Below are 72089 nucleotides of genomic sequence, written 5' to 3' on the forward strand. Positions count from 1 at the left end.
TCCTATTAATGTAAATATATATATGTGTACATTTGTTTAAAGTTTTGAAGTTATTATGATTCACCAACCGCCCACCCCCGCCCTTTTTTTCAGGAAATAAGTTGACATGATGGAACAACACATTAAATATTATGGCGGGATAGAGATGTATATTAAATACATTTATATTCGAAACCCAACTTTATACTTAAAATAAATAAATAAATAAAGGGATATGACTTTAGCAAGTTCGGCGAAAAAGGCCAAAATTGTAGTTTATCTCATGGATCTTCTAACCAAATTTTCACCCTAAGAAAACCTACATTACGAGTACGTGTTCCTCCTTTTAATATAGGGATGGGGCACGTGGACCCATTCTATAGTACAATCATAAGTGTTGTTTTATTTATGAATTATTGTTACAAAAATATGACAAAAAACAATAGTAATAGAAGAACGAAAATGAAAATAAAATACATAGATTTACATAGAAAATATTTAATGGTAAACAATTACGAACAAAAAGAGGTAAAATTTTTATTGAAAAGATTGGTATAAGAGATAAGTGAATATAACAGCTAAAACAACACACTACAACCGACCTCTAAAAACATAAATATATATTGTACGGAATAAACCTAAAATCCAGATCGGTCTGTACCACTACAGAACCCCAAATTTTTTCACAAAATAAATTTTATCAAATGGATTACACCACGAGCTTTTCAAGTCAAATCAATAAAAATTCAGATCACTAACTCTAACAATTATATTATAAAAAAAAAACTAAATTAGAAAAAAAAATAAAACATAAAAATAATAATTTTTAGGTGGGATTAAAATTTCCCTTTTGGATTTTGTTTGTTTTCTTTTTCAATTTTTATGTACATCAGATGGATTTTTGTTGTTGTTGACGGAGAGGAAAGGGTTTTGCTTTCCTTCTGGGAGCAAACCTAGTTAGGTTTTGGTTGGTTTGTTATCTCCCAAGGTCACTTCTTCGAATTGTAGAGGAAAGGGGTCTTGTAAGTTTCACATGGACACCCTGTTAACAGCGCATTTGTTCAACTCATGAATTGAATCCGTTTGTGACAATTTGAAAAATCAAAAGTCATTAATTGTAAATTTATGAAGTTGAGGTCTAAATTACATAAATTAAAAAGTTGAGGGTACTAAAATACAAATAAAAGGAGTTATGTGAATGTCATGTGGATACCTCATTAAGGTCTATTTGTAATTGGACCAATTTAAAATAATTTGAAAAACCGAGAGCTCCAGTTGCACAATTATAAAGTTAAGGGTTCAAACTGCACAATCCTAAAAATTTAGGATATTAAAATGCAATTAACCAATTTTTCTATTTCTCAATAAATTGATAAAAATGTTCTTTTATCTTAAGTTGTAACGAAAATATACCATGGAACAAAAAGCTATTCATCGGTGACTCTCTTCTCATAATTTTATATATATATATATATATATATATAATATAAAATTTCGCTATGTAGATACTTCAAAATTGTTTTCGTTTTTTATTTTTTTGGTGAATCTTCAAAATTGTTTTATAGTTTTAAAAACAAGAAATTGTTTTCTTTTGGCTTTTTTAGGAAATGGCTTTTTTTTTTTTTTTTGGCGAAAGGAAATTGCTTTTTAAAGTGAACAATTTTGCATTTTTAGAAACTTTTTTTTAGAGAGAAAATTTTCATTAAGAACTCACAGAATTAAAACCAGCATCCTTAATAAAAAAAAGTGAAGCCACAACCCTCTTCTGTCCAAGACTTTGAGATTAAAGAAGCAGGCATGTTGAGCAATTCTATAAGCAACACGATTTGCCTCCCTACACAAAAAAAAAGAAACTACAAAATTCTTATGAATAGATAATAAAGACTTAATTTCCTCAACTGAAAAACAATGGGCCCCAAATTCAAACTCGATTCATTAAGAAACTCGCCACCAATTTTAGAATCCGTTACTATCTCTCCTTTAAAGCCCGCTTGTAAACAGAAAAGAATGGCAACCTTAATAGCAACCAGTTTTGCAGCTAAAGCTTCCCATCCAACCTCGACCCGTGAGCTCTTATTAGTAGACCAACCGAATTCCTCACCGTAACTCCAACGCCCACACGACCCTCATCCTCTCTACTAGCCGCCTCAATTTTTATCTTCAAATTATTTGCAACAAGTGGAATCCACCCATGGCGACTACTTAGAGGGTTAAGGATAATTTTTCGGAGTTTTATTTTTCAGGGTTAATTATAAAATGACTATTTTAAAAGAATTCATATGATTTTGGACAAATTTCCCAGTTCTGATAGTTGATTAGATTCTTATAATTTGAATTTTTTTTATTGTGTAATTGGATATTTTAATTTTCTTTTTTTATAGTTAAAAAGTGTTCTTTTTACAAATTTTATATTGCATCATTATTTATACACTACTATTTAAATATATAAAAATATAAAGTTACTTATAGTGTTTTTAATATGTAAAATACTCTTAATTCATACATACCCCAAAATTATGTATCTTTCATTTACTTATAGTATTTTTAATATGTAAAATATTCCTAATTCATACATATCTGTGATCCCCTTTCCAACCGATGTGGGACTTCACAATCCTCCCCCCTTGGGGCTCAACGTCTTCGCTGGCACATCGATCCGGGTACTGGCTCTAATACTATCTGTGACAGCCCAGACCATCCGCATGTAGATATTGTCCGCTTTGAGGCTGGGGAATCCTCTTACAACCCAGCCTAAAACGCATCTACAAGGGAAAAATATCCACACGCTTATAAGTCATGCTTTGATCCCTTTTCCAACCGATGTGGGACTTCACATACCCCAAAATTATGTATCTTTCACAAATAATTCAAAAATCAAATATTTAACCTCACTCCATGATTTTGGAAGCTAAACTTCCTTCAACAACCGATCGGAAGGCTTTGGGTAAGGACTGATAGTTGCCATTCCAATTAAAACCTAAACCCCATTCCAAGTTCCAGTTAGAGTTAAGGCTTTTGGGCAAAAGGAAATTGATGGTTTGGATTTCAATTAAAAGTTAAACCTTACTTCACTATTCCGATCAGAATCTGTTTGGGTAGAGGAAACTAAATTGGCATATTTCATAATGTACGATACTTAATATCTGTATATTTATATAGTATTCAGTAGATAATAGATAAACATTATAAGAATCTTCATATGGATCCTTCTGATCAATTGAAAAGTGTTCAATTTTAAACTTCCAAATTAAAGATAAATTTCAATACACCAGGTGTCAGGACCGGTCCAAGATCCCTCACCGGAACCCTAGACAAGCTCTGATCCTAGGAAAACCCTACCAGACCTTCCAGTAGAAAATCCGGCAGAACCTCCCCTAAGAGTTGGACTTACCAAAACTTTTCTGCACTGAAAACACACTTCTATATATATACCGCCTTATTCCTCCACTTCACTACAATTTAATTCCACAATAATCAGCACTTCCATAGATTAAATAGGGAACAAATGCGGTATTTAATAAAATATGTCCAATACAGTATACAGAGTATCATGGAATACAATTAAGTATGAAAGTTATACAACAAGGATGAAAGAAATATTACAATAGAAATAAATGAAAAGAAAGAAAACTTCTCAAAATACGACAGCAACGAAGATTAAGCTCGCTCCGGACGAACATCTACCAATCCTTATACTTAGGGGAACGGATTTAAAAATATGAGATGCTAATCATATCAGTGAGTGACTCTAACTACGACACAATCATAATAATAATAATAATAATAATAATATAACAATAAAATGAACTTGATTAATTAATAATAAATAATCAAATAAATAGTAAGTAGTTGAAATATTGCTTTCTCTCAAAACCCTCATAATTCACTCAGTTGGAAAAGTTTCCCTTTTAAAACATTTTCACAAAACCCAATAATTGTACCCCAAAAATCAAGGAATAATTAATTAAATAAATTATAAATAAAATACATTAAATTAAAGATTTAGAATGTATAATAAGAAACAAGAATAATTTTAATAACAATTATTAAATTGTACACAAAATGTCATAAATAAAATAAGCAAAATCACAATAAAATTTACATTAAAAATAATCAAGGAAATATCAAATTAAACGGAATGCAATAATTTAGAATTCACATAATTACAAATATTAATTTAGAACTCAATATATACATTGAAAATATTTTAAAAATCCAATAATTAAATTTAGAATAAAACATCACTAGATAAAATAAATAAAATCGTAAATAAACTTGTATTAACAAAATTTGGCATAAAACAAAAATAAACTTAGTATATAAATTATAAAATTTATTGTTTAAATCAATGAAATAATCAAGGAAACATTTTAATAGATTTTAAACCTCAATTTAAAATAAATAAAAGAATACAATAAAATTCATGTTAAAATCTCAAAATCTAAATAAATAATATCAACATGGTAAAATAAAATTCTAAAACACCAATTTAAAATAATTGACAAAAACATGAATAAATACATTTAAAAAAATATTAGTTTGAAATCAGCAATAAAACAAAATTAAATATGTTTAATTTTAAATACGATTTTAAAGTATCTTGGTTTGAAATTCGTATCGAGAAAATAACTTGACGCACCACACTATATACCAGTGATGTCCTATGATACCCAGCGTCTCGAGCACCATCTGGCGGGAGGTTAAAGAGAGAAACTTGTATACGGTCGCTTCGGCATCCCGATAGTGCCGCTGCTTAAACCGTCATCCCGGCCATGGAGGGGGGCGGCTTATGGCCAATATCAAACTTGCGTGCCCTCGGTCCAATGGCAACTCACGGGAGATATTATAACTTGCGCGCTCATCCACATACACAGTATAAAACACCAGTACTGTATGAGTGCGTCTAAAACAAATAACCATATTATTTTTAAAAATAACAATTTTTCCAAAACTCACCATGGGAATTATATCGTTTTTAAAATTTACATTCCCACATATTTCTTTAATATCACTAGCATAAATCCATCGATAATAATATACAAATAACTTTTCCCAAATCATACAATCAATCAAATAATATTTCAAGGGCATAATTATATAATCTGAAACCATCAAACTTTAACCAATATTTTTCTTGAAATATTTGAAATCAAATCATGCCCAAAAATAATATTAAAATCCAAATACAATTAATTAAATGAAAACACCTTGCTCATGCGTAATAAATTCAATTAAATCATAATAATAATAATCAAGAATTTCTTAATAAACCAAACTTTATGCGTAATAAATTCAATTAAATCATAATAATAATAATCAAGAATTTCTTAATAAACCAAATGAAATAAATTCAATTAAATCATAATAATAATAATCAAGAATTTCTTAATAAACCAAACTTTCATTTAGCATCAATAAGTATATATATATATATATATATAAAATCACCGAAATTGATAATACAATTTACCACAGTTATAAATAAATTCCACCACATGAGCATATTTTCTAAATATTAAATTAATACAAACTAAATATAATTAATCACCCCAAAATAGTTTTAAAGGTGGGTCACTCACCTCAAGCATGTGTATCAATCAAGATTCTCTGTAGGATCAACTCCACTACCCACATGTGTACTTAATATATCCACAATACACAAAACTAATTATTTTAATGTTTTAATCGGGTAACTCCCAAATGGGTACCCGAAGAGCAAACACAAACGACAACCAAAATTTACAAGTAATATACCGAATTAAAGCTTGTGAAACGAGGATTACGAATCTGGTCTTACTTTCCGGAGATCGAACTTGAGATGGCCAGAATCTCGCTGGAAAGCTCTCAGATTTTAGACCCTCGATTCTCACAATCTGTTAAGAATTGGGGAAAGTGGACACCGGATTTGGCTTCAAGGGGTCGGAATTGGTGGGAAAGGATGAGCGGTGCAACTGGAAACTCGCCGGAAAGTCGATTTCCCAACAAGCAGTCGTGGTCACCGAAACCCATCACCACTGGCGACGCGTCCGGTGGCCACTGGTTGTGATTTTTGGTGGGAAGGTAGATCAAGGAATGGGTGACTTAACGGGACCAACGGTGAGGCAAAGGAGGTCTGGTTTGGGAAAAATCGGCCGGAGAAGGAAACAGGCCGCTCGACGAAAAACACCTTCATCCGAGCTCATCGCCCGCGATTTGGCCGTGATTTTTGGCTGGCCGACCGATTTTGATGGGTGGGTCATGGTGGTTAGGTGCGTGTACTGTTCTGGTGGCCAGAAATGGGTGAATGGCGGTTGGCCTATCCTTCCCCTTTTTCTCTCTCTTTCTCTCTCCTCCTTCCCCTTCTCTCTCCTCCCTCCCCGTCTCAACCAGTCAAAACGCCCGTGGGTGCCATTGTGCATTCATGGGTGGGTCCACCTTTTGTGACACGTGGCATCACTGTTCCCACACATACAGATCCATGAATAGTAAAAGCTGTCTCGAAAAAACTTCACAAGTCCATCACTTTCAAACCACATGTCCAAATCAGACGTGCCACTAGTCTATGAACTCATATCGACGAGTACTTTACAACCATACAAGAATCAAATCAAAATTCTACATAAATAAAAAGTCAAACTTGGCACCCTTGGACAGATTGGACTGCAACTTGCCTTGCACATAACTTTCAAACGGTAGCTCCGATTTCGACGTGCTACTAGTCTATGAACTCGGGACGATACGTGCTTTGAAATGGTGTCTTGATCAACATAAAATTCCATCCAGAACAAAAAATCAAAATTTTGACCGTCTCGGTCAACGATCAACCTCGGTCAACGTGCAAAAATTCCGACGTACTTTGGGACGGGGTGTTACACCAGGACCAAATATAATAATGTTGTTTCGACTTGACTAACCATGAAGACTATTGATCTATGCCAGCTGTTGGTAAGCGATTAAAAAAAAAAAACCAAATTAAAAATTACAAAACAACATGAATCCTCACAAAAAAAAATAAAACTAAAAAAACTAAATACATTTTATTGTGTCATATTTTTTAGCTTCTATAATTTATGTATAATTGTTGTATCTACAATCCTAATTTATAGTGGAGTATGATTTAGATGGAGAACAGTATATGTTACATATTATTTGAGAGAAAGAATGAGATTATAAAGAGATTTTTCAAATAGGCTTAATTATTAATACCTTTAATAGTAATTTTAAATAGGGATGAAATGTAAATTAATAATGAAACTGTATAGAGTACATTGTTGGCAGTACAACTAGAAATTTTGATAGTTAAATTAGCTAGCTATATAGATCACCTGATTTGCTCACTCAATAATAAAATCATGTGTCATTCCTTTCTTATTTTTTTTGTTGTAAATTTTGATGGTAATATAACAAAACCAATAAATCGTAAACCATCTTGTTTACTGCTTTTGATAATTAAATCATTGATTCTTGCCTTTACAAATGGAGCCATCTAAATTAATTATAATGGAAATATATTGCAAAAATAAAAAATATAATGGAAATGTATAAAAGAAAATATTTCAACCCAACTCCTAGAAGCTTATGGTCAAGTTTTTGGTTTTTTTTTTTTTTTTTTTCCCTTATTGGTAAAGAGCTCATGGTTAAGTCGATAAGACATAAGAAAATATTTTGATAATACTCCAGAATATTGTAGTTTCCACTTGCAAAAAATAGATAAAGTCCACATGATATGAGGACTAAAACTTAATAAATATGGTCTAGGTTTTTCAATCCCACAGTGTCATGCCAAAATGAATGTTCACCTACCAGAACAATTTAGCTTTCACTAAGCTGTGACTCTTCCTTCTTTATTAATTTATTTTTTTCCTTTCTTGTTGGGAAAAAATTATATGCATTAACTATATAATGACAAATGTAAGACTCTTTGGTCCATTCATAAAACAATAAAAATAAGCACCGCTATTAGAGTTGTTCCGTGGGGATATATTGGACATTTTCACTGCTTATAAATAGGTGTCAAGAACTTATAGTAACACGTACTAATAGTCATATATATATGTAAGTTCTTGGGCAATTTGGACCGTTTATACTGCTCGATTGGCCGCTATTTACATATATGAACAAACAAGGGAGAAACATTCCATGGATTATATGAAATGCGGCTCCAACCAGCATAAAATATCTGACATTACTCAATAAAAATTGAACTATTGTATATATATAATGGTGATCAGATGAGATATCCTTAACTTTTTAACATGAGGATATGTGATTTTAATTATTTAGAGTCATTGAATTGCAAATATTTGATGTAACAAGTTTGAGACACATCATCTAAAGGTTCTAGATCATCAATTAACTTATCTTCAACTCAATAACTTAATGATATCTTATATGAGTCAGATTATAATATTATTTTACTGTAGTATTAAACTTGGACTTTTGATTACATGTTGTTCGATATAATATATGATATGAATTGCACATAATTAGGTTATTGTCCATTATAATGTGAGTGTGTAAGTGGAACACTCTATATTAAAATGTACCGAAATTTGTAACATTTTGATCAAATTTAACTAGAGTTGATCTGCATTGATTGGGCAAATCTCACTGTTGACTTTTTTATACAGATAGAATTTTTTTTTTATCAAGGTACCATTGCAAAATATGCATCATCACGTGTTCGTGGACTAATACTATGCTAAAATTGAAGTTGAGATCAGAAAGTTAAATCAGATCAAGGTGAAGTTTGGATTGATCGAACGAAACCGAGGTTGACTTTTTATTTATATAAGTTATGACTTTGACCTATGTACTGTTGTATAGAACTCATCAATACGAGTCTATAAACTAAAACCACGTTTGATTTGGATCTACAATTGAAAAATTATGGATCTATAAAGTTGCAATTATTTTTTTAGAATTGACTTTATCGAGTATTTTGGAAAATACATGTAAAATGTGGGATTAAAGACACCAGCTAAAACGTGCCACATGTTAGCATGGTAATCATTCTTGTGGGTGCACAATGGCACCATGGGGAGCCTTTATTAGGCCACTTGGACCCATGAGACAGGAAAGTGAGCAACACGCCTTCTTTTGGTCAAACCACCCACCTTCAGCCACCTCACTACCTCACATGCCACCCCACTAGAAAGCCCACTTGACAATGCACTAGCTTGCAAAATTTCAAGTGAGCATGCTAGTGACAAGAGGGATCGGAGCTATTTCTCCAGGCTCAGTAGAAGCACCTTTTCCAATAAAATCGACCTATTTCCGACTACCATTCTCATTGACCTTACCATCGTCTTATCTATTCAAAAACTAATCAGCCCCTAAATTTTCACGATCAATGGACCACCAACATGCTGGAATAGGAGATTTTTTCTACTCAATTCGATGAGATCCGAGAGCATATAGTGATCGAGTCTTTCCAATGAGATTTTGGCCATCACGGCCCAATCTTTGACAGGTAAGATCAAATTCGTGATCGTATTTTAAGCTTCATTTTGGTATATATGTTGCTAATTTTAGTTGAGATTTGTCTTTAAACTTTGGGTAAATTATGTCTAAAATACCTAATAAAAATAATATTTTAATGTGTGTTGTATTTTCTGTTGATACTTTAGGCAACCTTGTGAATTGGCAAATGAATCCCATGGAGGATTTGGACTTATTTTTTTATGTAAGTGATATATTCTAAAATTTGTTTTTGGTTTTAATTCTATAAACTATAAATGCCGTATGAATTTTTTTATTTAGATAAAAAAGGAAAGAGTTATTTATATGTATTTTACAATTGTATGTATAGGTTTTTGTAAAATTGTTGGTTGAAAATTATAAAAATGGAATTTTTTTTTTTTGAATATTTTTGCTTTGTAAAATTGATATTTTATGAATATGCTTTAATAAATTAAATGGTTTATATAGGTTAGATTTATTATGATATCCTAGTAAAATTTGTAAAAATGAAATTTAGTAAATTCGTATATCAGTATTGTTTTTAGACACACCATACAGTACTAGTGTTTTGTACTATCATTATTATCGATTAGCATGCAAGTATTATTTAGTCATCCTATGGGAGCTAAGTGAGAGAAGGTCGGCGGGTATTTGCACTATGAGCATTAGTCGCTTTCTCTATAGGATAACAAATTGTTAGCATAAGCACTTTGGGACTTCAAGGTATCCGATTGTAGGTATCTCTTCTCATATCTTTTTGCCAGAGGGTATTTGGGATGCCAAATGCTACTTGTCATTGTTCAGTATAATGTGTGGTGCTTCAAGTACACACCTGATATATACTTTAAAATATGTTCACTATGCTTATTTAATTTATGGTTTTAAATTATTTAATTAATCATGTATTAATTTATTTAATTATTTTAAATATAATATTTACTATATTATGTTACTTTCATCTTAATTTTACTTATTTATTTTAAAAGAATATTTTTGGGATGTTTATTTAAATAATATTTTGTTTCATTTTTATTTATTTTATTTTCCACAATAATATTTGAATATTTGAGGATACAAAATCATGGATTTTTTGAAAAACGATTTTTAAATAGGGGAACTTTTCAAATTGAATGAATTAGTAAGGAATTAAAGAAAAAATAATTCTTCTAAACATTTATTTTAAATTCTTAAATTTTCCCTTTTCATTATTGTTAGCATTAATAGTCTTGCTATTATTAAATCTTTTAATATTTATCAAATAATTAGTTATTATTTGCATATTAGTATTATATTTATTATTAATATTATTGTTAATACTAGATGAGTAGTACTCACTTGAATGATTAGTATCTCAATAAATTTTTTTTTTTTAACCTATTCTTTAGGTCCAAGTAGTTAGCGGATCGATCTCCAGGTTACACACCATTCCAACTGCATCCTTCTATTGATGTATTCAAGTAGAGACTCTTCTTTCCATCTCTTTGTATTATTATTGTTGTTGTTGTAATTTCTCTTGTTTCTGTAATAATTATGTTTCTTTGTGTAAAACTACTTTGGTTTATTAGTTGGTTATTTTTTTCCTTGTGTTCTTTTATTTTTGGAGTGCTGCAATCTTGTTAAAATTTTGTAGTAAAAGGGAAGGAATAATCTGGTTGCATGTTTTGGAGTGCATTTTCTATACAAAAAATTTTTGCAAAAAATCTAATCCTAGAGGAGATGCTGCTGGATTTTTTATAAAATTTCTGGTTAGGTTTTTCCTAGTTAGGGTTAGCCTAGAATTCCAATAGGGAATTATGAAGGTCTTGACAATTTTAGTATTAGAGCTTTAGTTTCTTGTATCCCTAGGGGACTGTAAATTGTTTTACATCCCATCTTTCAATTGTTCCTTTTATCAAACATTGTTGAAAATTTCTTTTCTAAATTTCTATTTTGCTCTTTTAGAATTTACTGCAATGCCCGAGTGAAGCAGATGTGATACTCGAGAGGACTCGGCTAAGAGTTCTAGAAGTGGGTCAATCTTTAAAAATTTGTTGCGCAATTGACTCAGGCATTGGGTAATACTAATGCTACAGGGCACACAGTGGATCAAGTAAGGCACTTGGAGTGTGTTTTCTATGTTTAAGAATTTTGGGACAAGTCAAATCTTACGAAGATGCTGCTAGATTTTCTACAGAATTTTCGATAGAATTTTCCTTAATCAGGATTAACTTAGGGTTTCTATAAAGAATCCTAAGAGGAGTCTAACAAAAAGACTACTATAACAGAACTATATATATATATATATATATATAATTTTGATATGTTAGGAATATAGTTCCACCTACTTATGCGAACTGCTAAGATTGTAACTTGTGATTACTATACATATACAACAATTCTTTTATCTAAATATTTTTATCTAGGATTATCCAGAACAACGTCACACCAGTCCCAATGTGATATTGTCTTGGTCAATCCTGATTAAAAAATTTCTTTATAATTAGGGGAAAAAACAAAAAAAAAAAAAAAAAAAAAAAGGGAGTGAATTCAATATCTAAAAACGTTTTTAATCTACAGCATTAATGTTGTTGACGAAAAGAATGATAAAATAACAAAAGTAGTTGAGGGCAATAGAGAGCTCGTTTCTTTTGCCTGAATACATAAACCAAGTTTGTCAAAGTCCATACGTCAGCTTTTTCTTCACATCAATTTCTGTACTTTACCCATTTTTGCCTTCCATTCTTGCTTCTTCTCTCTCTGTTTCTTTCTCGATATATATATATATATATAGAGAGAGAGAGAGAGAGAGGAAAATCACGATGAACTTGGAAGGCATGGAGTGGAGATCTGAAACCCAAATTTGTAATGATCATGATGAGCTCGGAAGGCATGAAGGAAAAGAAGAAGAAGAAGCATCTAAACATTCAAATGTCATGAAAACATTAAGCGGCTCTGGAAAGGAGGAACTCAAGAAAATTCGTCTAATGAGAGAGATAGTTGAAACGCAAGATCCCTCCTCCAAGGTACGTGCTATACACATTCTTCCTCATCGTCCAGTTTATGCTAGGCGTCTGATACGAGATTAAATTTAATTCATGAGATATATGTAGTTGGGCATTAAATGTTGCGGAAAGACACTCAATGGATAAAATTTATTCACCCTTTTTTTTTTTTTTTCTACTTTCATTTCTTTGCTGGTGCAAAAATTTTGAGATGGAATCTTTTTATTTCTTCTTTTTTTTTTTCTTTTTTTTTTTTCTAAGAGATATCCATTCTTACGTTTATATACTTTACTTTTTGGTTGAAACTGACTAAGAACTCTTCTTGTTCAGTACCCTCCTTTTTTATCTTCATGAAGAACATTAGTTTGCTTCAATTTTCGTTTTTCCTTAGGAAATTACCTATTTTTAAACAGATTTGCTGCAAATTACTTTCAGTTTAATTTGTATAAAATTTGTTTGTTCATATTAGCTTATAATGTGTGACTATGTGAAAATATTAAAAATATGAGATTAATTAATGATTATAAAATATATATATATAAATAGGTTCTTTGTTTTAGTGAACTAAAAAACTATATATTTTATGATTTTGAAATAAAATTTATTGAGAAAAATATTATTTTTTAAAATAAAAAAACAGCTTTTTCAATGGCAAAACAAGGACTAAGATATGGTAGCTATAGAATTCTTCATTAACGATTAATTACTTACAATGAAGAAGCAGAATTTTAGGCAGCAGGTGCTTATCCTTAATCAAAATACTATTGACAAAACATATAGTGAATTTGTTTCTCGATCGTTGGTATATTTAATATCCAAAATAATTTCATTTATAATCTACAGAAATATTCAATATCGAAATTTAATTTAGTAAAATTCGAACTATCATATATATATATATATATATTCGGTATATAATTAATTATAATCTACAGAAATTTAAAACAACCATTTAAAGTACACATATTATTCTCTAATTACAAAACAAAGATATATATAATATTACAAGGTCCTAAGTTCTTGCATGACAAAGGAACAAATCAACTTTAATTCGTATTTATTTGCTCAACTACCAACTGCCTACTTTTTTTTTCTTTTTTTTTTCTTTTTTTTGGATGAATAACTCAACTACCAGGTAGTTGATATGAAAACTATCTTGTTTTACATTTCAAACACTCGACACGTAACGATTTTCATTTTGGAATACTAGTTGTACCTTCTTTATTGAACTTTTACACCCTTTTTTTTTTTTTTTTTTTTTTTTTTTTTGGTTTGTTTTTAATGGCAATAGAGTTTTATCCTCTTATGAAATGTGATTATGCAAGTGCTTAATGCATTCTCACTTTCAACCAAAATCTATTAATGAATTAGACGTAATGTATATATCAATTAAGTTTATCTGCGCTATAGTTATTTACACTGTACATTATCGAAAATAAAAAAAAGAATTTATATATTTAAAAATAGAGTTAACTATATTTGGGCCCTCTATTTGCTCCCACTTTCAACTAAGTGCTTTAAAATTTCAATTGAGTGCCTTCATTTTTATTTAGCTTTAAATTTAAGCCTCTATTTTCATTTTTTAATTGAGATCCTTAATTTCAGTTTTATTTCAATTTGGATATCACATATATATTAAACAGACATTGCATATTTTACCTTTATTTATTTATTTTCTTTAGTTTTAAGTATTTTAAGTTGTTAATAATATTTTTGGATTTACAACAAGATATTTATTTGATTAAAAATTTTAATTAAATTTTAATCAATATTGAAAGAAGAATTTAAATTAAAAAAATTAAGAAAGGAGTCTAAATTGAAACCAAAATGAAAATAGAAACACTCAATCGAAAATTTTGAAATTTGAGGCACGTAATTGAAATTAAAGCAAACTAAAGAACCTAAAAAAGTATATTTAACTATTAAAAATATATATCTTTTTGTGTTTATATAAAATCCCTTGATACTATACTATGTCAAATTTATTCAAATGCACCATAAAATTCCATTAAATATATATATATATATACATAGTTGTATTCTATTATCAAAACATCCTGATAAAATTTTTATACAAAAAACATATCCAATTAAGGATATGCAATTGTTTCAAAATATACATATATTTTCAATTGGATATATTTATATTCAGACGAAATTTCATTAGGATGTCGTAATAACAAAATTGTTATATACCTATTATACTATGTCACGTGAGTTCAATGTATCCTGAAATTCAAAGTTCTAAATATATTTTATATTGTGTATAAAACATCATATAATAGTTTACTTAAATCACAAAGCCTTTTATACAAGTTACCTGATTTGTGTATATGGAGAAATAAACAGTAAAAGACACAAGAAAAAACAACCTCTACATCAGCTCGCGTTCTCATAAATAGGTTTTTCTCTTTGAAACTTCAAGAACCAATTAACTTATCAGGATATTTATGAAACCGCTAATAATGATTAGATTAGAAAAGCCCATAATTGATGTTCGATCTACTTCCTTAACGACACCAGCTGATTTTCAAATAAGAAAGTTACATGATCGAGATTCCCATCATAGTAAAGAAAATTTTTCACTTGCACACAGCAGCACACCGTTTTTCTTTTTTCTTTTTTACTTTTTTTTTTTTTTCTTTTGTACTTTAACTAATATTGCTTATGGAAATGTGAAGTTTTTTCTTGTTTTAAAACTGATCTCTAAAAACTCATACATGTCTTTTGGTCATTGTTTTTAAACTGTATTCAGAAATAAATTAAGAAAAAAGAAAACAAAGTTTCGATAATTAACAAAACTAAAATATGTTTTCAGCTGTTTATATCTCTTATGAAAAGCTAGCCCTTTTTGCTGGTTTTTTTTTTTTTTTTTTTTTTTTTTTTTTTTTTTTTGGGGAGAACATATGTAAGAGAAATTACCTCTAAAAACAACATAGGTTGTTGCTTACATTGTAGGAAGTGGACGACCTGACGATAAGAAGATTTCTACGTGCTCGAGAGTTAGATATTGGAAAAGGTTCGGCATTATTCCTCAAGTACTTAAAATGGAGAAGAACATTTGTACCAAATGGTTCAATTTCTACAATGGAAGTGCCAAATGAAATTGCTCAGAACAAGATGTTTCATCAAGGATTAGACAAGAAAGGACGTCCTATAATGGTTGTCTTTGGTGCTAGGCATTTTCAAAATAAACTTGGTGGCCTTGAGGAATTCAAGCGTATGTAATTTCCTACATTTATCTATTCTTTGCAAAGTCTTTGAATTAATTCAATCTAATTAGATGTTTTTTTCTAATTTAATGAACTCTTATTAATAAGACTAAAGCTCTCTTTCATTTTTTTATTTTTTATTATTATTATTTTTTTTTTGGTAAGGTTATGTGGTCTTTGGTCTTGACAAACTATGTTCAAGGTACGCAATTAATTACACTTTCTTGAATTTAATCCAACTGTTACTTATTCTTAATATACTGTTTCTTTATCGATCATATGTTTGGTGTAAATGTTCACTTTGCACTAATATATTTTGAATTTACATATATTTATATATATATATATATATATACACATGCAATTTTGATACGTTGGAAACCTCATGATGTGCATGTTAAATATTGTTACTAGTCCAACTATTTCATATTATTACATGCTAGAAATATAAAATGACATATATGTTATAACCTAATCAAGGTAAGGTGTTAATTCATATATATTAGGATCGCAGTAGGACAAGAGAAATTTGTTGCGATTGGAGATCTCCAAGGTTGGGGATATGCAAACAGTGATATCCGTGGATACCTTGCAGCTCTCTCCATTTTGCAGGTTTAAATATTCTGTTATTTTTGTGTACAATATTAATATCAATTTTCTATACTAAATTATTAATCGTCCATTTAGATTAATTTTGGTCCATATATACTATTTCCGAATGGTTAATTATATTAATTGATTGATTGATTGAATGATTGATCGCAGGACTATTATCCAGAAAGACTTGGAAAGTTGTTCCTTGTTCATGTTCCTTACATATTCATGGCAGCATGGAAGATCATTTACCCTTTTATCGATAACAAAACTAAGAAGAAGGTAAAACAAATAAATATATTAGTTTATGCAGAGCATTTTTGTTCTTACATATGTAAAATATTACCAATTAAAAGTTCATTAGATTTAATTATCTGATATTATTAAGTATATTGTATATGTTTTGTTTTATTGCAGATAGTATTTGTGGAGAACAAAAATATAAAATCAACTCTACTTGAAGATATAGATGAGAGCCAACTCCCACAGATATATGGAGGTCGATTGCCATTGGTTCCTATCCATGAATGTTAAATCATCAATTTTCCATTCTAATGAAAAGATAAGTCCTATACATATATATAACCTTAATTTCTTGACAATTTTTTTTTTTTTTTTTTTTTTGGGGTTGGAATTATGGATCAAACATTTAAATCTATGGATGATGCATGGTTAGGAAAAACTTTTATTTTCCCTTTAAAGTTTCTATCTTAATTTGTTTCAATGTAATCGATACTATATATATATATATATATATGTTTTTGGTAATGATATAATCGATTCTGTACATTTCTTAATCCGAATTCTTTTTATCTACTAAATTAAATTAATTTCAATAATTCATTTTTTAACACATTTCTCAAAAAATCATAATCCAGCCATTTGAATGTATGAAAAAGGACAATAAAACCCAAATGATCTTGTCAAATGAACATAATAATCATTCTACAAATTCAGACACTATTATAAAATTATTATAAATATATACAAAGACATTATAATCTTTTACTTTCTGATGAATTGACTGTAAAGTAATCATTTTATTGGTCAATGACTTCTAAAGTGCTTAGTGCCAACAACATCCCAGTGAAAATTGGAATGCCTATTTTAATTTTTTTTTTTTTTTCCAGAGAATATATAATATTTTTAGGATACCGCGATTCGTATCGACATAATAATTGATAATTGGAAGATTTCATTTAAAATTATTTTAACTTTTATTTGTTAAGATATATTTATCCACTATTGGATTTCCCTCGAAAGGAAAATACAATGTAAATAATTCATGCTCTCAATTAATTTACTAAAACGAGAAGATAACATAAGGAAAAATAGCTTCAAAACTATTAAAAACATACCATCTTGATTTTCTTGAGATGGAATTACCAAATATTCTGATTCAGATACAAAATAAAGCTTGTAAACAGGGAACTAAACTGTGTTTACAAATTACAAACGAGCTCTACAAAAACTATATAGTCAAAAGCAATAAACTGTGTCGATACTGAGCTCCATTTTCAAAATGAAAAAACCTGTGTACAAAAACCATCTCCAAAATGCCCAACAAAATCTACAAAATCAAGAATTTAAGGAAATCAGTTTCACCTGATTGTCCAACCGCTAGTGATCAATCATTCAAAGTCATTGTCATCGGAATGCACAAGCAGAGGACTCAACGGCGAATCATCTCCATCGGAGGTTACCTGTGCTTTCCTGCCCCTTCTGGTCTTCACTCCAACACCTCCTTGACCACCACCAGTGGCTTTCTTCATGCGTTTTGCAGCAGGAGCTGCCTTCTTATTGGCCCCTCGAGTAGATTCAGGAGGAACTGCGCTAACTTCAGAATCTGCATTCGAACCATCACTATTCTTCCCCACAGTTTTCATTCCATCCCCTCCATTCTCTACAGGGCAATCACCAGCATCAACTTTCTTCCGTTTGTTAGTCTTCATAGGCTTGGATTTGGTTTCAGGAATCTTCACGACATCATCAATGCCTGTCTCTTTAGACATTTCTTCAGTAGTTTCATTGCTCTTTGAAATATCAATACTTTCCTCATCTTTAATCTCTTCTTCAAGATCATCATTGTCGTCTTCTTCATCCTCTTCTTGACTTGACTCTTTTGATAGATCCTCATTCCCTTCAGAAGCCTTCTCTTCATCGGCCTTCTCTTCAGCAGCCTTACTTTTCAGTGACTCAATCACATCCGTCAACTCCCGATTAACCTGCCAGACTCAATGCCACAAGCAAAAATACGATATATTACCATACAAAGACTAATGCAAAACTAATAAAATATTCATTCAAAAAAATAACAAGAGCAATAGTAAAGAGAACAAATTACATTTAAATGTAACACCTATATTCCAAGCAATATTATGCCACCCAAAAAAAAAAAAAAAAAAAAACAGAAACAATGTTCTTGCACCAAACCAACATTTGACAAACCTGAGGATTATGAAGAAAATCAGAGATGTCAGTTGGACAAGAAGGACAGTTCATCACAATTTTTTGTGACCGAAGAGCACGTCCACCTCTGCTTCTTTCTCTCACAAAACTTTTCCCAGCAAATGCTCCTTCTAAACACAACTTACAGAAGTTATGAGCACAAGGTGTTGTTACAGGGAGATTCATCACCTCACGGCAGATTAGGCAACTGAATTCTACATGTGGAAACATACCATGAGAATGTAAATATACCATAATATAGGATAATGTGCTAATTATCTATTAACCCATCTGTACAAATAAGCATGTTAAATTATTTATCACTCAAGTCTTTAACAACTCTAACATCCATTAAAAACAATTAAACTCCCATTTTCCTTTTCGTGTAGATTTGATCATCATTACCAATCTTTTTACCAGATCTTTTATAACTTTAACTTTATATTAATGTAACCAGGCAAATCTAAGTGAGTAAGCAGAATCAACAAACAGATGTATGAGTAGAAATTAAAGTGCAATAAATTATGCAAACAAAACAGACCTTTTAAGAGCCTCTCTCTCACACTCATATTTTGAGCTTTTCTTGCTGCCTTCCTTGAATTCTTTTGACTTGCATCATCCATTCGTGCAACTGATTTCTTGCTGGGGGGTGGAGGTTTTTTCCACTTCCAACAACCATCTTCTTCCTGGGGGAGAAAAAAAAAAAAAAAAAACACATTTCTAGTTTATTAATACACCAAAGACAATGCCAGATCTCAGGTCCCATAGTTTAATATTCACCTTGCAAGTGCACATTATCAAGAACTTCAAAACATTGTTACAGATTTGTTTTAACAGTTTTACTCTTAATTATTGATAACATATTTTGTAGGCAAGTTAAATCTTGAGCTGACCAAAGACAACAAACAAAGAACATACGCTACTAACGAGGAACATTAAAATTATGGGTAAATCACTCACATCAAAGTCCCAAGATGGGACTTCTTTTCTCTCTGATAGATCGGTTGCCTTCTTCAGCTCTGGAATAGCAGGTAAAGGTCTAGGCCGATCCCCATGTTCATCACTGTAGATCAAATTGGTAAAATTTTGTTGGGAGTTATGAAGAGAAGCAAATTGGACAGCTTTTACTTAAACAAACCTTGTCCATGGAGCAGGTTCATTGTCACATCTAACAAAAAGATATCGGCAAACCCTGAAACCCTATTTCAGTAAAACACTGTCAATATACATGTTCACCAGAAACACAAATAAAATTGGCACTTCCGACTGATGAGACAGCAATAGCAGAAAAACTTACTTGTACTCCAACCTTCCTCCAACATTTTTCAATTCTATAAACTCCATCATACCGAAGTCCTTTCTCAGGAGCATATGAAGAGCGTTTCTCTTTATGCGACCTGTTTATCAAAATAAAAAGGGCATGCTTAATAACAAAATAAATAAGGTTAAACTTTTATAACATAAACAAAGCCCATATTGAGATTGTTTAAAATCTCTCAACTGTGTCTCAAAAAAAAAAAAAAAAAAAAAAAAAAAAAAAAAAAAAAAAACATTGGGGTAACTAAGTAACCATAAAAAAGAATCAACAGATCAAAATATTATAAATTGTATTAACCCTCAGCCAAAACTGATAAAAAATTAACAGAAAACAAATCTTAAAACTATGAATACTATCAACAAGAGAGAATTTGACAACAAAAGTTACCTTACTACTCGCACAGGATAGCCTTTCATGCAACTAACTAGCAGAGATCTGTTATAACTCTCAAACTTCTGGTCAAATGACTGATCCTTGTTAGTCCGCTTATTTCCACTGAGATCTCTACCACCACTGCCATCCACATTCACATAAATGAGCCAACAACACAGTGACAATAGAAACAGAACCAACTAAACCATCACATAAGATAAATAATTCATTAAACTGAAGGTGCTTGATAAAATGAAAAATGATAAAGATGTGAGGATGAAAGTAAAACACCTACAGAAGTTTCAAAATAGGTATACAAACCTAAGAGGATAAATGACATTCACAAACTACCCAAGTACAATACTCAAACTATTATCATCCGGTGCAAACAAATTGCGATAAGCAGAGTTACAAAGGGAACCTCAAAACAATTAGACCTGAGGGTAGAAGAACTGGAACAGATAGCAATTAGTCACATCACAATATAGTTTTCCACCTCAGTTCCAGAATCCAGAACTTCAACTAATCTTAGATCAGCTAAAGCCTAACAGGCAGTAATGGTCAACGAAATTCATATTTACAAAATGAAATATTATGTCTCAGCTTTGAAAGTAAATAAATAATGTTAATAGTCATGGCCACAGATTAGAGGTCATAGATTCGGCAACAAACCTTCCTGTGTATAAGAACCACTCTCCATGATCTTCATCATCTATGTATCCTCCTGAAAGGGTAACTGACTGTGCACCATGTTTGGACTGTCCTGCAATACCAGAAACATGTGGAAGGTGCACACCCCACTGCCGACATTCTAGCCTATCCTCCCAGCATTCACCAACCAGCACACCTTGATTTCTTATAGGATCATTTGCTGCTGGAATTGGTCCAAAATGATCAGGTGGGGTGGTGACAAAAATCTTCCCACTTGCAGCGTTAGCCTTTCCACTCTTTTGTGCCCTCTCCGTAGTAAAGGCTTTGTCGGGCCTATTTTCGTTGTGCACAAAATGGTAAACCTTCACAGGCCCTTCAGTAATATTTAACTTTGACATCTTTGCCATACGGATGGCAACTACAAGTGCAGAGTTGATGCGGGGCTGACTCGCCATTTTGGGAGGAATGTTACTGCGACATTTGACACAAGTACGCTTCCCTTGCTTAATCCATCTTTCGAAACATTTTAGGCAGAAATTGTGGCCACAAGGAGTCTGTAGAACGGCAAAAGAAGTAACGAAATAAACAAAACAGGAAAAAACCATCGTACTGTGATTTTAGTAAAAGAGGACAAAAACGTTGAACAAAATTGCAAATTGCAAATTGGAAATCATTTAGCATTAAACATCAATGCGTACATACGTTAAAATTTATCATAATTATTTGAAAAACACATTAAACCATAAACTTTGTGATAATGCCATTAGACCATAAACTGAAAAGGAAACTAGAGGCAAAATAATCGAACTGTATACGTCAATAAAAAAACCACCCCCGAAAAAAATTATTCATAATAGGCGTGAACGGAGGATTTCACACTGCGACTACACTTTCCACTCGGTCGCAAGCAAAAACAAACCCATAAACAAAAAAAAAAAAAAACTTCTTCAAGAAACCGAATGTAGGAGGAATCTAACGCAAGAAAAGGGCATTTCGAAGAGAATTTATAGAAAAAATCAAAATCAGATTTGAAACCCAAAAAAAGGAGATTAAATGTATTCAAAAATCCGTAATCAGCGAAGAAAACCACATGACCTTTCTGAACAACGAAGCCATAAACAAATCAGATAATTCAAAGACAAATATAAAAAATAAAAAAATAAAAAAACAAAAAAGAGAAGGGAACAAGACCATAACATTACCAAGAAACGAAAGGAAAACGAAAAGCCACAAAGCGAAAAACACGAACCGTGACAGGTCTTTCAGGTAGCTGCAGACAGAAGGAGCAATTGAAGCTATCACCAAGCACATCCAAAACATCCGTCCCCTTCGAATCCGCTTCTTTCTTCTTCTTCTCCTCCTCCTCCGACTTAGCCTTCCCGCTCAAGAGCTCCTGCCTCTTCCGCGCCTTTTCCAGCTCAGTCAGCGTTCCATCGGACTCAATCGCCCGAATCGCCGCCACCAGCGCATGGGAGACAACGGCGCCGGCGGATTTCACCGGAAGGTCGTCGTCGCCGGCGAGGGATGAACAGTCGGGGCACTCCCATTCCAGATTCGACAATGAGGTTTCCAGCGGGGAAGAAAGGCAGGTCGTGTGCCACGGAGTGTCACAGGTCTTGCACATGAGCGTCTCCTCCACCGGTGGCTTCGTCTTGCAGAGCATGCAGACTCCATCTCCGTCACAGGGAAGCTGGCTAACGTACGCCATTGGCCTTGTTTTTTGTGTGATCGCACACGATTGGAGAATAACAGAGAACGAAGAGAGAGAAAGAGAGAAAGAGAGAGAGAGAGTGAGTGAGAGACGCTCTGAAAGGGGGCGTTTTATAGGGGGAGAGAGGACACAGCGACGGCGGGCATTTGAAAAGCTTTTGGCGTTTGGTTTTTGAATTTCAGAAATTATCCAGTGGATTCGTGTCTACATGAGAACGGTTTAAGTGGGGGAATGTATTGGTGTACGAGAATAAAAGTCAATTAATTGACTGCTTGTTGACTGAACTCGAAATTTCATCGTATTGCGCTAAGAGTGCGCTCGCGGTTTGTCTGTAAAATTTTCCATTTTGGAAAATGCCTCTCCGGAAGAGAAAGAGAAAATCCACTGAAATGACGAAATTACCCTCCAACTTCCTTCTGTTGCATTTTTGTCATTATGTTTCTTTTCCTTTTGCAATAACTGGCTGATAGTGCCAGGATTTAGTGGGTTGGATTTTGTCTTTATGTCATTACCAAATACATGTAAGCCAACTCTACTCTTTAATTGGGTAACCGTCATTGACTGTAGTTGAACTTATCTAGTGCTTTTTTTTTTCTTTTTTTTTTGTTCTTTTTTTTTAATTTAAGAGAGTTGTTAGATTACTTAAAAAAAAAAAAAGAGTTCTTAGATTCTTTGTTTAAGAGAAATTGAGGTAATAAATCAAAGATGATTAAAGTTTAAAGATAATGAAAGTAAGTTATCAATGGTTGATAATCCCGAATATTTATGATATTTTTATTCTTGATTAATAATATGAGAATTTTCCGACTAATATCGTTAGTTATAAGTTCATTTTATAGATTGCTGTTTAATGTTCATTATTAAAGGTTGATCGCTAATAATCATTTTAAAAGTTGACAATTAATGTTTGTCATAGAAGTTTTACGTGTTAATGCCCGATTTTTAAGTGCAATGTATCAAAATTTGAAACTTAATCTTTATTATATGTTGAGTGTTAAGCTCATCATATAAGATTGGAAAGCTTATTTTATAAGATTAGAAGTTAATGTTCGTTATAAGAAGTTGACCATTATTGTTAATTTTAAGTTTATTTTATAAGATTGACCGTTCGTTACAATAGGTTGATCTTTAATGTTCGATTGATAATGTTAGTTGTTAATGTTTATTATAAGACAACTATTAATCTCATTTCATAAGATTGGAAGTTAATCATTAATGCTAGTTTTAAGTTGGTTTTGTAAGATTTGATAGTTAACATTCATTATGATAGGTTAAATAAGGTTAGTCGTTAATGTTCGTTATAACAAGTTTGACCGTTAATGTTAGTTTTACTTTTAAGTTAATGTTATAAAATTGAAACTTAATATCTTTTTTTATAGGGCTCAATTTTTTTTTTTTTAATAGGGTTTTTGGCCAACAATAACCCATTTAATTTTTATTTTTGCAACTTGACATTTGTAGTATTGAATTAACCCCTTAAATTTTGTAAATGGTACAACATCAATCCAAAAAATAAAAAAAATACATGTATAATGTGCATAAAAATATTCTTTTTTCCTGAACAGGGTAATAATTGGAACGAAAATTTTATTCTTGTTAATATAATATAGCAATTAAATGGTCACCATATAAAGATTTTAGATTGACACTCACTTTTACAAACTTCAAAAAATGTTAATGTTAATGTGAAAATATATTTGGTAAAGTGTAAAACGGATGGAACTACATGGGGCATTAGTACCAAAAACCATTTGTATTGGAAGTTGATCATTGTTATTGTTTCATTTTGTAAGGTTAACAATTAATGTTTATCATAAGAGGTTGATAGTAAATGTTCGTTTTATAAAGTTGACAATTAATTTCCTTGGAAGGGGTTTTAAGCTTGATTTGTAAGGTAAAATGTTCATTATAAGAAGTTGACCATTAATGTTCATTTTATAATGATAGTAGATAAATGTTTATTATAAGAGGTTGACTGACAAGTTCCGTCCCAAGAAACCCTCCCAAAATTCCCATATGGTCCTGTCTAAAGAAGTTCCATTGGATAATCATAGTAAAAACCCAATAAAACCTCACTTAAATTGCGGACAATCATTGCATGCACTATGAAATAATATATCGATATATAAAAATAGAGCCATAACAGCATACAAGTCCATAACTACAACCAACATCTATAGCCTATCACTCTACAACTCATTACTACACATATATTCTATTGTTACTAGCATGTCCATTATTTAGTTTAGAGTTTTCTAAGAGTATTTGAAAAATTAAGTAACACAAATGATGCAAATAAATCCAGAAAAATAAAAACAAACAGGGAAAAATATATAAATATTGTTGCAACTATGGGGAAATATGAAACGGCAAGTAATGTGCAATATACATTGTTTGCTAACTATCTGGATTTAGGGGAACAAACTTATAAACAAATAAAATGTGAAATAAAGATATCTCAATAAGTTTTATGGTACAATAGAAAAATAATATTTTATTTATGTAAATATTTCTCTCGAGACCTCTTGTTCCACTCTTTTAAAAGTTTTTTTTTTTAAATCATTTCACAAAATATAACTTGTACCCCAAATCAAATTATAAAATCGATATTTAAATAGTGTAAATTAATTACTATTAAATTATTATAAATTAGATTAATCGCGATTTAAATATTAAGTATAAAATAATATAAATTTAATTTTATAAAATAATTATGAAAAGTGCAATAAAACTATAGATATTAGAAAATCGACAATGTACTCATAAACATAAACAATGTACCATATGATATATCCAGCGGTAACAAATAATGCATGGTGTTCTGGAACACTACTGAATAGTAAAAAAAAAGAAATCTGTGGGATGAACCTAGGGATGTCAATTTGCCCCGCCCATCCCCGAAACCGCGGTGCACCGCCCCTAACGGGGCGGTTTTTCCCCGCAAAAACGGGGTGACGGGGCGGGCTTGGGCTTACTCTCTTAGACCCGAAGCGGGGATGGGCCGGGGCCGGGTATTAAAGACCCCAGCCCGTATATATTATCTTTTTTTTTTTAATATTTTGAAAATTAAAATTAAACTTATTCGATTATTCCTTCCTTTCTCCTAGCCCGAGCCGACCCTAAACACAACTTCTTCTACTATGAGTGACATAGAAATTGATGAGGAGGTAAATTGAATTTATTTATTACAAAAAATGTTTATATTAAATTGTTTAAAATTTTTTGATATTATTTAATATTTTTGTCTATTTTTGTAGCAATCAACTCTTACGGAACATTCTTTCATGGAGACTTAAGGAAATGAGAAGTAAAACTTTATTATGTGTGCATGTGTATTTTTATAAATTTTATGTTTATGTATTTGGATTATATTATATTGTATTTTTTGAGAATGTATGTTATTAAAATTATAAATTTGAACTTTGATATCTTTTATTGTATTTTTATTATATTTTTTTGTCATTTTATTTATATTTTGCTTATAGAAGAAATTTTTTTAATATAAATTTATCAAAAGAAATTATATCAATTATATGAAAAAAAACAAATAGGGAAACCGTCCCCGCACCGCCACCGATTGGGGAATCCCCGTCCCCGCCCCGCTTCTAAAAAAATGGGGAAAATTGCGGGGATGGGATGAAAAATCCTATACGGGGATGGGGACGGGATTTTAAAAACCGGCCCCGCCCCGCCCCGTTGACATCCCTAGATGAACCCACCTCACAACCTTAGGAATGTCAATGGGGTAGGACGAGATCAGTTTTTAAAATCCCATCCCTATTCCGGCGAGGAATTTTCCATCTCATCCCCACGGTGTTTTACGTTTCTTTAGGAACGGGGTGGGGATGAAGATTTTCCAATCAAGGACAGGGCGGGGCGATTTTCTCTTTTTTTTTTTAATTGGTATAATTTTTTTTGAAAAATTTATATAAAAAATTTTTATTAATAAAATATACATAAAGTGACTAAAATTCAATAAAAATACAATAAAATACATCAAGGTGATATCGGCGGTCAATATCAATACTAAAAATATGTTTAAAAGTGACTAAATATTTATTATAAAGTATTTATAATTTCATTGAATATAAATATTTTTATAATTTCATTGAATATTTTTATCGGCGGCCATGAAATTATTTAGTCACAACTAGAAAAAGAATAATAAATATTTTTATTTATATACAAAGAATAATATAATGAAATTATATAAAATAATAAATAAATAAATAAATATCCTGGACCGAGTTCGGGCCAGGGTTTTTATTCCTCGTCCCCGGCCCATCCCTGATTCGATTTTTAAACCTTTGCCTCGAACTTGCCCTGCAATCTTGATTTTTTAGGGCAAAATCGCCCTGTTAGAAGCGGTGCACCGTGGGGATTGGGTTGGTCGATGCAACTTGCTATTCCTACACAACCCTTAGTATACGAAAGATATCATAACGATAATGAATCTATGGGATAAACCTACTTCAAGGCCTTTAACATACGATAGTCATCGTGGTAACTTATACACTATAATATAATACTGAATAGAGATACTAGTACTATATAGTACACCAATTAAAAAAATAATACAATATTCTTAAAACAATCTTTTCAAAATCATGTTTTTTTTCCACTTTTTCAAACAATATTGTACTATAAAGCATAACTTAATATTCAAATCCATCTATTTATTTAAATATTTTAAAAATTCCAAATCACAATTTCATGCCAAAACATAAATATCAAAAATGAAATATATATCATCATAAACCATTTTTAAGCACTTTAAAATATAAAATACTTAAACATGCTTAAAATATATTTATATATATATACATAATTTTCAATCTACTTTCTCAAATTCAATTATTTTCTAAAATGATTGAAACATCACTTCAAATACCAAGACATTTAAATGTTAAAATTTACCAGGTCATTATATATTCATAAGTATTTGAAACCATTTAAAATTTCATCAAAATCCACATAAAATGATAATACATATATATAAAAACAAATATTCACATTTGCATAAAAGAACAATTTAGATCAAATCATGTATATATCATATTGAAACTATATACATACATACATATATATATATATATATATTGTGCATACTAGTATGCCCAAATTCATTCAAAAATATAATCACTCACAAAAATCACTGACACTCATTTCTACTCCTCCAAAAGTTGCTTCCAAGTGCCTAAAATATAATAAAATATTCCTCAAACTCCAATAAATCAAAACTAAGCTTTATACAACTATAAAATTACATACTAATATCTTAAAATAATTTGAACAACTATAAAATTACATAAATTGGACGCTTAGTGGTTTAATTATACTGTGAGCCCTAAGGATTTAATATCCAAAATTAAAATTTTTCACCCAAAGGTTAATTTTATAAAATTGAACATTCCAGTGGTTCCCATTAATATCTTATTACACTAGTCCAATTTCAATTTTATCCAATTTATCCAAACACAGTTTAGTTTTATTCAATATTTAACTAATTGAGCCAAAAAGGAAAAGTTATCAAACGATGTCCAAAATTCACAAACTTTATATCAATAAAAAGCTCAACAAATGACCAATATATAGGTATCTCATCTCGATCCAAAAGTGTCACCAGCAGCTGCAAAACTCGCTAAAAGTTTATCTAAACTTCTCATTGATGGATCTCTCAAACAATGAGGAATCATGGTAAATTGGTAGTCAGATATAGATTTAGGGATTCAAATTGGAAGAAGGGGGGGGGGGGGGGGGGGGGTGATGTGGGCCCGTCTAAAATGTCCTAAAATACGATCAACTTATTGGAAATGGATCAACGCTACTGTCACCTTTGAACGACCGATCCCGACACTTTCAACGGCAAATCACTATGAAAATTTATCATCGAGATCACCTAGAAGTGGATAACATGCGTGGCTAATGCATATAGCTTGCTAGTGCCAGAAATTAAGAAAACAACAGTGACCTTGTTGGTGTGTAAACAAGTTTAAGTTGACTCGGTTTGGATCTATAGGTCTGGGGAAAGCTTTATTGGTTTTTGGATACATAATGAAAATTTAAGATTTATTCATTGTTGGCCACACTTTCCAACACTTATATAGGTCATGTGTCACTAGCAAACAAAAATCCGGAACTGATTTGGACACTGATATAATATTAATGTTTAAAACTTTCCAGAGCTATAACTTATTATTCATAACTCAGAATTTAAAGTGCTGCCAGTCCATGAACTCATATCCACAAGCGCTACACAATGGAATATCAATCAAGCCAAAACCTTGATCATAGAAAAAGCCAATTTAAGAGCCATATATAGTCCACTTGGTCAAAGCCAGTCAAACTTGTAAAATAAAGGTATTTTGGTACGCGTTGTTACAACCTATCCCCTTAAATAAATTTCATCCACAAAATTCATACCTTAGTTTTGGAAGAGGTAAGGTTACTGACTCCACATTTGGTCCTCTCACTCACAAATTGTCCCTCGACTAGGTGATTCAACCAAAGAACCTTCATTAAGGAAATAGTTTTATTGTGACGCTCTTTCTCTTCCCTATCTAGAATCTATATTGGCTCCTTCTCATAGGACAAGTAGTCACTTAACTCAATATCAAGTGCCTTCAACATATGTAGTGGGTCTGAAATATACTTACGAAGCATAGAGATATGGAATATATCATGGACTAAAGAAAGCTCTTCTTGCAAGTCTAGCTTGTAAGCCACTAGACTTATTCTCTCGACTATCTCATATGGTTCAATGTAGTGAGGACTCCACTTTCCTTGCTTTTCAAAGTGTACCATGGCCTTCCAAGGAGAGAGCTTTAGGAATACCGAATCACCGACCTCAAATTCAAGATCCTTTCTATGCACATCCGTGTAGCTTTTCTACATGTCCTGTGCTGCTTTCGACTTGGCCTATATGACATTGACCTTGTCCACAATTCCTTGTATGATTTCAGGACCTAGAAGTTTCCTTTCATCTGTCTTGTTTCAATTTAATGGAGTTCAACATTATTTCTCATACATTGTTCCATAAGATGATATCTTAATACTCGAGTGATAACTGTTGTTGTAGGTAAATGCTATCGAAGGTAGCTGTTTATAATAACCTCCCTTGACCTATCGTACACATGACCTCAACAAATTCGCCAATCTTTGAATAGTCCTCTAAGATTGCCCATCAAGCTAGGGGTGAAAAACAGTACACAAATTTAACTTGACACCTAACTCCTTTATTAATCTATACCAAAACCAAGAAGTGAACTGTGGATTTCTGTCAGATATGGTTGATGTTAGCACCCCATCTAAATTTACTGTATGATTCATAAAGAGTTCCATTAACTTTTGAGGAGAAAACCTCACATGAATAGGTAAAAAGTGTGCAGATTTGATGAGTCGATCCACTATCACTTAGATACCTTCATGTCTCTGGACTATGGGAGAAAGCTTGAACATAAAATCATAGTAATGTGCTCCCACTTCCATTATAGGATGGATAAAGATTGTAAAAGTCTGGAAGGCTTTTGTGTCTCTACCTTTACTTGCTGGCAAATGAAATACTTGGATACATATTCAGTAACTTCTCTTTTCATCCTTACCTACCAACAATACTCTTTCAGAGTATGGTGCATCTTGGTACTATCAAGATGCACAGCATAGGTCGAACTATGGGTTTCTTCCAACATTTGCCTTTTCAATTCTTCATTAGCTGGAATATAAAGTCTATTACAATCACCAAGGTTCCATCACTTTTGATAGCAAAGTCTGGCTTCCCCTCTTGTTCAACTTTCTTTTCCATTCTCATCAAGTAAAGGTCTTCAAACTAGGCCTTGAGGACACGATCCACAAGTATTGTTCATAGCCGAGGCTAGTAAAAAGTGCTCTTAAAGTATACATCCACAAATCAACACCCAACTCTCTCAACTCAACTAAGCTCACCCTTGGAAAACACTAATGCCACAATACAAACCACTGAAGATTCACTTTGCAACTCTAAAAGGATAACACTTTTAACTTTATAAAACAAAAGTCAACCCCTCGAATACCACAATTACAATATAGAACAAACTCTAATATCTTTACAAATGATTCAAAAATAAGAACGAATCTTTGATAAAGTGATCAACAACAAATCCACCAAAACTTTAATAGTAGCAAAAGGAAACTATCAAACTCCTAAAGAGAATTACACAACAACACATCTTTTAATATCAATTTCAAAATCATCTCATAATCATTTATATCACTCTTGCATAACTCGTAACTCTTCCAATTTATAACTAACTCCAAAAATCAATTCATTAAATCAAAAGTAAAGTTTAGAAAATAAGTATAATTTCCTCAATGCAAATACCAGTGGAACAAAGTTAAATTTGAGATTGTTTTTTTGGCCGCCTACTGTACTCCTAGTACTTGTAATTATAAAATCCATGTTCCTCATTAATTATCTAATTTTCTCAATCTCAACAATGTTGTTCTTTTCGCCAAATTCATCAAAGTAATAAAACAAAAATTCTAATACTTATTCTAATGGAAGCCTTAGATAGTTTATAAAGCCTAACATAATCCTCGAAATTGTCAATACCAAAGAGTAAAAATTCAAAAGATCAAGTCTGAATCCTCGCATTATTCCAAGTATTATTCTTGAGAAAACCTCAATTTCTTCCAATTTTAAATTTAGACCGACTCCAAGAATTGATACCTCAAGCAATAAAGAAATTTAAATCTTAATTTTAATATCACAACCAAATATTAAGAACAAATTACTAGGTCCTCATACCATAATAAAATATTCATCACTTTTTTATATTCTAGTTATACTCCAAAAATTATATTCCTTAAAAAGTTATCATAAAAAATATCAACAATCTTAGATCCATAAAACATCGTCAATATAAAATGCTTAATCTCCAAGAAAACAAAATATCAAAACCAAAATTTAAAACCATCACTAAAAGCAAATGACATAAAACTAACTTATGAAATTTCCAACTTAATGTTAGTTTAAGAAATTGTTTGATATAACTTTTAAAATGTCATATATCTTTTGAGACTCAAAATCTACTCCTAAAAGTGTTTAAATAATTTTCACTGACTGCATCAAATCTTTTAAAACACTTATGACCAAAACCAATAAAAAAAATAATTTTTTCAAAAAGCACTTTTACAAAAACAAAAGAAGAATCTATACCAAACAAAATCGTAGTTTTGTTTTAAAAATTGGTTGGCAGTGTTCGTCATGAGATGTTAATAGTTAATAAGAAGAATGACCATTAATTTTAGCTTTAAGTTTGTTTTAAAATTTATAAGATAATACTTCTTATAAGGAATTGATAGTTAATGTTAGTTTTAAGTATATTAAATTCATTTTACAAAAATTATTAATTAATGTTCGTTATAAAAAGTTGACCTTCAATGTTAGTTGAAAACACTTCAAAAATAAAAATAAAAATTTTAGTTTTTTGGGGAAAAAAAAAAAAGTGTTACTTTTAGATAAAAAAACAAAAAATAATGCGGCCTATAGGGCCAAGTGAGATAGAAAATCAAGGATTACAGGATCACGTTCCTCTCTATGCCTTATATTACATTTTTTTTTTTTTTGATTTTTAATCATCCCTTTCAATCTTTCTTTTTATTTATTAATTCTTTTACGAAAAATCTATGGACATGTTTGCCAACGGACGATAGTAAACTAATGTATGGTTAAGCTTGGCATGGAATCCCATGTAGACTGATAGGGCAGCACCCTCCAGGAGAGGCATTGTTGTGCTGGAAATGGTGCACTGTCACTGTGAGGTTTGAGTTTAAGGCGGACAGTGTATTTTTGGTTTTGGTTTTATCTTTTATTTATTTTTGTTTCTTACTTTTTGTATTTTGTAAGTAGATTATATATAATAATTTTTATATTAAAATATCTCTAATCAGCTCTTGAATCTAACATTTAAGGGTTTATATTAGTTCCAACAAGATTCATTTTAACTTCTTAAGGTTTTTAGTGTCAAGGTTTTAGTGTGAGCTCACTTTTCTCTCTCAGGGCCTATTTAATATCATTTTTTTAAAAAACTTTTATAAATCAATTTTATAAAATGAAAATAGTAAATTTGATTTTGTATTAAAATTTTAAAATATACTTGGTTATATATATAAGAATATTTCTTTTAGAATGAAAATGGTAAAATCATGGTAAATGTTGAGTATAATGTATTTCTATACGGAAAAATAATGTTTATTATTAAAAATAATAACCATTATCCATATATGATATATGTTGAATTGATATATATCTATATGAAATAAATACTTTTAATTTAAAATGATAAATATTATTTATTTCATTCAATATCCTTTTTTCTAAAGTTTTTGGAATACATGCGAAATATATAAAAGACATTTTCGAAATTTATCTATATTTCAAAAAATGTTTCCAACTTTTTCAAATCTCAAATTTCAAAAATAGCTATCAAATGCATTTTTTTTTTTTTATCAATTTTCAATTTGTAAAATGAAAAATCGTTTTGCAAAATGACAAAGAAAAGGGCCTTAGATTTAATATTTTATCATACTCATATAAACTCTAAATAATATTTTTATATTTTATTATAAAAAATCAATTAAAATATTCTGATAGGAGACTGATTTATATATATATATATATATATATATGATTAAATCCATTTGATAACTATACAAAATTATATTAAAATATTACTATTATTGTCATCATCATCATTATTATTACTTAGTATTTTTAATTTTTAACATTTTAAAATAATATATAGTTTTAGATTATGTTGTTATTATACATGGATAATAATAAAAAAATTATTTTATTATGAATAATATAATTATTTAAATAAAAGATGAATAATTTTATCATTATCATGAATGACAATAATTAAGTAGAACTAATATTTAATGAATTATAATTACGGGCAAATTCCATTTCTCCTGCAGTTTTGTTACTATTTTACTTAGTATTATAATTATGGGCAAATTTCATTTACTCCTTCAGATTTGTAATTCTTTTATCTAGGCTTCATACTTTTGAAGAATCATTATTAATATCCTTAGTTTTATACACACACACACACACACACACACACACACACGTATATATACATATATTAAAACAAGCTCATTTATTAGTTTTTGTCTATTTTTATCCGTTAATTTTTAATAGTTAAAGACCGAAAGAAAATTAAAAGTATGAATTTCATAATTAAATAACTTTAATTTGTACAATTAAATGATAAAAACTGACAACAAACTAATAAATTAGTCTCTTTTGATAATTTTATAAAATAGAAAGGAGGTAAATAATGATTTTACAAAATTGTAGGATCTAAGTGAAATAATTACAAAATTTAAGAGATATAAATAAAATTTTTCCCTATGATTATTTAAGAAAATTTAGCAATAATAATAATAAAAAATCAATTTTATTGAATTTGAACAATGGAATAATTTAAAAAAAATTAGTTGAATAATAATAAAAAATCAATTTGTATATCATTAATAATATAATTTTTTTAAAAGAATTAGCTGAATAATAATAAAAATAAATTTAATCTTTTTCAAAAAAAATTTACTACAGTACAATGCAATATATATTAATCAAATACAATACAATAAAAAAATTAATACAATACAATTTTAATTTTGTATACCAAATATGTTTATATGTATATTGTACTAGTGTTAAGCCCATGCGATGCATGAAAAGTATAACCGTAATTGATGACTTAGATAATTATTAATAAAAATTAATTAATTATAATCAAATTAAATATTAAAATATAGTATAAATAGCTTTCCACAAATAAAATTTTTACTTGAAATATATGTAAATTTTAAAAATTATAAATTAATATAACTTTTGAATCTTTTACCATGCCAAGTATGATAATTACTTCTAGATAACCATTAATCTTATATACAAATTCGCCCACAAAATGTACTTTAGTTTATTTTATCTGAAAAAATGAAAAATATATATATATTAAAAATATATATCAAAACTTGTATAATGATATATACAAATAAAATTATTATTTAACATTCAAAATAATTGTAGATGAAATAACTCGTAGTTCTGAAATACAATATTAATAAACTTACTTGCCCACAAGATTCTTAGAGCTTAGCATTATCTTTGACAACAGCCTCTTCAATTATATTTTCAAACAAATTGATAAAAAAATCAATTATAAAAACATATATAATTGCATACCCAACTTTATATTTACCAAATAATTCATATTTATCATATTAAACCGCACTTAAAATATCGTCAAACAGTTTGAAGATAAAATTTTATATTAGAAAATCTTCATCTATAGCATATAGAACATTAGACTTTTGCATAATACCTATATCTATGTCAATATTTTTTTCTATACTTTTCCTTTCTTCCTTTTTTTTCACTTTTTTTTTATAATCTTGTTTGTATTTTTTTTAACCTTTCTCTACTATTTTTCCAACATCTTTTTCTTTTTTGGTTTCTCCTTCTATTTATAGAGTTGTGAGATTTTTTATAAAACATGATTTTTAATTTCAATTTTTTTAATTCAATTTTTGATTTTTAAATTTTGATTCTTAAAATTTATATTATGAAATATAAATTTAAAATATATCTTAATCTCTCCATCAAAATATAAATTTGAAATATACCTTATTTTTTCATATAAAAGATTTAATTTGATTAGATAAATAATTCTATTTAAATGGAATAATTGTATTCCCATAAATCTCTTCTGTTATTTAATATTTTTTTTTTAATTTTAGGTATCTTTCCTTTTATATATATTTTCAAATGTTCTTAATAAAATATTTATTTTCATTAAATTTTATAGCTCATTATTTCTATTTATAATATTTTACCTTGTAGATATTAGTTAAATCTTGTATAAATATGTATATTTATGATTAATAAAAAATCATGCCTTTACATATTTTTTCTGAAAAATCCTTAATTATCTTTTATATTGACATTAAAATTATAGATAATTATCAAATTTTCAATTTAAATTTAAATTTAATAAATATCATTATAGTTCTCTATCCATTTTTTATATCCAAGAATATAATAATATAATTATAAAAATAATTAGATAGTGGAATAATTATTTAATAATATTATCATTAAAAGTAGGATAATTATTTAATAATATTATCATTTTTTTAATAGAATAAAATTAGCACGGGATAGCAATTAAGATTCGAGATTGAATACGATTACAAAAATCAATTCAGTCATAATTACAAATTAAATTGATGGTTATTAGTCTCATACAATTTTCATTACATTGTATAATTATCAAAAAAATTCACTTTACCTTAAACTCTAAACCCAAAATTCAAAAATATTCAATTATACTTTTAAATACGAAATCCATATTTTATATAAAATTGATTTTATATTGCTCCACATTATTGAAATCTTGTCATATATACATATATCTATATATATATATATATATAAGTACAATTTGAGCACTCTTTGAAAAATATTGAAAAAAAATGCATTATCCATTTTAAATTTCTGATAAAAAGATCAATCCTATTATTAATTACTATATATGAATTTTACTATTTTACGATGAAATTATATTTATTGTATATCCATATATAAATATGTATTAATATATGGAGTTTTTGTATAAAATATCTTTAATAAGAAAAATATTTTTATTATATATGCTTTTTATCTTATTTTTAAAAAATTCAAAAAGAAACCAAATAAGGAAAAAAAAAAATCTTCTTGCCACGTTTTGTTCCATAACCAAAAATAAAATCTTTGTACTAACATATTTTGGAAATTTTCAAAAATCAAGATTAAATTTTTCCTTTTAAGATTTATGAAGATTGTTGAATTTTTATTTGTGAAAATATTATTTATATAACTTATTTGTAAAGATATTATTGATATAAATTATGTTAAAATTATTATATATATTATTGTAAAGATTTATTGTCAAATTTTGATAATACCTATACATTATGAAAATTTTTAAAAATTAAAATCACATTATTCTTTTCAAATTTTATTAAGATTGTGAAACTTTTCAAATAATTTTATTTTTAAACTTTAATTTTTTTTATGCTTTTGAAAAAAAATAAAATAAATATAAATATAATATTTGACAATAATTTTAAAATAATCAAATTTTTAAATAATTTTACTTTTTTATAATATTTTAAAAAAAATAGCAAAAACTTTTGCTCCCCACCTTACTTTACATATTATATAGATTTGCCTTCCAAGGCAACCTCGAATCACGCGTGGTATGCGCCAAGGGTAAAATTTTCCAATTAGGAAAACAGCTATGAGAAAGAGAAAAATCAATTGCAATGACGATATTATCCCTAATTTCTTGTTGTTACTTTTTATCATTATCTTTCTTTTCTTTTTGTCCTAAATGTATAGCATGACAGGACTGGTGAGCTGGATTTTGTTTTCGTGCCACTAAGTATATTTCGGTGGGTTGGATTACGTGTTTATGTCACTACTAAATATATTTAACACTTTAATATTGTAACCTTAATTGACCATGGATGAACCTTTCTCTTCTTCTTCTTCTTCTTCTTCTTCTTCTTCTTTTTTTTTTTTTTTTTTGGTCTAAAAAAATTTATTAGAATGGTTAAATTTATGGTAAGGTTGAGTAAGCAAAATTATCCAGATGATTAGGCAAATTTTTTTATGAATTTTAAATGAATAGGCAAAGTTTTTATGATTTGCTTTGTCTCCATAAGATTCTTATGGATAAAAGTGTATATATTTGCAATGTGAAAGATAAATTAGTAATTAAAGCTAGTGCATTAAAAGACGGTCTTAGGATAAAATGGAATTTTTAATCTCTAGATAATTCATGTATTAGAGGACATTGACGGCATTTATTTATAGTATAGTAATTGTCTAACCTAAAAGCTTATTTTACAAACTCAAGCTACAAAGTATTGAATTCCAAGTACAATCATCTAATTTTAAAATCATTTGGTCCGTAGGGCTAAAGCAATATGGTAGCTTGTTCAAGGTTTTTAAAACTTACCTGCCTCTCTGTTTTTATCATTGTCTTATGGGTAGCATGGTATTGTCCAAATCAACCGTTAATTACATGGTTCAAATTGGATAACATCCTTCATTTCAAAAAGGTGGACAAAATAGTATTAAATTTATTTTAAATTGGATAACATCCTTCGTTTCAAAAAGGTTGACAAAGTAGTGTTAAATTATTTTAAGAGTCTTTTTTTTTTTAAATAAATTAAAAAGTAGTAATTGTATTACTAGTTTTAAATTCAGAATGTGAAGGTCATTATCAATAATTATTGATTGTTAATATTCATTTTTAGATGAAGATTATTAATATTTGTTGCAAGATGTCAAACTCAACTTGACATTTATGTATTAGCCCAAAAAAAAAAAAAAAAAACATTTGACCTTGATGTTGATACTGATTTTCATTTTACTTTTGGTTTAGAAAGTTGGAGGTTGATCATTAATTTTCATATTGCGAGAAATAAAGTCTAAGAAATAATAACAAAGTTTTAGGGACAAAATCAAAATTTAGCAATCATGTACTTTATTTTTCATTTTTTTGTTATGTTGTATTATTATTATTATTATTATTATCTCTTCCTTATTAAGTAAAATTAGCTTGGTTGTTATGTCATTAACAAGTTTGAGATATTAAGATAAGCGAAATTGTTACAAACTATTATCTCTTCTCTATTTGCCTTTACAAGACAAGCCCTTATCAAGTAAAATTAATTCAGCTTATATTATTATATGCCATTCATGAATTCGAGATATCACAATGACAAAAATTGTTATAAACTTTATCTCTTTCTTATTTGCTTTTATAAGGCAAACCCAACTTAAGCATATTCATTCATAAGGCCCCCCTTTTTTTTATTTTTTTATTTTTAATAAAAGAAAAGTTGATAAGAAAGAACTGTTACTCCCTTAAACATATGGTAGGAATATAATGCCTTCGGTTGCAGAAAAATTTTCAATTATAATAGACTTGCATAGATTAAATCATAAACCATAGAAAATACATTAAAAAAAGAAAAGAAAAAAGGAAAATTAAAAAGGAGACTAGATTTGTTGGCAAAATAATTCAAACCGTCACTGAAGCAACAGTTATTGGAATGATCATTGAATAAAATGACTCAATTTTGACGCGCGTTATACCAATGAAGCCCACAACAATTAAAATTCAACAAAGCTCTAACTCTCATTGAAGCTTTTTCGTAAGAATAAAACTTTTCAATTTCTCTCCGTATGAAAGTAAACATCTGCTTTCATTTTCATTTTTCATTTTTATGTCTACTCAAATTTTTATTTTATGCACACTTTTTAAAAATACCAATTTGTTCAAGCTACCAAATAAAATTAAAGGATAATTGCACTTCGGTAACATTTAAAATCACCCAATTTCATTTTAGTTTCTAAAATAAATTTTATCTCGTTGATTTCCCTGTTTTTAAAATTTTTATAAATTGACTCAATTCAGTTAAAATTTATGGAAACGTCAAATAGAGGTCATCTGTGGCCCATATGATCTCAAATATGACTTTTTAATTTATTTTTCATATTTTCCCATTTAAAAAATTAAACAATGTTTTGAGAGCCCCAAAAGAAATATTAGAAAAAATACAAGAACCCAAAAAGATACCAAATGGTTAAAAAATAAAATAAAATTAAGTGCACAATAAAAAATACTAGATATTAAAAAAAAAATTTAAGAAGTCAAGAAAAAATTATCAAATAATTAAAAAAGTTCGAGAGCTAAAAAAATAATAAATGTTTAAAAAAATTCTGAAAGCTAAAAAAAAAAAAAATGCTCAATAAAAAAAATCAAAGAGCCCGAAAAAAATATTAGATGTTTAAAATTTTTTTTGAAAGTTAAAAAAAAAAAATAACAGTTGGCTAAAAAATTTTGATTGCCTTAAAAAAAGTACAGGTAAAAAAAATTTTTAAAACTCGAAAAAAATACAAGATGTTTAGAAAAATTTTAAAAGCTAAAAAAATTAGATAGTTAAAAAAAATTTCGAGTATTCAAAAAAATATCTTGTGGTTAAAAATAATTTTGAAAGCTTGAAAAAAAAAAAACAGATATTCAAAAAAAATTCTAAAAACTTAAAAAAAAAAAATTAATACTAGATGATTAAAAAGAAAATTAATTGCCCCAAAAAAAAAACCAAATGGTAAAAAAAATTCTGAAAGCTAAAAAATCATATGCTAAAAAAAAAAAAATTCTTGAGCTCGATAAAAATACCAAATATATATATATATATATAAATTTTTTTAACCATCTAATATTTTTTTTAGGCCCTCTATATATTTTTTTAACATATAGTATTTATCATGTTCTTAATTTTTTTTTTTGCCATCTAATATTTTTCAAATATATGGTATTTGTTTAGGACTCTCGATTTTTTTTTTTAAGTGTCTGATAATTTTTTTGAACATTTGGAATTTTTTTAATCATCTGGTATATTTTCATGCCTCATAATTGTTTGAACATCTTGTACTTTTATTGAACTCTTGAATTTTTTTTTGAATATTTGGTTCTTTTTGGGGCACTCAAACATTTTTTTTTTGCCATCTGGTATTTTTATCATGCTCTTAGAATTTTTTTTAAGATCTCATTTTTTTCTTTTTTTTTTCTCTCAGATTTTTTTTTAATATCTGATTTTTTTTTAAACTCTCAAAATATTTTTTGAACATCTGGTTTTTTTTAGGCACTCACAATTTTTTTTTTTAACCGTCTAGTACTTTTTACGTGATCTCAGAATTTTTTTAAACATTTGGTATTTTTTTTTTATTGCCTTGAAAATTTTTTTTACCACTTGGTATTTTTATGAAACTCTCAGGTATTTTTTTTGAGCTCTTAGAACTTTTTGAATTTTTAAATGGTAAAATCTGAAAATAAATTAAAAAATCGGATATGGAGGTTGCATGCATTGTGCATGACCCATATCTGACAATTTCTGTCAATTATAACAAAATTAGAGCAATTGGTAATAATATTCTGATAAAATTGATTTTAAAACTCACAAAACGAAATTAGGTGATTTTAAAGATGACACAGTGTAATTGTGCTTTGTACTTTTGTGTTTCATGATTTGTGTTTTCTTTCAAAAAACAATTAACCAAGAACCGAACCTGATATGGTTTTGAAATCCGGGCTTATAACACAAACCCAATTTTTTAAAACCCACATGATGCCATGGCCCTTTGATTTCGAACATGGATCCATCAATAGTGAAAAGGTCCACCCCAAACAAGCCCAAATCTTTGAAATAGCGCAAAAATACTAATAATTGTACAACTTTTGAGGCCGATAGTATTTTCACAAGCCCATTGTACTCCATATAGTGAACTAACACAAAAAGCTAATTTTCCATCCAAGAAGCATCAACGAAGTCCATACATTGGACAAAATAACACATATTCCCACTGACCTAAATTCCACAAGTTCCAACACAAATTTAGTACCAATCCTAACTCTTTTCCTTTTTCAAAAGGGCAAGTGATCAGCCCCGGTAGAGACAGAGCTAGAAGCAGCAAGCGTTGCATTGTTGCGCTCGGCGTGACAAAGCTGTCGAAGCTTTGTGGGAACATACCAAATAGAGAGACGAGGATGTGCATTGAAGATGGAATCAATGTCCCAACCTTGTCTTGCCGCAATGGCCACTAATGGCTTATAGCATGCCTGCCTCCACGCCCCGACATTCTCGCCTCTTTCCTTCAATGCTCGCCGGAGGGCATTCGATGCTTCCTCGTCTAGGCAATGCAGCGCATAGCAGTGCACATAGTGTCGCATTTTCGGCTTGTTTATGTAGCTTGCTCCTGCTTTCTTTGCATATCTAAACACCTGGTTTGTAACCTGCAAATATACATTCAGAAAAACAAAATAAAAAAAAAATACTAACATTTCAAAAAAGTCTTTGTTTGTTTGTCTTTTTTTAATTCACCAAAGTACAGCGTGTGTATTTTTATTTTTATTTTTTTTAAATATTTTTGTTACCCCAATTCTATTTAATATTCTCTAGTACTTTTTTTCAGTATAAATTGGTGAATAACTTTCTTCCATTTTGTCTTGTTCAAATGGGCTATTCTTACTCAAAGTCTCTCACATCCATCATAATCAATGATAAAATGGAAGACCAAGGAAGTGACCTTAGTAGTACCGGATGCAATTGAAAATCCTAAATGTAAAAGCTCTTTGATTGATTCTAATGCCCGCAGAAACAAAACAAATTTCCACGTGTCGACTTGGGCTGGTGCCAAGTCAAATCACAGAGTCTTAAAAAAAAAAAGTACACAAAAATTAATAAAGTTAGGGTGGGGGGGTCTGCCAAAAAAAAACAACTGCAAATTTGGCCCACCGGCCTATTGTACTTTTAATTTTGAGGGTCAGACAAGCATGAGACCCTGAGTTGTCAAATTATATTTGGTACAACTTGTTCACACGACGATCCGGCTGAGTTACATTACACGTTTTCCGAGTCGTGACTCATCCGGATCCAGGTGAAAAAAGGATGGGACCAAGTATTATAAAGAATTGAGTTTTGAGACTCACCCCCCCCCCCCCCCCCAAAAAAAAAAAAAAAAAGAATTGAGTTTACAAAAAAGAAAAAAAGAAATGAGTGTTAAACTTGTTTTAAATAGAAGATACAAAGATTCAAAAGCCAAAAATCTGTATGGATTTTATCAATAAAATGTCCCATCATACATTTGAGGTAATTGTTTTTTTAACGCCATAAAATTCAGCCTTTTTTATTTTTTATTTTTAAAGACATACTGTATTTAAGTTATTTTTGCTTAAACATACTCTAAGACACTTTTGAACACATAACACTTCAAGGAATTTATTTTTTCATCAATATGTTCTTAATTCAGGCGTAGATATTAATTGATGATCATATAAAAACACATAGTAATATTTAAACCCCATTATTGGTTCATTTAATTACCACAAAGATATTATACTTTTCCTTAATAAATATAACAATAATATGAGATATATACATATTTTGAAAAAAGGAAGGGTAAGGAAGTACCTTAGTGGGGCATTTTTCACCTCGCTCCTTGGCAATATTCTGGACCTGAATCAAGAAATCACGACACTGCTCGTAGAGGTGGAAGAGATAATCCAGACCGTTCTTTTTGCCACGTGCCACTTCCCCAGGCTCCGTCACGATGAACGGATGCTCTCTTTGTCTCTCACTGATTCCACCATGTCCGTTTCCGTTTCCATTATCGTCATCTTCGTCGTCCTCATCGTCGGCATCATTTTCATGATTTTCCACCACCGTTTTCCGGTGAACCTTCAAGCTTCGGCGCTGCTTCTTCTTCCTTTCTCCTGCTGCCACCACCTCCCACATCCCTCCGCCAACACTCCCCACCACCTCCTTCTCTTCTTGCACCGGCTCCTCCGACAGTCCTGCATATACATCCACATAATAAAACATATTTACATCCACGTATAAAAAACAAAGATTGTTCTTATTTACATCCACGTATAAAAAACAAAAATTGTTCTTCATAACAATCTGTAAATTAATACAACAGTAAATATGGTTTTTACTGTCACGTTGTACCAAACAATCCTTAAAATATATATATATATATTATAAAATACCTTCTTGTGAGAGTGCATCGAGGGCGTTGGTGGGAGTATCAGAGACGATGAGGTGTCGCCGACGGGAGTCATCGTCGTCGAGGCGTCTCCTGTGAGCTCGAACAGCAGCTTTAATACCGTATCGTTCACCGACGAGCAGCTCCCACCGAAATATCTGAGAGAGGCTGTTCATCATCTCGTCGAGCTCGTCGTCTTTCATATCTAACAGCGTGCTCACGGTGAATCCAAGCTCAGCTATCTTCGGTATCTGATACCGTAAGCCTGAAACAGCTCTTCCAGACCACCCAACTGCCTGACTGAGTATGCAGTGGCCGCCGACGCAGGCAACGAACCAGTGTGCTGTGTTGCTGCTTGCAGTGGCTCCATGATCGACCGGCTAGGCTGTACGACCATGCCGCCGCGTGGGTCCCACTTGAACAGGCTAGCCGTGAAAGGGTCGGAATCCATTTCAGAAAAAAATAATATAAAATAAAAAAGAAGCCTCTCAAACTTTGTAATTACTTCCAAAAGCTTTCGTTTTTCCTTTTTCTGTCTCTCGCTGAGCTCTGCTTGTTTTGTGACCTGTGAGGGTGGCGAGTTTTGGCTATTAAAAACCAAACTATTTATTTTTGTTACCGAAATTGCCCTCTAATATATAAAATATAATATATAAAACTTTTATTTTCTTTTTTCTTCTTTGGCTTTTTTGTTTGTTTGTTTGTTTTTTTATTTTCCCGAGAAATGATGTTCCATTGCAACTTGACAGTGGAAGAAACCAAAAACCAAACTAAAAGCTATGAGAAAGAATGTGTAATTGGATTGGGTCATTCCAACCGGTTCTATTACCAATGAAGTTTCATCATTTTTATGTATAGTTGGAGACCCTGGTGGGTTTGACTGTTTTATTTATTTATTTATTTATTTTTTATTATCATTTTTCAGTGCGAAGGCATAAAAGAGAAAATTTCATAAGCATATATGAAAGACAAACAAAATGGTATCATCAGTATACAGAAGGAAGCTAAGGACACACTGAAAAAGCGAAAAAGAAAAAAGACACTTAAGAGAGAGGATTCTAATGACAATGCAACATTCACATGAAATATTTCGTAGATTTTTTCATCAAAATATCTCTGAAAAAGTAAGTCTTATTTTATTAGAATTTTGTATATATTTATATTGTGTAAAACTCATCTTTTCCCTTGCCTCTCTCTCTCACCTTTTTATTTTCTCTGCAAAACAAATAAATTGCATTAATATATATATATATATATATTTTAAATTTTAAATTAACGAAATGGATAAATTTCCTAGTAAAATCCATAAAACCCGTTTCATCTGCATACTCCACTATTGATGTAATCTCCATCTGCTAGAAGAACAGGAACAAGCAGAGCTAGTGAAATTTATTTCCAACCTAGTGCACAAGTCTAAAATTTAATGACATTATAGAAAAGAAATAAAATAAGAAACAAACAAAAGGGTATAGTTAATTACGTGGCTCACTATATAAAATTCTTCTCACACCTCCGAACACATAAGCAAACATTGTTTTTCAAGCTTACAATAATTTACTGAATCCAATCCTTATGGGGTCCAGCCTTCTCCCAAAAGCCCGGCCCATTACGGGTTCAACACTAGAGCATTATAAATAGATGCTAAACATTTTCAGTCTTGTATCACACAACACACAGTATAGACAATATAAGTTTTGAGATTCCATGAGAGAGTTTGAAATAAGTTTTTTTGTGTATAAATTCCATAGTTATAATACATATTTTTCTTCTCAATTTTCATGCTTTTGTCCTTCTTTATTTTTCTATATTAGTTTTTTGTGTTTTCGTGATCAAAGGATCACAACAATTCTTATCAAAACCAAAGTAACTTTTTGATTAGAAAGCACTATCTATCCCATTGATATTCCAATCACCACTCCACATCCATAACCCATCAAGATGATCTTCCACTCGAACCCATGTATTTCCTTCCAACCACCTTCTTCTTGTATATTCAGGGACAGTGATTGTTGTGGCTCATTGTTATTCCCACACATTTTAGATAGTGGAAATCCACATAATCCCAAGTTTTCACTGTATGAATTGTTATCAAATGTGTCAAATTGTTTGCCATGAGGAATACGACCTACCAATCTGTTTCTCAATAGGTTTAGAGCTGAAAGAGATACCATATTTGTCAATTGCTAAGGAATCTCACCAACAAGCTCATTTGAAGAGATGTCTAACCATTCAAGGTTACTCAATTTCCAAAGATTGACGGAATAGAACCAATCAAGTTATTATGAGAAAAATTGAGACCTTTAAGTGATTTTAGCTTCCCAATCAATCTTGGAATCTCTCCCTGAAATTTGTTCTTCGAGAAATCGATCGTGAAAATCATTTGAATTTTCACAAATTCAGTCAAGAAGCCTTTCACGACCAAAATCATTGAATCTTGATAATAGCATTCTCCTATGTACTCCAATTGGTCTGTATTTGGATCCTTTATTGCCACTAAATTCTTAAAATATTCTGTTGGCAAATTACCATTGAACTTGTTATCGAAAAGGTCCATAATTCTCAACTTTTGGAAAGGAAGTGAAGTTTTGGAACTACCTATGTAACCGTGGAAATTATTAGATCTCAAGATAAGAACTTGAAGCATGGGAAGAGATTCCAACGAGTAAATGAAATTTTTGATCCCAACTACGAGTAGAGTATTAAATGAATAACCTTGTTAAATATATAAGATAATAATTTTTTGGCCAAAATGCATTTTGTTTCTTATATTTTTACTTAGGGGCCGTAAAAAAAATTTTAAAAGTTAATATCCTTTATTATTAATTCCGTTAAAACTATATGGAAACTGTTAGTAAAGTATTACGTGTAACTCACATGATCAATTATATGAATTTTTTTAATAATTTTTGAAAATTTGGGAGAGAAATTTCGCTTAACACACATCACTAAACCTGCCGAATTAATCTCTCTCTCTCTCTCTCTCTATTGCTCTTTGCAACTCTCTCTTTGTTGATATGATTTTTCACTAGATCCCCTCACCCTCTAAAAAAGCACCCCATCAACATTTACGAAAGAGAAAAAAAAATCTCTCTCTAAAACCCATGGTATTCTCACCGTGTTTTTCTTTCTATATTCCTTCTTCTTCTTCTTTTCTTTTTTTCCTTGTAGTTAATTTTTCTTGTTTAGCCCCCTTAGCTAATTTTTCTTGTTTAGCCCCCTTAGCTTCTTCTCCATAAAAGCTGAAAAATTAAAGGTTGAATATTTCTACCCCTTTTAATCATATTTGATTTTTCTGTTTTTTCATTTTTCTTCAATATGTGCACCAATCAAATCATCAGCAACAACAACAAAGTAGTGGAGATAGTGATCATCATCATCATCATCAGAAATCTGCTACTTCCTCTGCCTACCGTTGCCTCCTTCAGCTATACAAAATTGTAGAAGGAATAGAAGGAGCTGATCTGTAAAAAAATTTTAGAAACTTAGTTTTGGATGAAATTGATACATGAGCATTGCTTTAGAATGTTTTTCGGGTGGAGTGGAATGATTTTGAGCATTCAATTTGGTTTGAGACCATGAAATTTCGTCTGAAACCTTGAAAACCCAATGGTCAATGCTTTCTGTATTTGGATATTACTTCTCTAACGGGATAACACAAACGGATGATGGGGTTTTGTTGTCGTCGATGAGATGAAGAAAACAACGTTGGACTCGTCGAAAATGGCCATCAGAAAAACGAGAAACCGCCAGCTTAGCAACCGGGTCTGCAACCCATGAAGCTGAAAATCAGGTTGATCTCGACCCGGATGGAGGAGGAAGACAAAGACAAGTCATTTATTTTCTTTCAAATTAATTCTAAAAAATTGGAAAGAAAAATAAAGAAATCAATTTTTAGGGGTCATGTACAACTCACGTGACCCTCTTTTATGGATCCATTATTTAAAAACTAACAGCATTGGATTAAAGTATTAAATTTGTAAATAAAAGGTATCAAATATCAAAAAAAAATTTGCAGCACCTAAATGAAAATAGAGAGTATCAAAATGTATTTTGTTCTATATATATATATATTTATATATATTTTTAATCCTTAAGGACAGATCAAACATATAAATTAATAATTGATTAAATTTGTAAAAAAATAACAATAACATATATAAACATTTAAAATATATATTAGGGCAGCTTTACTAAACAACTTTTATCATTTGAATTTAGTCCCCCCCCTCCTCTCTCTCTCTCTCTCTCTCTCTCTCTCTCTCTCTCTCTCTCTCTCTCAACACCAAAAAATATGCATCTAAAACTTTCTGTTTCTTCTTTGTACTTAATATGAATTCAGTCTCACATTTAATTATTTATTTATTTTTTTTTTTTTGTAATAAATCACATTAAGCACATTCTTTTCATTTTGTTGCAAATAATTGTTTAAAGTATATATGTGCCAACATTCATTTTTTCCTTTTTTTTTTTTTTTTTGGCCTTTGTGAATGTACATTAATATTAACCTTTATCTATGTGCTTGTTAGCTTTTAAGATTTTTTATGCATCTGTTGATTTTTGACTAATTTTTTTATTATTATTTATAAGTTATGAATATATTTTGCTAAAATGAAAAATACGTATATCATTATTAAAATTAATTCATTTTGAACTAATAAATATTTATTTATTAATAAACAAATAACCCTTTTAAATTAGCAATTTTTCATAGTTCTATTGATATTCATTTAAAAAGGTTTTACTGTATTTGTCATCAGTAGCGATCATTATAAAAATATACATTTGATATACATTTTTGGGTTTATTTTTTATCGGTTTAAACTTTTGGAATAAATTACAACTTAACATGATATTAAAACCTGGGTATGTCCCTTTGGGATAGATGGCAACTTAACAAATCTTCACCAATAAGATTCATGTTAATTTGATAAATATTATTTGGTTATATTTAATATATTTATTTGTTTAATTAATTGGTTATATTTAATATATTTATTTGTTTAATTTTTAAAACTAGAAAACTAATATGCAAAAATGAATCCTGAATGGTAGCCCATTAAATTACCTGTTATTATGTAAGAGCATCCCGAAGGGATTTTCTAAAAATAAAGACTTGCATCCTCAAGAGATTCTCTAAAAATAAAGAGTATTTTTTGTCAAATAGAAAGCATTTTTTATGTTTAAAAAGTTAAGATTTAAAATATCCTCCAACAACACTCTTTACTTTTATTCTTTATTTTTATTTTTTCAATAAACATTTATTGTTATGTTTTTTTTACTTTTTTTTAAATTTTTTACCAGAATTCTTCCTTGGTTATTTTGTTATTTCCCTCAATTTTTCTTCATAGAACCAACTAAGTCTTTTTCCAATTTTCCCAGGCCCGTTTGCTTCCTTTTTTTTTTTTTTTTTTTTTTTTTTGGGGGATAAAGGTCAAGTTCATTTGCTTTGTTATTTTATATCTTTCTCAAACTTGGCTTTTATTAAACTACTCAAATCGATGCCATTTCTTCTTTCAATTTAACATCAGATCCATTTGCTTGTTTTTATGGCAAAGGTCAAGTCATTTGCTTCTTTTTTTTTTTTTTTTTTATATGGGGTAAAGATCAAGTTCATTTGCTTTATTATTTTATATCTTTCTCAAACTTGGCTTTTATTAAACTACTCAAATCGATGCTTTTATTAAAGGTCATGTTCATTTGCTTTTATATCTTTTTCTAAAATCCATGTGTTTTAGAAGAAAAAAAAATATTAGAACCCATGTGCAGTGGATAAATTTATAACCATTGGGATGAGAAGAATTTTCAAATATGTTCAACTGAGTAGTTAAGGCAACGGGAAGAAAAAATAAATAGCAAGTAAAATATATTATAATAGTTTTAGAATTTGATCACCATTAAATAATAAAGAGTATTTTTGACTCTCCAATTAACTCGGAATCCAATTTTCATAATAATAATTGAACAAGCAGGAGATATTGTTTGCTTTCTAGGTTCTACAATTTTTGTCTTACTACCACATATAAAAGTTTTCCCCCTTTTTTAGTTGTTCAAATTACAATACATTAAGTATTCTACAAGAAATGTAAAAAAAAAATAATAATAATAACAATAATAAATCTAAATCTCCTGCATATATACGCAAGTTGCAAGAAACAAATATAATGGAATGACATTAAACGACAAATAAATAAAACTCAAAAACCAAGGAAAGAAAAAATCGAACATATATTTGAAATTAATTTATTGCCAAAAAGTACAAAAGGCCAAAAGCTAAAACAGAGGAAAAACAGAGGGGCACTTGAAATATTATATGGAGAAACAGAGTTTCTTACCTGTGGCATGGTTGTGTATTACTGTAACTCCCACCAATTAAGCAAGCATCGTTCTTCAACCTGTCAGTATTTTACTCCATTTTTCTTCTCCAATCCTTGTAATAAACAGAGTAACTTTTCTACTTGAAAGCATAATATGTACCAACCATATGCCAAATACCATTCTACATCCATAACCAATCCAGACAATCTTCCAGTCAATGTGTATTTGCTTAAAATCACCTTGGTGTTGGAAGTTTGTGGGCGATGATTGCTTTGTCTCATTATTGCTACACATTTCAGACAATGGAAATCCACATAACCCCAAGTATTCACCATATGAATTGTTCCCAAATGTGTCGAATTTTTTGCCGCGAGGTATAGGTCCAACCAATCTAGTTTTCTAGAGGTTTAACACCTAAAGAGATATCATATTTGTCAACTGTTGAGGAATATCATCGACAAGCTCATTCAAAGAAAGGTCTAACCATTCAAGGTTGCTCAAATTTCCCAATAATGGTGGGAATAGGACCAGTCAACTTATTATGAAAAAGTTGAGCCCTTTAAGTGCCTTTAGCTTCCCAATCAACTCTGGAATCTTTCCCTCAAATTTGTTGTTTGACAAATCAATGCCTGTGAAAATGGTTAGTATCTTTTCCATTTCAATAGTGATGCCTTTCGTTGCCACGATTACAGAGTCTTTATAATAATTTCTTCCCATGTATTTCAATTGGTCTGCATCTGCATCAATCATGGCTATTAAATGCTTGAAATATTTCGTTGGCAAATTTCCACTGATCTCATTATCGGAAAGGTCCATGATTCGCAACTTTTGGAAATGAATTGGACTTTTAGGACTGTCAATGGAAAATCTATTAGATTTCAACATAAAAACTTGTAGCATTGGAAGAGATTTCAACCAGTGTGGAAATCTGTCAATTATCTTATTATTTCCAACATCCAAGACTTCCAACTTCTTACAATTGAGCAAAGATGCCGGCAATAATCCTTCAAGTTGATTTCCATTAAGGTTCAGATCCCTCAAGGAATTTCCCTTGGTGAATGTAAGAGGAATTGTGCCATGCAAATTATTCATACCCAGATTCAAAACTGATAAACTGGAGCTAAAATTTCCAACACATGGATGAATCTTCCCGTTGAGAGAATTACTAAATAAATCAAGGACTTCTAGGGAACCGAGTTTACAAATTGAAGATGGTATCTCTCCGTTCAATTGATTGTTTGAGATTGAAAAGAATGCCAGATTTGTTCAAGTTCGAAAACTCATACAACCCTGCATCGCCGCAGAATTCATTTGAGGAAAGATCAAGGAAATTAAGGTTCACCTGCTAAAAAACAGATCTTGGAACGGATCCACTGAATTTGTTTTTACTCAAAATAAGTTGCTCCAAGGAAAGGGACTCAAATTCATGAATGTAACCAGTGAATTGATTCTTTTGAAGGAATAAATATTTCAAAAATGGTAAGGAAAACAGCCAACCAGGTATTGTCCCATTGAGAAAGTTATCATTTAAGTACAGAAATTCCTATTGCAATGGAAGAGAGTTGGCTGTTAAACTATATGACGAGTAATTAGAAGAGAAAGACACATGGGTTGAGTTGTAACTATAAATTTCAGGAAGCTGGCCAATAAAATTGTTGCCGGACAAATCTAAATAATCTAGTCCCTTTATATGAAACAGAGATGCCCATGGAATTTGACCACCTAAATTGTTAGATGAGAGATCTAACCATGTGATTTTTGTGAGGTTAGGAAACAAATTGGGATTCCATCCTTGGATTTTACTCCTACTGAGATTCAAATATTCCAAAGACATGAAATTTTGAATTAGAGAAGGTAAATCTATTGGGAGTTCAGTACTAGAAAGACTCAAGAACTTGAGTGGACTACTCCAATTAGACATTAGACATAGGCAAGAAACCAGTAAGATTCTGGCTGGAATCTAAATGCAAGTGAGAGATATAATCTTGTAAGTTCCCCTGAAGCCTGCAATCTTTGAGAGTAAGATATCCCAAAGAAGAAGACAAATTCATCCAAGAAATAGGTTCCACAGCAGACATGTCAACTTCATCCATATAAAATTCTTCGAGATTGGTAAGGTTTGCAACAATTCTTTTGAAGGTAAAAGTGTCTACTCTCAACTCATGATAATTATATGAAAGATCAAGGGCGACCAATTTGGATAGATTTGAGATTTCTAATGGTACATGCCCTGAAAAATTAGAATACTGAAAATTAAGGAGCAGCAAATAGGTAAACTTACCGAATTCCGTTGGAATTGTTGAGCCTCTAAAATCATTGAATGAGAGGTCTAATTTTTGTAGATGATGACGGAAGAAAAGACTGCTGTTTGAATGAAAATTTCCCTGAAGCCTGCCACAGGAAAGATTGAGACCGATCACATGACCTGTCATCTCATCATATGTGACTCCGCTCCATGCACAACAATCTGCTGTGCCATTCGGCCGAGTGACTGTTTGAGGAGTTATACTAGTATCGCATATACAGGTAACTTTGATGGAAAATGAATTCTTCATTGGGATGGCACAATGGTGGAAGAGAAGGAGGAGGAGGAGGATAAATATGAAACAAGGAAATCGAAAAAGTTGATGAAATGAGAAATGGAGATAGAAGATAAAGAAAGAGGAGCAACAACCATGAAATCCAACCCATGTTGAGAAAAATAATCGTATCCTAAAGTTTGCTCTTAGTACTGGCTTTTACGTAACGCACTAGCTAGTTATTGCAATATTTTATAAGGATTTGAAATCGGTCTGTATGGTTTGTCCATCACATAGAAATGCATAGGATGATGTCATTAATGATATGCAAAGCCAATTACTTAATTGGATATTATTTGGTAATATGGTTTGTAACGGCCCAGTCCACCCGCATTTCGGTGACGTGCGAAATTTCGAGGACGAAATTCTTATAAGGGGGGAGGATTGTAACATCCCACATCAGTTGGAAAGGGGAACGAAGCATGGCTTATAAGCGTGTGGATACCTTTCCCTTCAAGAGGTCTTTTAAAACCGTGCGGACTGGGCCCAAAGCAGACATTATCTTGATGCGGGTGGACTGGACCGTTACATGGTTGGTTTTCAGTTTGGGCAAATTATCGTCAGGGGCAAAAACAATTCCTGCCATGGACATTAACGTCAATTTGATTACAATTCCAATTTATCCTTATGATTAAAAGGTTAGATTTTAATGTATTTTATACAATTTTTTGTTTCTCTATCATATTTATTTTTCCCTTATAGGATTTCTAGTCAAAATTTTTAATATCTACTTACTTTTTATTTTATGCATAATCACCTTTTTTTTTCCCCCTTAAAGCATAATATATTTAATGAACAAATGTTCCATAAAATAACAAGAAATATAAAAACTAAACCAAAACATACGAAAATAATTGAGAAAAAATTACAGCCACAAATGTATCAGGTAATTACATTTTTATTAGTTATTTATGGTAATCATCATTAAAAATAAATTGAGAAATATGATAAACCATATACCATACTATATTTATGAGAATTATCACATAAACTAAGAAATAAATAGAAATAGCAATGTGTTCTAATCTAAAAAATAATAATTATAATTTTGATTTTTTTAATTAGATAGAGTATAAATATAAAAAAAATAGATACAGTATATATTATGCATAGATTAAAAATGAAAATGTAATGCAAATACATATTATGTTGTTGGTTAAAAGAAATTTTTTCTTCCAAGTAAATATTAAATTTTTACTTCAGAATTTATAATCACTTTAGAGTTTCTTTTACTTCACTTCATGGATTGTTTTTCACGCATATTTTATCAAATTAATTACGAAATACATATACAACAGGAATTGAACAACATGAAAATTTGGTAAATAAAAAATGGGCATTGATAATAATATATATAGCCGTTGTGAAAGAAATGTTTTCGTAGCAATAATGTGAAACCTCTACCAATTTTCAAGTCTAGGAAAACGGGTGGTACAACCTCTAACAAAAAGGATTTAAAACTAATCATTACCTTGATGTATCCGAGAAATTACTTCAGGCAAAAACTTGTGTTAGTTACGACCAGGAACTGCTCTAAACATTGTTTGAGAAATAAAAAATTCTTGAGCCAAATAAAATTGTTTACACATTTTTCACAATATTGGATATTTATAATTTTTCTTCCTTCATTTTAGAAAAACAGTGTCTCATAGGATATATGAAATGGAAAAGAATATTAAATATTCTAACACATTCCAGAGTAAGAAAAAATTATTGTACACTTTATGTGCACATATTCATTTACTAGTACCATGAAACTGAGTCCATTTCTTACAAAAAGCATATTATACATGCATCCAATCCGATTTAGGGTATTGACCCAAAAAAAAAAAAAAGGAAACAGATAACGGAAGACAGAAAACAAAATATAAAGCGTCAGAGCTAAAATATATTGCCTAGGAGTACATGAGGCTAAATTTTAATAACAAATGGGAGAAATAAGCACTTATTGAAACCTTGCAAAAACAAATTTCTAATCTTCTTTCAATGCTCAAGCAAGCATTGTCCTCAATCTTATAGCATTTTGCTCAATCGTTCTTCTCCAATCCTTGTTAGGAACAGAGCAACTTTCTCATTTGAAAGCACAATATATCCCCGTGATATTCCAATTACTATTCCACATCCAAAACCCGTAAAAACAATCTTCCACCCAAAGCCATATTTGCTCAGAATCATCTTCTTGTTGGAGGTTTGTTGTCGAAGATTGTTGAATTGCTTGCCACGAGGTATTGTTCCAAACATTCTATTGTTTGAGAGGTTTAACACTTCAAGAGAAATCATGTTTGTCAATTGTTGAGGAATCTCTCCAATCAAATCTTCCAATGTTGATGGGATAGGATCAGTTAATTTATTATGAGAAAAGTTGATCCCTTTAAGAGATTGTGTCTTTCTAATATTTCAGCCTAGGTTAATCTTGACTGCTGTTAAAGCCTTTTGTATTTCTGTTCTCATTAATGACTTGAAGAAAAAATTGCCATGATATCCCTTATCATCTTCATCAATCATACTTAATCATCTAAAATCATGCACAATATCAGACCAAAAAAAAAAAAAATAGCATGTTGGCCCTACACAATATTTATTGAATATCCATTTATAAGTGGTTTGTGTTAGAAATTTTATGGATTTAAATATACATAATAAATTCCATAGATCATAAATTACTAACCTCCAAACGCAGCCATTGATAAATTAGATCTTTAATCCTGCAAAATAGAAACAATGTAAAGTAGTGCCTATGGACACACTACTCTCAAACCACTCTCAGATTTCTGAAAACCCTAATCTCCAAATATTGTATGGTATATTATTATCTGCTTGCCCTAGACCCTTTTTATAGTCTCTGCAAGTCAGACTTTTCCATTAATTTTGACACACATAAAATAATAATAATTTGATAATATAATTATACTAGGAAAAATATGGATAAGTCAATGGGCTTATAAAGAGAGTTGGTCCTCCAGTCCAATGGGACAACTGGAGTCTTATAGAGAGTGTGTGACCAAGGGCCCTACTACAAAATAATAAAATAAGCCAGTCCCATTAATGGCATAAATAGGCCCTGTAAGTGAGTAATTAATTATGCCAAGTCCACAAATATTAATTTAATTCAACATTCTCCCACTTGGACTGCATAATCATCATCATATAAAATCCAAACTCACTTACTATAGAATGTTGAAGTGTGGCAATTTTGCCACTTGATGGTGCATGTCACCGGCTAGCTTGCACACCTTGGTATCAAATCCTTTCCTTTTATGAGTTTATATTTTTTTTTTTGTATGTTTTAATTTATGCAAGGTATATTTTAATAATGTTTTGTGACTAAGTTATGTATGCAAAAGTATAGGCAAAATTATGCACAAAAGAGTAGGAATGTTATGCTTGAAATGCCTATGGTGCTGGATTCATAATTTCCAGCAACATAGTTCTACTATTTATCTTATATCTCAGGTTGCAAATGGAGTTTTGGGCTGAAATTTTGAGGGATGTCTATAGACATATATAGAAGACTATGGTTCAAATTTCAGGTCCAAATGACATGGGAAAGTCCATTTTCTATTCCAAACAGATTGCTGTATCTGATGGGCCCAGTATGCAGAGTATGGGCCAGTTTTGGAGCTGTTTGGCCCATGATCCGGTTCCAGAACTTTCCTAGCTAGACCTGGCAATTTGGATCATGACACGGCGACACGACTCAAAAACGACACGGAATAAATGGGTTTGGGTTTATTATAAATGGGTTCGGGTCATAATCGGGTCAACCCGTTTAACACGATTATTAATCGTGTCATTTTCGGGTTGACCTGTTTAACTCGAAATTGGCCCGTTACGACCCATTTATTAAACGTGTCAGTTTCAACCCGACATGATTATATACCTATTACAACCCATTTAAATTTAATTTTAAATTAATATTTTATCACTAATATAATATTTAATAACTAAAAAATATTATAAATTAAAAATTTTATAAAAATAATTTTCTATTACTAATTTTTTAAAAACAAAAAATACATCTTTAATAAAACAAAAACATAAAAATAAAAAAAAAATAAAAACATTTTCGGGTTAATAGGTTAATTTTCGGGTTAACGGGTTAATAGGTTAGTTTTCGGGTTAATAGGTCAATTTCAGGTTAACGGGTTAATAGGTCAACACGACCCGTTAAAATAATCGTGTTAAACGGGTCGTGTCGTGTTGACCTATTTATAAACAGGTCGGGTTAGTGTTTTAGGTACCTGACACGATTAATAAATGGGTCGTGTTCGGGTTAGGCATTTTTGACACGATTATTAAACGGGTTGACATGAACACGACCCACCAACCCGAATTGCCAGGTATATTCCTAGCTCTTGGAACAATATTTATTGATGACCAAGGATGCTTCAAACCAAGTTTCATAGGCAGATACAAAGGGAAACTAAGTAGGTGAAGCTAGTTTGGTTGTTTACCCAAACTAGTTAAACAATAGGAACTTAGTTCAAACCATGTGCCACTTTTTACTATATTTGGAATAGACATGTTGCAGCTGTTTTGACCTCTTTTGTGTATGAAAAGTTAGGTGTTGACCATTTTACTTTTTAAATTTCAAATACTTTACTCATTTTGTAAGCTCACATGCTTGGCATGTGTGAACTAGTTGTAATTTCAAGCTTATATTGCAAAATGAATGAAATGGCTATAGATCCAAGCCTCATTTTTCAAAAGCAACGTGGTCCCCTTCTTCTTATCTCTTCTTCAACAACCTTAGAACACTCTAGGAACCCTAAAAGCCAGAAAACACCATAACCAAAACCTAAAAACACAACTCACACACAACCATTCCCAAGAGTATCACCAAAAGCTTGCTAGAAAGCACAAATATATTTTCATATTCCTTCATACTAGAAAGCAACATTCACATGGCTTCTTCAAGTTTTTCAACTCCTTCTCCTCCTATCTTCAATGGGGAGAACTACAACATTTGGAGTATCAAGATGCAAGCCTACTTGAAGGCTTATGGTCTTTGGGAGGTCACCATAAATCCCCAAGAACCCGAGCCTTTGAGACAAGGGGCAACGGTCAACCAAATCAAGCACCATGAGGAGGAATTGGCTAAAGATTTCAAGGCTCTCACCGCCATTCATTCTTGTATTAGTGATACCATTTTCACAAGGATAATGGCATGTGAGAGTGCCAAAGAAGCTTGGGACAAACTTCAAGATGAGTTCCAAGGGAGTGCAAGGACAAGGCAAATGCAAATCCTTAACCTAAGGAGGGAGTTTGAGACTATCAAGATGAAAGACAAATAAACGGTTAAGGAGTTCACCACAAGGCTTCTTAATGTGGTGAATCAAATTAGGGTGCTAGGTGACCAAAGGATTGTGGAGAAGGTGATACGAACCTAGGACGACCTGCTCCTAAACCCGTATTATATTAGCCCGGATCTTTAATTAAGTTCAAGTTCTAATGGAATGGACCTCAACCCCTAACCAACCTGTGGTTAGAAACCTTGGTATAATGAAGACGCCACAATAGGGGATGGAAAACCTATTGATAAGTCAAGCTAAAACAACCAATTCTCTAATGGTGTTTTAGGTGTTCTCAGAGAACAAAGAGATAATTAATCTCACAAGTATTTTCTTAATCAAATCAAAGTTTAAAGTTATATTATTAATGAAAAATAAGCCTTTAAATAGGCTTTGAAAGAAACAACATAAACCCTAAAAACCCTAGGAAAAATCGGCCTCACAATGGAGAATCCTACCTTGGCCGAAACTTTCCTAATCCTAAAGTAATTTGGATTAATTAATTCCTTTATTTTGAATTTAGGAATTAATTAATTTACAATGAAAATAATAAAATAAAAACTTTCCTAAACTTATTTATCCAGAAAATAAATAAATAAAACTTAAAAAGTAAAGGTAGTTTCCTAAAACAAAAAGTAGAATAAAATTAGGAAACTAAAATACTAGCTTTTTTGACTAATTTGACTTTGACTATTCTTTGACCAAATTGATCTCCAAATCAGCTTCAATATGCTTTGTAGGATGCCAAATAAGCTTATTGTGAAGTTCCCCACGTTGCCCTTGCTTGGAAGTATGAAAAAAGGTCAATACAGTAAAATACAGTAAAACCCGCGGAGAATACAGCAAATTCGGCCAAATTGTTAAGGCTGTCCGTACAAGCCCTTTTTGATTGCATTTAAGGCTGATTTAACTTGATTCCATGACCTCTTAGGCATATGTATTGAACCCATAAAGCATTGGAACCATTTCATGCTTCCCGGACTCCAAAAATGTATCAAAACCGTCACCTGGGTCCGTATCGGCTTCCACCACTTGGATGCTTCGAATAGGCTTTGTATCTTTAAGTATGGACAAGCTCTGTTGAGATTAAATACCCTCTGTATAAATACTCCCAGGTTGCCCTTAAATCTCTTAATTTGAGCTCTTGTGATTGGCCTAGTCTTCATCCGTGTCGAGTCAGCACCCCAGCGGGTTATCGGTGGAGCGGGCTCGGGCGGAATCACATCATTCCCCTCCTCTTGAAAAGGATTTGTCCTCAAATCAAGATCATCACCTACAGCAAAAGGAGTTAAATCAGCAACATTAAATGCAGCACTCATGTTATACTCACCTAGTAAATCAAGCTTGTAGGCATTCTTGTTATTGGGCTCCAAAACTTGAAAAGGTCCATCCATAGGCGGCATGAGCTTTAACTTTCTTTGATTAGGAAACCTTTCCTTTCGTAAGTGCAACCAAACCAATTCTCCTGGGTCAAACACTATTACAACAAAATCTAGAAATACATGCTCATTATGGTAAAAATTACACTTTTTAAAGTTAGCAAACAATATTTCCCAAATTTTCAAATTGCCACTAAGTAAAGCTCTCAACAATGCAGATAAAGTTCTATGCAATAAAGACATCTTTAAATAATTATCTTTAAAATTCATGGTCAGCAATGATTTCTTATTCATAATTACTTTATTAACATCACCAAAGCTAAGATAAAAATTTATATTTTTCCTTTCTTTTTCTTTCACACTCACGGATTCAATGGGTTTTACATCACTCTCGGCTTTTGCACCAAATTTCTCACTTTTGGGTTTAATATAATTTGTCCACTCAAGCTGGGTTTTAGAAGACTTACCTTGGACAGCAAGCTCACATTTTTCCTCTTGAATGGATGGTAGTCCACTTGGAATTTCATTTGATAAGACATCTCCAAATTCCTTCAAAAGAGAAATCATTGAACTTGGCAATTCAAGTTCTTCAATGTTAGTTTGATCATTAAAATAATTTTCTTTATAAATCATGACCAGTAAAGGTTTCTTACACTTAATAACCTTATTAATATCCCCTAAACTCAAATAAAAATTCTGGTTTTTCCTCTCCTTTCTTTCTTTTCTTTTTCTTTCCTCGGTTTGGCTCTCATTGGCGGAAATTTCCAGTTTTTTTATGCTTTCGGGTTTGCTCTCTTTTCTCACCTCTCTCTCAGCTTTTTCTTGGTCTTTCCACTCAACATGAACCTTAGAACCCTTACCTTGTTCAGCAACCTCAATCTTACCTTCTTGAAAGGATGGTGAGGCCATTGGTGCCATACTTGCTTTTTCCTTGAGCTTCTCGGCTTCTCTCCTTTGTTGCATTTGTAATTGGTCTTTGTAAACCTCTTTAGGAGATAATGGTTCCAGCTTGATCTTCTTCCCTTTAAACCTGAAAACAATACCATTTTCTCGACCAAAATGAGTAGCATCTTTATCAAATTGCCACGGTCTACCTAATAGTATATGTCCGGCAATCATAGGCACAATATCACATAAAACTACATCCTCATATCTACCTATATTAAATTTTACTTTGGCTTGTTTGTTTACTTTCATCTCACCACTATCATTAAGCCATTGTAATATATAAGGTTCTGGATGTTTAATTGTTTTCAAGCCTAATTTATCAACTACAAGATTACTTATCACATTAGTACAACTCCCACTATCTATAATCATGCTACAAATTTTACCTTGTATTTCGCAGCGAGTGTGGAAGATGTTTTCCCTTTGTATCTGCTCTTCATCCTTGTAGACAGCAAGTACTCTCCTTGAAACCAAGCTCAACTCGACATTAGATGTATCCACAGGTTCGGATTCATCTTCATTGCGATCCTCCTCTTGCTCGGTTTCAGCCCCACTTTCTTCACTTGCGGATTCCAGCTCACCATCACCCTTTAATACCATGATTCTTCTATTTGGGCATTGGCTGGCTATGTGTCCTCTTCCTTGGCACTTAAAACAAATTATTTCTCTGGATTTTTGAGGTTTAGGATCAGATTTTACCTCACCTCTAAGTGCTTGGACAGATTCGGTCTTGACCTCCCTTCTTGGCCGGTTGGTAGATTCTTCTCCTAATTTCGGCCTCAACTTGTTTTCATAAGTGGAATTGTTTTTCCAGCCACTTGAACTTGTCCTTCCACTGCTAGAAACTCCTCCAAACCGTGTACTAACACCCCTCCTCTTGAATTGGTTCTCAAGTTTAATGGCTACATGCAACATCTCCTCCAATTCCAAGTATTGTTGTAATTCAAGTTGGTTGGCAATGTCACGGTTTAACCCTCCAAGAAATCTTGCCATTGTTGCCTCTCTATCCTCCCTCATGTTTAACCTCATCATTAACATCTCCATCTCTTTGTAATAATCCTCCACGGACCTACTTCCTTGAGACAAAGATTGAAGCCTTTGATGCAGCAACCTTTGGTAATGGGATGGCACAAACCGCTTCCTCATGACTCCTTTCATTTGTCGCCATGTTGTAATTAAGTCTTCACCAACCCTCCTTCGGGTGCTTTGCTCATTTATCCACCATTGGAGTGCATAATGGCCAAACTCCATTGCTGCCATCTTCACCTTCTTACCTTCCGAATAGTTGTGGCAGTCAAAAATCATCTCCATTTTCTCTTCCCACTCCAAATAAGCTTCAGGATCACTTTTACCCATAAAAGGTGGGATATTAACCTTGATATTTCCCAAATCTTCATCTGTATCCTCCCTCCTATATCTCCCACGGCCAGCTCTATCTTGGACAGCAAAGGTTTCGTCCATACCTTCCTCAAAGTCACCGTCCAATGGCTCCTCATCAAATTCCTCTCTCGGTCTCTCGCGACCTCCTCGTCCTCGGCCTCGTCCTCCATGGAATTCTTGCCTATTTCTTGTATTCGGCCTTCCTTGCGAGGCTTCTAATCTTCCCACTCTTTGGTTTACATGCTCAAATTGAGCACTCATCCGCTGTATTGATTCCAAAATAGTTCTCAAGTCCACTTGGTCTCCACTTCCGGTAGCTCGGTCATCGCCATGAAATGCTACGGACTCTTCCTCATTGATCCTCAAGGGTGGATCTCCTCTTCTTATTCTAGAATCTGCCATGTTAGTAAAATACTGCAAAAAAATAAAATAAATCCTCACAATATTCACTCCCTCACGTGTTTCACTCAAGCAAGGTCTCGACACTCGTGTTTGCACACTAGTTTCGGCTTTTACCCTCTTTTAAGCTCACACACTCTTGCCTTTTTCCACTCAATGAATTATCTCAAAGTTCTAATTAAAACACCCACAAAACAGCAATTAGATCACTAGTATGTTTTAATTAAACTTATCAACAAAGCAGTAGCAAAAAGTAGGCAATACCGAAAGAATCCAACAAATCCTAATTTTTCGGCTTTCTAGACAAGAAAACACAAAATAATGGGAAAACGTTGGAATTTTTGAAAACTGCACCAGATGGTAGTAGATTATGAGTTCAAGAATAAAATTCCAGAAAAAGAAATTCAAATACGATCAAGAATCAAAGAGAACAAAAATATAGAAAAGTTGTTGGTTGTTGTTCTTTGTAATTCGAATTTTTGTATCAATTCCTTTAACTAATTTTAATCCAAAAATTTAAACACCCAAAATCCAAATATCCAACAGCAAGAATAATTTCCCAGCAACTCAAATATTGAAAAAATAATCAAAAACCAGCAGCTCCAACAAATTTCCAGCAACAAATCAAACTCCAACAAACTGAAAATTGTTTTTTTTTTTTTTTTTTTTTTTTATTCGACTTTACCTCTTCTTTCTTTTTTTTTTCTTTTTTTTTTTTTTCACTCACAGAACACAAACAACTGCAGTAGCAAGAATAATTACCAAAATTGCAATTCCAACTCCAAAATAAACACCAAACCCGTGACCTCCAAATAAACAAAATGTGCAGTTTTTTTTTTTTTTTTTTTTTTAAATGTTGCCGCAAACTTCTTCTTTTTTTTTATTGTTTTCTTTTTTTTTTTTTTTGAATATATGAATGCAAATATTTAAGACTAAAACAGCAAAGAAAAAATCAACAAAAACCAAATTAACAAGAACAATGATAAAAGACAACCAACAAAGTAGGAAACAAAAATACGATAAAACTAGGAAATCCTAAATCAACTAGGAATGAATTTTTTTTTTTTTTTTTTTTTTAAAAAATGCTGAACGTGTATAGGATGGATGCAACCTTAACCTAATGCTAAAATTGCAGAATAACACAAAAACTAATAAAGCAAATAAAGATAGATCAAACCTGAACAAAACTTGGCTCTGATACCAAATGATACGAACCTAGGACGACCTGCTCCTAAACCCGTATTATATTAGCCCGGATCTTTAATTAAGTTCAAGTTCTAATGGAATGGACCTCAACCCCTAACCAACCTGTGGTTAGAAACCTTGGTATAATGAAGACGCCACAATAGGGGATGGAAAACCTATTGATAAGTCAAGCTAAAACAACCAATTCTCTAATGGTGTTTTAGGTGTTCTCAGAGAACAAAGAGATAATTAATCTCACAAGTATTTTCTTAATCAAATCAAAGTTTAAAGTTATATTATTAATGAAAAATAAGCCTTTAAATAGGCTTTGAAAGAAACAACATAAATCCTAAAAACCCTAGGAAAAACCGGCCTCACAATGGAGAATCCTACCTTGGCCGAAACTTTCCTAATCCTAAAGTAATTTGGATTAATTAATTCCTTTATTTTGAATTTAGGAATTAATTAATTTACAATGAAAATAATAAAATAAAAACTTTCCTAAACTTATTTATCCAGAAAATAAATAAATAAAACTTAAAAAGTAAAGGTAGTTTCCTAAAACAAAAAGTAGAATAAAATTAGGAAACTAAAATACTAGCTTTTTTGACTAATTTGACTTTGACTATTCTTTGACCAAATTGATCTCCAAATCAGCTTCAATATGCTTTGTAGGATGCCAAATAAGCTTATTGTGAAGTTCCCCACGTTGCCCTTGCTTGGAAGTATGAAAAAAGGTCAATACAGTAAAATACAGTAAAACCTGCGGAGAATACAGCAAATTCGGCCAAATTGTTAAGGCTGTCCGTACAAGCCCTTTTTGATTGCATTTGAGGCTGCTTTAACTTGATTCCATGACCTCTTAGGCATATGTATTGAACCCATAAAGCATTGGAACCATTTCATGCTTCCCGGACTCCAAAAATGTATCAAAACCGTCACCTGGGTCCGTATCGGCTTCCACCACTTGGATGCTTCGAATAGGCTTTGTATCTTTAAGTATGGACAAGCTCTGTTGAGATTAAATACCCTCTGTATAAATACTCCCAGGTTGCCCTTAAATCTCTTAATTTGAGCTCTTGTGATTGGCCTAGTCTTCATCCGTGTCGAGTCAGCTCCCCAGCGGGTTATCGGTGGAGCGGGCTCGGGCGGAATCACATCAGAAGGTGTTGGTCTCCTTGCCCGAGAGGTTTGAAGCTAAGATATCTTCATTGGAGGAGTCAAGGAACCTAAATGAAATTTCCTTAACCGAGTTGGTGAATGCCTTGCAAGCTACGGAGCAAAGGAGGAGGATTAGACATGAAGAATCAATGGAGGCTGCATTTGTGTCTAAACAACATCAAAAGACACAAAATCAAAAGAAGAACAAGCTTAAGGTCACAAAGGAGAAAGGTGAAACTAGCAAACCCGAGAGGAAGTCCTATGAACCTTGTCACCATTGCAAGAAGAAAGGTCATCATCCAAGAAGGTGTTGGTGGAGGCCAGATGCATTTTGCCATAAATGCCAACAAAAGGGTCATGTGGAGAGAGTATGCAAGGCAACCAAGAAAGATAAGCAACAAGCAAATGTTGCTAAAGATAATGCAAGTGATAGTGAATCCGAAGAGTTGTTTGTTGCTACTTGTTTTAGTAGCATCAAGAATGATGAAGGATGGATCATTGATAGTGGAGCAACACACCATATGTCTCACAAGCATGAGTGGTTCAAAAACTTGGATAGGAGCAGCCACAACAAAGTCAAAATTGGAAATGGAGCCTTGATGGAAGTGAAAGGCAAAGGAGATGTGTTGATACACACCACCAAAGGTATCAAAACTAGCCATGATGTTCTCTATGTACCTTCTTTATGTGAGAACTTACTTAGTGTAGGTCAAATGCTTGAGAACAAATATGCATTACACTTCTCAAACATGACATGCACTATAGTTGATCCACATGGAAATGAATTAATGTGTGTTGGAATGAAGAACAAGAATTTTAGGTTGAATATGGATGAAAATGGTGCATCGGTTGCATTGAACACCAAAGTTGAGAACACCTCTCAACTTTGGCATAAAAGACTAGGCCATGCTAGCTTTAAGTCATTGGTAGGCACACATGAACTTGTTAGAGACATGCCATTGGTGGAGAAGCAAGAACATGTGTGTGAAGTGTGTCAAAAAGGAAAGCATACTAGGCTAGCATTTCAATCTTATTCTTGGAGATCAAAGGAGAAGTTAGGACTTATACATTCGGATATTTGTGGTCCTATGAGTGTTCCATCCTTAAATGGCAGCAAGTATTTCATAACTTTCATTGATGATTACTCAAGAATGTGTTGGGTGTATTTCTTTGAAAGAAAATCACTAGCTTTGGAGAAATTTGTAGAATTTATGAAGTTAGTGCAAAATCAATTCGGTTGCACTATAAAGGTGTTAAGGACGGACAATGGTGGGGAATATACAAGTGAGGCTTTCAAACAACTTTGTAAGGATCATGGTATAGTTCATCAATTCACTACACCATACACACCACAACAAAATGGTGTATGTGAAAGGAAGAACCGTACCATCATGGAGATGGCTAGATGTTTGTTGTTTGAAAGTGGCTTGCCAAAGAAGTTTTGGGCCGAAGGAGTTAATACATCCATCTACATCCAAAATAGGCTTTACTCCAAGTCTTTGAGGAGTAAAACCCCGTTTGAGCTTTGGTTTGGATATAAGCCTTCTCTTGGTCATCTAAGGGTATTTGGAAGCATTTGTTACATCCTAGTACCACAAGAGAAGAGAGGAAAGCTTGATGAAAGGTCACAAGTTGGTGTTTTGGTTGGCTATAGTGATGTGACCAAGGGATATAGAGTGTATAACTTGGAAACCAAGAAACTTGTGATAAGTAGAGATGTAAAAGTTGATGAGGAAGCTAAATGGGTTTGTAGTAAGGAGGAGTTGGCTAGTATGGATGAAGACAATCGGCTTGAAGCTCATGATAATGATGAGGAACAAGGAAATGATGAAGGTGCTGCCCATGATGATGAATATGATGAGAATGAGCTAGAAATCTCCATAGGGGCTGATTTGGAGATTGGTGATGGTGTGAGAGGCACAAGACCTCTTAATGAGATTTATGAAAGGTGTAATGTGGCATTGAGTGATCCAATCAATGTCCATGAGGCTATGGCAAGAAAAGAATGGAGACAAGCCATGCAAGATGAAATTGATGTGATAAACAAGAATGACACTTGGAGCTTGGTAACAAAACCGAAGGGAAAGAATGCTATTGGGGTGAAGTGGATCTTTAGGACCAAGTACAATCCGGATGGGTCCATAAATAAGCACAAGGCAAGGCTTGTTGTCAAAGGATATGCACAACAAGCCGGTGTGGATTATGGAGAGACTTTTGCACCGGTTGCAAGGATGGAAACCATAAGACTTCTCCTTGCAATTTCGGCACAAAAGTCTTGGAAAGTATATCACCTTGATGTGAAGTCAGCCTTCTTGAATGGAATATTGAAGGAGGAGGTCTATGTTGTGCAACTCGAAGGTTTTGTGAAGAAAGGAAGTGAAGAGAAGGTATACAAGCTACACAAGGCCTTGTATGGCCTTAAACAAGCTCCTAGGGCATGGTATGCCAAGATAGATGGTTTTTTGACAAAGCATGGATTTAGGAGGAGTCCTAATGAGCCTACATTGTATATTAGGACTCATGGTTGCATGGTGTTGGTGTCTCTTTATGTTGATGACCTCCTAGTGACCGGTGGTAATGAGAAAGAAGTGAGCAATTTCAAAAGTGAGCTAGAATTTAACTTTGAGATGTCTAGCCTTGGAGAGATGAAATACTTTCTTGGAATTGAAGTTGTCCAATCATCCAAGGGCATCTTCATATCTCAAGAAAGCTATGTGAAGGAGTTGCTCAAGAAGTTTGACATGGAGGATTGTAATAGCGTTGCCACACCTATGAATGAAGGCACCAAGTTGGTGAAGGATGATGATTCTCAAAAGGTAAATCCTTCCATCTATAGAAGTTTAATTGGAAGCCTTTTATATGTATGCTCTACTAGACCAGATATCATGTTTAGTGTGGCTGTTTTGTCAAGATTTATGCATAGTCCATCACAAAATCATCTTAGTTGTGCTAAAAGAATCGTAAGGTATTTGAAAGGTACTAGTGATTTTGGTATATGGTACAAGGATGGCATGAATGAAGCTTTGCTTGGTTATAGTGATAGTGATTGGGCTGGTTCTTTGGATGATAGCAAGAGCACATCAGGCTACATTTACACTCTTGGAAATGGTCCTTTCTCATGGAATTCCAAGAAGCAACAAACCGTTGCACAAAGCACCGCGGAAGCCGAGTATATTGCTTGCTCAAGTTGTGCTAATCAAGGTGTTTGGCTTAGGAAATTATTGGAGGACTTGAGCTTGAAGCAAGAGGAAGCCACGGTAATATTGTGTGACAATACTTCAGCAATAGCAATTGCACAAAATCCAGTCCAACATGGGAGGACCAAGCATATACCGGTCAAGTATCATTCCTTAAGGGAATTTGAAGCAAATGGTGAAGTGAAGTTGGAGTATGTGACTTCCGAGGAGAACTTGGCGGATATCTTCACCAAGCCATTGGGAAAGAAGAGATTTGAGATATTGAGAGGACTTCTCAATGTCTCATACAAAATTGCCAAGGAGGAGTGTTGAAGTGTGGCAATTTTGCCACTTGATGGTGCATGTCACCGGCTAGCATGCACACCTTGGTATCAAATCATTTCCTTTTATGAGTTTATATATTTTTTTTGTATGTTTTAATTTATGCAAGGTATATTTTGATAATGTTTTGTGTTTGTATGCAAAAGTATAGGCAAAATTATGCACAAAAGAGTAGGAATGTTATGCTTGAAATGCCTATGGTGCTGGATTCATAATTTCCAGCAACATAGTTCTACTATTTATCTTATATCTCAGGTTGCAAATGGAGTTTTGGGCTGAAATTTTGAGAGATGTCTACAGACATATATAGACAACTATGGTTCAAATTTCAGGTCCAAATGACATGGGAAAGTCCATTTTCTATTCCAAACAGATTGCTGTATCTGATGGGCCCAGTATGCAGAGTATGGGCCAGTTTTGGAGCTGTTTGGCCCATGATCCGGTTCCAGAACTTTCCTAGCTCTTGAAACAATATTTATTGATGACCAAGGATACTTCAAACCAAGTTTCATAGGCAGATACAAAGGGAAACTAAGTAGGTGAAGCTAGTTTGGTTGTTTACCCAAACTAGTTAAACAATAGGAACTTAGTTCAAACCATGTGCCACTTTTTACTATATTTGGAATAGACATGTTGCAGCTGTTTTGACCTCTTTTGTGTATGAAAAGTTAGGTGTTGACCATTTTACTTTTTAAATTTCAAATACTTTACTCATTTTGTAAGCTCACATGCTTGGCATGTGTGAACTAGTTGTAATTTCAAGCTTATATTGCAAAATGAATGAAATGGCTATAGATCCAAGCCTCATTTTTCAAAAGCAACGTGGTCCCCTTCTTCTTATCTCTTCTTCAACAACCTTAGAACACTCTAGGAACCCTAAAAGCCAGAAAACACCATAACCAAAACCTAAAAACACAACTCACACACAACCATTCCCAAGAGCATCACCAAAAGCTTGCTTGTTGCTAACACTTCAAGCTAGCTTGCTCTTGGTCATAACCTTCTCACCCCAACATAGAATCTCCCAAACCATAATGCCATTTCATCCAAATATATAGTATACCGACAGGGCACAACAATATACTAGACTAGGCAGTAGAGGTTCTCTCAGTAAATCTCCCAAAACATTATACCATTTCAACCGAGTACTTTGCATGCCATAAACTCAGTCTAGGTAGTAGAGATTTACCTAACCATGTGCAATCCCCCAACACACAAAACCATTTCATTCAAGCACATTGCGTATCGACAGGATACAACAATATACCCAAACTAGGTAGTAGGGTTTCACCATGGCACCTGTGGATCAACATACACATATACATAGACTAATAGTCTCAACAGGCCTGTAAATATAAGGAGCAATAATATGTGTAATAAATCATCTCATAAATAAATAATGATCCACATACATCAATGTATTAAAATATTCAAAGAAATAAATAATACTTAACATGGATATTACTATAGAAAACATAACAAACTCCCACTGACCCACAGCAGTCTCAACTGCCTAACAATCCCATACGGGACACATGCTCCTCAAATATGCCTACCGGTAAAGCCTTGGTCAGTGGATCTGCCACCATGCTATAAGTCGGCGTGTGAACAATAGTAATGAGGCCCTCTTCAACTTTCTCCTTTACCACAAAATATTTCACATCAATGTACTTCGCACCAGGAGTACCTTTTAAATTATTGGAGAAAGACACCGCTGCAGTATTATCACAATACATCATAATAGGCCTCTCAATGGAGTCAACTACTCCTAAATCACGGATAAAATTCCGTAGCCAAACTGCATGACGGGTAGCCTCATAACACGCCACATATTCTGCCTCCATAGTCGAGGATGTTGTCAGTGACTGCTTGGCACTCCGCCAAGACACAACACCTCCTGCCATGATAAATATATAACCAGTGGTAGATTTCTTATCATCCACACAACCTTTATAGTCTGCATCACTATAACCCACTACTTCAAGAGAGTTGGTATGACAATATGTCAACATATGATCTTTAGTACCCTGAAGATATCTAAAGACCTTCTTAACTACTTGGTAATGAATAGGACCAGGATTGCTCATAAATCAACCAAGCACACCCACAGTAAAAGCTATATCAGGCCGTGTACATACTTGAGCATACATCAAACTACATACTGCTGAAGAATAGCGAACATTCTTCATTGCCATCCTTTCTCTATCATTCTTGGGACACTGATCTTTAGAAAACTTTTCACCTTTCATAACCGGTACACTTCCAGGAGAACAATGATGTGATTCCGCCCGAGGCCGCTCAACCGATAACCCGCTGGGGTGCTGACTCGACACGGATGAAGACTAGGCCAATCACAAGAGCTCAAATTAAGAGATTTAAGGACAACCTGGGAGTATTTATATAGAGGGTAAGCAATCTCAACAAAGCTTTTCCATACTTGAAGATACAAAGCCTATTCTAAGCATCCAAGTGGTGGAAGCCGATACGGACCCGGGTGACGGTTTTGGTACATTTTTGGAGCCCGGGAAGCATGAAATGGTTCCAATGCTTTATGGGTTCAATAAATATGCCTAAGAGGTCATGGAATCAAGTTAAAGCAGCATCAAATGCAATCAAAAAGGGCTTGTACGGACAGCCTCAATAATTTGGCCGAATTTGCTGTATTGCTTGCTGGCTTTACTGTATTTTACTGTATTAGCCTTTTCTTATTTTTCCAAGCATGGGCAACGTGTGGGACTTCATGTTCAGCTTATTTGGCATCCTACAAATCATCTAGAAGCTGATTAGAAGCTCAAAGAGGTCAAAGATTGATCAAAGTCAACTTGATCAAAAAGGCTAGCATTTTTAGTTTCCTAATTTGTTTTTACTTTTTGTTTTAGGAAACTACCATTACTTTTTGGCTTTTATTTATTTATTTTCTGGAAAAATAACTTTAGGAAGGTTTTTATTTTATTCTTTCCATTGTAAATTAATTAATTCCTAATTTAATATAAAGGAATTAATTAATCAAACTTAGATTAGGAAAGGAAGTATAGTTTCAGCCAACTAGGTTTCTTTATGTGTGGTGGCTGGTTTTCTTTATGTTCTAGGGTTTTATTTTGTGGCTTTGTAGCCTATTTAAAGGCTTATTTTTCAATAAGAATACAACTTTGATTTGATTAAGAAAATACTTGTGAGATTAATTATCTCTTTGTTCTTTGAGAACACCTAAAACACCATTAGAGAATTGGTTGTTTTAGCTCGACTTATCAATAGGTTTTCCATCCCCTATTGTGGCGTCTACATTATACCAAGGTTTCTAACCACAGGTTGGTTAGGGGTTGAGGTCCATTCCATTAGAACTTGAACTTAATTAAAGATCCGGGCTAATATAATACGGGTTTAGGAGCAGGTCGTCCTAGGTTCGTATCATTTGGTATCAGAGCTAAATTGTGTTCAGGTTTGATCTATCTTTATTTGCTTTATTTGTTTTTGTGTTATTCTGCAATTTTAGCATTAGGTTAAGGTTGCTTCTATCATTATACACGTTCAGCATCTTAAAAAAAAAAAAAATATTCATTCCTAGTTGAATTAGGATTTCCTAGTTTTATCGTATTTTTGTTTCCTAGTTTGTTGGTTGTCTTTTATCATTGTTCTTGTTAATTTTGTTTCTGTTGATTTTTCTTTTCTGTTTTAGTCTTAAATATTTGCATTCATATATTCAAAAAAAAAAAAAAGAAAACAAGAAAAAAAAAAAAAACAAGAAGTTTGCGGCAACATTTAAAAAAAAAAAAAACTGCACATTTTGTTTATTTGGAGGTCACGGGTTTGGTGTTTGTTTTGGAGTTGGAATTGCAATTTTGGTAATTATTCTTGCTACTGCAGTTGTTTATGTTCTGTGAGTGAAAAAAAAAAAAAAAGAAGGTAAAGCCGAATAAAAAAAATATATATATATATATTTCGGTTTGTTGGAGTTTGATTTGTTTGCTGGAAATTTGTTGGAGCTGCTGGTTTTTTTTATTATTTATTCAATATTTGAGTTGCTGGATAATTATTTTTGCTTCTGGATAATTGGATTTTGGGTGCTTAAATTATTTGGATTAAAATTAGATAAAGGAATTGATACAAAACTCGAATTACAAAGAACAACAACCAACAACTTTTCTATATTTTTGTTCTCTTTGATTCTTGATCGTATTTGAATTTCTTTTCCTGGAATTTTATTCTTGAACTCATAATCTACTACCATCTGGTGCAGTTTTCAAAAATTCCAATGTTTTTCCATTATTTTGTGTTTTCTTGTCTAGAAAGCCGAAAAATTAGGATTTGTTGGATTCTTTCGGTATTGCCTACTTTTTGCTACTGCTTTGTTGATAAGTTTAATTAAAACATACTAGTGATCTAATTGCTGTTTTGTGGGTTTTTTAATTAGAACTTTGAGATAACTCATTGAGTGGAAAAAGGCAAGAGTGTGTGAGCTTAAAAGAGGGAAAAAGCCGAAACTAGTGTGCAAACACGAGTGTCGAGACCTTGTTTGAGTGAAACACGTGAGGGAGTGAATATTGTGAGGATTTATTCTATTTTTGCAGTATTTTACT

General features: G+C 31.8%; 4 protein-coding genes across 5 annotated transcripts; 1 reads left to right on the top strand and 3 right to left on the bottom strand.

Moving 5' to 3' along the window:
• Nucleotides 1-12057: 12057 nt before the first annotated feature.
• Nucleotides 12058-16931, top strand: LOC107405355 (sec14 cytosolic factor). Of its 2 annotated transcripts, XM_016012393.4 has the most exons (6): nt 12058-12422; nt 15360-15621; nt 15779-15815; nt 16120-16225; nt 16379-16489; nt 16625-16931. In XM_016012393.4, the coding sequence occupies exons 1-6, from the start codon at nt 12219-12221 to the stop codon at nt 16739-16741; spliced, it is 837 nt and encodes a 278-aa protein (XP_015867879.2). In that variant the 5' UTR covers nt 12058-12218; the 3' UTR covers nt 16742-16931. The 2 variants fall into 2 exon arrangements, with proteins under 2 accessions (XP_015867879.2, XP_015867880.2); XM_016012394.4 differs by lacking the exon at nt 15779-15815 and having other exon boundaries at nt 12059-12422; nt 16128-16225.
• Nucleotides 16932-17524: 593 nt separating this feature from the next.
• On the bottom strand, nt 17525-22980 carry LOC107405354 (E3 ubiquitin-protein ligase ORTHRUS 2). The gene is made up of 9 exons (XM_016012392.4): nt 22246-22980; nt 21018-21550; nt 20361-20486; nt 19953-20052; nt 19794-19855; nt 19616-19718; nt 19197-19341; nt 18656-18870; nt 17525-18432 (listed from the first exon to the last, which is right to left on the bottom strand). The coding sequence occupies exons 1-9, from the start codon at nt 22702-22704 to the stop codon at nt 17839-17841; spliced, it is 2337 nt and encodes a 778-aa protein (XP_015867878.3). The 5' UTR covers nt 22705-22980; the 3' UTR covers nt 17525-17838.
• Nucleotides 22981-41234: 18254 nt separating this feature from the next.
• On the bottom strand, nt 41235-43808 carry LOC107423388 (floricaula/leafy homolog). The gene is given in 4 exon segments (NM_001323877.1): nt 41235-41603; nt 42781-43163; nt 43362-43604; nt 43607-43808. Coding segments are annotated over 4 exon segments (1197 nt in total).
• Nucleotides 43809-50203: 6395 nt separating this feature from the next.
• On the bottom strand, nt 50204-50764 carry LOC125423281 (receptor-like protein 20). The gene has a single exon (XM_048476970.1). It carries the CDS (start codon nt 50762-50764, stop codon nt 50204-50206), a length of 561 nt encoding a protein of 186 aa, XP_048332927.1.
• Nucleotides 50765-72089: the final 21325 nt, after the last annotated feature.

The sequence above is a fragment of the Ziziphus jujuba genome, chromosome 3, assembly GCF_031755915.1.
Source record: "Ziziphus jujuba cultivar Dongzao chromosome 3, ASM3175591v1".
Lineage (NCBI taxonomy): Eukaryota > Viridiplantae > Streptophyta > Magnoliopsida > Rosales > Rhamnaceae > Ziziphus > Ziziphus jujuba.

Excerpts from the sequence above, each read along its gene's own strand:
- LOC107405355 (XM_016012393.4), top strand. The coding sequence starts at position 12,219 with ATGAACTTGGAAGGCATGGAGTGGAGATCTGAAACCCAAATTTGTAAT. Across the intron at positions 15,622-15,778 it reads TGGCCTTGAGGAATTCAAGC|GTTATGTGGTCTTTGGTCTT; the intron begins GTATGTAATTTC and ends TTTTTTGGTAAG. Across the intron at positions 15,816-16,119 it reads CTTGACAAACTATGTTCAAG|GATCGCAGTAGGACAAGAGA; the intron begins GTACGCAATTAA and ends CATATATATTAG.
- LOC107405354 (XM_016012392.4), bottom strand. The coding sequence starts at position 22,704 with ATGGCGTACGTTAGCCAGCTTCCCTGTGACGGAGATGGAGTCTGCATG. Across the intron at positions 20,487-21,017 it reads TGGTTCTTATACACAGGAAG|TGGTGGTAGAGATCTCAGTG; the intron begins GTTTGTTGCCGA and ends TGTGGATGGCAG. Across the intron at positions 18,433-18,655 it reads ATTTTCTTCATAATCCTCAG|GTTAATCGGGAGTTGACGGA; the intron begins GTTTGTCAAATG and ends TGAGTCTGGCAG.
- LOC125423281 (XM_048476970.1), bottom strand. The coding sequence starts at position 50,764 with ATGAATAATTTGCATGGCACAATTCCTCTTACATTCACCAAGGGAAAT.